The sequence below is a fragment of the Euphorbia lathyris genome, chromosome 4 (genome assembly GCF_963576675.1).
Source record: "Euphorbia lathyris chromosome 4, ddEupLath1.1, whole genome shotgun sequence".
In the NCBI taxonomy this organism is placed as follows: Eukaryota; Viridiplantae; Streptophyta; class Magnoliopsida; order Malpighiales; family Euphorbiaceae; genus Euphorbia; species Euphorbia lathyris.
The window spans coordinates 15,334,284-15,406,372 of record NC_088913.1 but is presented as its reverse complement, the minus strand read 5'-3'; the positions used below and the strand labels follow the sequence as shown (position 1 = coordinate 15,406,372).

The window sequence follows — 72,089 nt, the reverse complement described above, 5'->3', positions numbered from 1 at the left end:
GCCTGATCCTATCCAGATCTTCCAGGGATCCCGTTGTAGACACCGAGTCGGAGGACCTGTGAGGAAAACCTGAAACAAGACGGTCGAAGCGATTGATTCCGGAAGTTTTGAAAAATATATAAAGAATAATAAGCTGAGGAAAATTAACGGCACAGCGCGGGCACACAACGGCATCCCGCACGCGAACGACGATGGTCGAACGCCCGCTTGACGGCTCGAGACGTGCGCGCGGCGTCCGTCGGACGCACCGCGAGTGGCACGCTCTCGACGCCCGAGCAATGCCTGGGACCGCTGACGGTGCGCGCCCTCGTGCGCCATTGAGCACACGTGCCTGGCAGCGCGAGGCGCGCGTTCGGCGGCCGCGACGTGCGAGCGTCTAGCTGCGCGGAACGCGCACTCGGCGGTCACAGAGTGCACGCGTCCGACGGCGCGGGGCACGCCTCGAGGGTCGCTGGGCGGGCACCCAACTACGTCGGGCGAATGCCCAACGCATCGGGCGGACGCCCGACGAGGGTTGGGCACGGGCACCCAACCTCGCGTTGGGCGCTCGCCCAACGCCGTTGGGCGATCGCCCAACGAAAGTTGGGCGATCGCCCAACATTGTTGGGCGGCCGCCCAACAAGGTTGGGCGGTAGCCCAACACTACGTTGGGCGGCCGCCCAACCACAATGGGCGACGCCCAATTTTTTTTGGGCGTCGCCCATTGTTCCGGGATCCGTTTCCCTATATAAGGGCACGGATCCCAATGTGAAGGAGGAGGCTTTTTGAGGGATTTCTTGGAAAACTTTCTCACTCTAAACATTTTTAGAGAGAGAGAGAGAGTGGATTTTTTTGAGAAAAATATTTTTTTTCTCAAAAATTCCCAAATTTCCTAAGTTCAATTTTTACTAAATTTTTATTAAAATTGGGAGCTCGCGGTTCGTGGAATCAATCGGCTTCGACTGTCAGATACTGAATCAAAGGTATTATCCGAGGACTAGACTCTTTATTTTATTTAATTTATTTCTCTCCTTCTATTTATTTTTTATGCTATAGTTTTTATTCCTTTAATCATTTATTTATTTTGTCACGTTTTATTTAGTTAGCGTATTTATTTAATTTTCGTTTCGTGTTAAATAAAATTCGGTTTTGTTTTAAAATAAAAACCTCGTTTTGGATATCCCAATACGAACCGTGATCCGATAAAAAGGTAGTTCGGGTATCGAAAATGTTGTAATTATAAGTTTTTTTATTTGAAAGAGGTTTCCAAATAACGTTTTAAAACAAAAGCATCGTTTTAGGAACTTCCGTTTTCGACTATGATCCATCTTTGGTAGTTCGGAAGTCCAAAACGATTGAATTAGATTTAATTTAATGCTTTTGAACAAATCTGGAAAATGTTGGAGTGCTGCTGTAATTTGCCAATTCTGTCACTAAAGGCTGTTTACCGACAGACTTTCCGCCGGTAAATCTGCCAAAATGTAAAAAATGCCATTTCGGTCCCCTTTTCTTAACTTTTAGACTTTTAATCCTTAGTATATATATATATATATATATATATATATATATATATATATATAATTATGTAATATATGATTTTCAAATTGTTTTAGAATTTTAACATATATAATTATTTTAGAAGAGTGGTGTTCCATTTTATTTTTATATATGTATGTATTATTTTCTTTTTTTATTATTATTTGTTTAAGTCACATTAAAATCTATTTTAAACGTTATTTACTTGGGTATTTTGTGAGACAATTAGTAGATATTAGGGGATAAACACATAGTCTTTTTGACATTAAGATTATATTTGTTATGTATATATATATAGTTTCGGAGTATATTTGGGTTATGTTAATTATTGATAAATAGAGTTATTTTGAGTGATAAATGCTATTTTCTTATTTATGAATTTCATCTACTATTTTCATATATTTAAAGTATAAATATGTTATTTTCATTACTCTTTTTTATATATGTATTAGATAGTATACTTTCTTTTACTCTTATTTTATGTCTTTTGGGCTAAAATGTGTAAATATATATCTATATTATTTTCTTTATCTCTTTTGGCCATTTATGAGTCCATGTTTCTAATGGGCTTCACTTTGAAAAATTAATTTTGGGCTTAAATGTGGTTATTATTGTAATTACAATGGGTAAAGAGTACATTAAATAAAAAGGGGAAAATAAATCACAAAAAGAGAGTTTTCAATTGAACTATTTAAATTAATGAGTTTTTTAGATTTCTAATGTAAATAAATAGAGTCATTCTTGTTAACATTTCAAATCGTTTTTCAAAACACCACGTTTTAAAACCTTAGTCCGTTCCAACGACGGATTAAGCGAACATTGTAAATAAAATCGTTTTCTTCATGAATAATAGAATTTTTGAATCATTTTCTTAAAGAATTTGTACAAAATAAAATTGACTTGTATGTTTAACCATGTTTTCTCATTAAAAGGTTTTCATCTCAAACGTTTTCAAATACTCGAGTCGTTCCAACGGCGATTCAGGTAAACTTCATCAAACAGGGTTTTAAAACGCACCCTAATCGTTCCAACGGCGATTAAGGTGCGAACCATGTAAATAAATCCGCTTTGGGGAAAAAAGTTAGAGTAGAATAAACACACAACATAACGTTTAATACGGTTGTAAATAAATCACTTCTTTCTTCCCCCCTCTCTGTGTATGTATAAACATAAATGGGTGATTCTTTACTGATATGGCTTTTCAATATCATATGCTCAAAACGGTTTCTAAAAAGAGAAAGAAAAGGGTTTCAAATGAATTTTAAACTTAAAGAAGTATACGATTAGTCCGTTATCGCCTAACATGCTGAGTAGGAGGCCGGTGGTTCATAACCGGGCGATGTCGGGGTGCCTAGTAGCCTTTCTCCGGAAAGGAGCTAGCCTTCTCGGCTCGTACCTAAGTTTCCCGAACCCACACCGGTCTCCCGCAAGGGATCGGTGTTCATTTTTCCATTCGTGGGTGGCGACTCTTCCATATCTCCGAGCTCCGGTCCTGCCGAGCAGCTTGATTCCACGATTGGTTGCTTTCGACGCCAATCACCGCTTACGTCACCATGAGGTTGTCCACCCCCCGGTCCGCCCGGGAGATTAGGCCGCGGCACCTCGTCTAACAAGTGGCGACTCTGTTGGGGAAGCGAGAAATTTGATTCCGGAAGGCGTGTATTAAGCCCTTAACGGGGACGGATCGTTTTACTTCTTTTCGTATGCATTCATGTGCATTATTGCAAACCCTTTGGGTAATTTCCGCGAAACCTCTAGCGAGAGTCCATTCGTCGCTCGAAAGAGGCTAGCGTAAGTTCCCCCTTACAGTAAGGCGCCAGAGGGTCCCCATCCATTCGTTAGGGGCGAATCTGTGCGGTCCTGTGAGGTCCCGCGGTCAGCCGTGTCAGCATATAGTAGCCTTAGAAGTTTCCATAGGATTACCCGTTACTATTTTTGATGTGATAAATGAATCAGTTCGTGTTTTCAAACCGCCATGATACGTATCTAATCCTAAAGTATGTAAAGAAAATGGGACGATGTGTTAATATATACTTATGAATCGACATACTAATTACCCTAAAAAACATCGAAACGATTTGAACTAAAGACGACTTAGTCATCTCATATGAATGAACATGTGCGACCCGCCTTGTCCCTTTCGGTGTCCCGACGAAGGCACGTGTTCAGGAAATGCGTTATGACGTAAGCATGTATTAGTATGAATCGGTTCGGTGTTAAGGATAATTACATTTCGATACAAAAGACTATATTAACAATAGCCGTTATTCACATTCTTTAAATAAATTGGGATAAAACGAGATCAAGACGAAATGAAAACGAAAAACATTTCTGTCCTGAACGACCCTGTCATAACGCGAAAAGTTTTGCACAAGTAGCCCGTCCCTTCCGAATAAAAGACGAGCTTTTACGTTATGCCTCGTGTCGTTCTTAAGAGAAATGGATGTGTCCGTACAGATGACTAAGAAAATAAAGAAGAGAAAAATGAACTAAACGACCAAAATCATTCCGAATCTACGATATATATCAATACCGAGAGTAGTTAAAGAAAATAAACCAATGTCGTTGAATACGTGCCTCAGACGAGTGTATACCCCGTTTAAAATCTCGAATTAAGCCAAACCATATAATTGCGCCATATGGACGAGACTGCGGGTTTTGACTAACGACTCGATCATTTCGACCGTTACCAAAACTGCAAGAAATATGGCCCGATATACGTGTTTGCTTAAATTCGCACCTAAAGGAAGGAAAACGGTGATATCCTCGCTTCGAATAAACATGCGATTCAACGAAACGTTGATTTTTTATAACCACACTGAGATGATATATCCCGTGGATTGGGAGGAACAAAGAGTTGTAATTAGCCGAAAGATTATCGTGCGCTCAAATAAGACTCGTCGTCTTTTCATATAGCAAAATGAGCAAACGGAATCTCAACGCTAAAAACAAACACGTTACGCAATGAATCTGTTCCCTAAAATAAATCCAAAAGTGATTCCATCACTAAACAAACGCATGGTTATGTTCTCGATAAAATCCCCATTGTAACCCAAAAATCGAGACATGAACCCACGCGAATAAAAGGGAACGAGTCATTGACAATAACGAACGATTAGACTAGAAGAATAACTCGAACCATGTCTAAAAACCGAGATGCGCTCAAAGGGAGTCAAAACCCGAATTAACGCATCTCGCGAAAGGACAAAAGACGAGTTATTCCGAAAGGACAATCCAACTTGGTCGATTTCTTAGTCACTGAATATGGATACGTCAAAACGAACTGTATTGTCTGATGGTTGATTTAATTTCCCGCAATAATCGACGGCATCACGCGTCCCCTGGACCGCAATGTGAGCCAAAAAAAACCAAAATCCTAGGAAAGAGACCTGGACCAACGAGTGTGTGGAGGAATAAGGGTGGAAGAGAGATGTTGTGATACGTGTAATTAGAACTAACGTTTGTTCTTCTTATCTTATAATCGCAAATAAATAAACGCACACACCACGAATCATGCATATGAAATCATACATACATACTAATGGATACCGTTCGCGCAGACGTCATCATTCAGCGGTTGTGGTTTCGCGAGAGTAATCGGCTTGTCAGACAGTTTGATCAGTCGCGAGTAGACAGTCCCAAATCAGTAGTTGTGGCTTCTGAATCATCTTCATCCGAGTATACTCAGTCTTCCGTCAGTATGTCTGCAACCGACGAGAAGGTGGCTGAATTGGAGAATTCTGTGAACAATATCAACGACCAGCTGGCCGCAATCTTGGCCCAGCTAGCTGAGTTAGCACTGAAGGACAACAAGAGTGGTAGTAAGCGTGCTGAGAATGAGGTGAACGATGGCCCTCGCTTTGGGAATGAGGAGGATTATCAGGATTATGTCCGAAAACAGTTAGAGAAGGAGAAAGCTAAAGAAGAGGAGTGGAGGCAACACATCACATAGGAAGTGCAGGACTTGCGCGGAGGAAGCTCCGGAAGTCAGGATTTCTATAACTTGAAGAATTGCTTGACAGCAACAGCTTTGCCTCTGAAATTCCGGCTCCCTGACATGAAAAAGTTCGATGGAACTGGAGATCCCACCGCTCACATGAATCAGTACGTTGCGGTAATGAAGCACACGATCCTGACCGAGGATCAAGTCTTGGGGCTGTTTAACACTTACCTGGAGGGGGCTGCCCTCACATGGTTCCATGCGCTGCCAATGGTGACAAAGAAGGATTGGAAGGAGTTAGCGAAGTCATTCATCGCTCAGTATAGTTTTAACACCATGTTGGAAGTCACTTTGAAAGAGTTAGAGAGCACTAAGCAGCAGACTGGGAATCCCTTTCAGACTTCGTGAAGAGATGGAGGGCTAAGGCCGCGGTCATGAAACAGAAGCCGCTTGAGCAAGATCAGATCCGAATGGTGATTGGCAATACGTTGCCGTATATTAAGAATGAGTTGAGATATATGCTGTTCACAGATTTCAATCAGATGTATAGTTGTGCCTTGACTGTCGAAGGCGATGGGGAGCCGAAGAAAGCTTATACCAAGTGGACGAAGTCTGGATATAGTGCCGGAGGGCCTAGCGCGAGTACGGAATCTGCGACAGTGAAAGTGGTTGATATTAATGCTATCGAAAAGAGGCGGTTCGCCAAGTTCGATCAGGCCTATGCGAAAGTTTTTGAACGTCTGCAGAAGAAGGGGTTGTTGAAAGCCCTTACCCCGTATAACAAAGCTCAACCTACTCCGCAGATTCAGGCTAGAGGGTATTGTGAATTCCACAGCAGTTATGGACATACGATTGAGAATTGCGAGAGGATGAAACACGAAATCCAAGATTTGATTGAGGAGAAGAAGATAGCTGATCCTTCGTCAGGAAACCCTTCCGTTAGGCGCAATCCATTGCCTAATCATAGGGTGAGCGTGATCGGAGTTGGTTTGACAGAAACTGTAGTGATGGAATCTTTTGAGGAAGATGTAGAGGAGTTGTTGGACTCCGTCGAAAGAAGCAATGTGGGAAATGGTTTGTATGTGTCCTTCTTGGGTGAGGAACAAGAGGAAGAACCAATGGAGGAGGGATCAGATGGTGGAGCACCATATGACGAGGATAGTGCAGAAGAGACCGGTGAAGGGGCGTCTCGGACTATCGTGCCAAATTTGGGTTTGTTCAGTGGAGGAAGGGATCCCGAAGTGCACTTGCGTGAGTATATGCACGACATGTTTATTGAATCCTTCGGGGTAGATGAAATTGCTCAGTGGTTCCACCATTCGCTGGTAGGTGAGCCTTTGCAATGGTTCCATTCATTGCCCGACTCTTGCAAGCACGATTGGGATCGGTTGTCGGATTTGTTTCTTGAAAAGTATCAGAGAGCTGAGGATAGAACCGCGGAGCACTTTGCAATGCAGATTGGACCGATCAAGCGTCCATTTCCAAGGGTGAGCAAGTATAACGGCAATAAGGACCCTATGGAGCACCTTCACTTCTATTTGTCGGCTATGACAGCCTTGAGTTTCAAAGAGGAAGAGATCACTAGCTTATTTTGTAATTCATTGATGGGTGAACCGCTGATGTGGTACATATCGCTGCCGATGTATGTTAAGACCGATTGGGCAGCTATGACGAAGAGATTTATCAAGGAATATACGGTATGGATGTTAGCAGAGCAAACCCCTGATTCCCCGTCTTACCAAACACCTGATGCGGTGTTAGCGATGCCTAGGTATGGTGGATACTAGGATCCTGTGGAGCATGCAAGGATATTCCGCGATCATATGTATAACGCTGGATTTCCACAGTGTGAGTTGCATGAACATTTTCTGGAAACCTTGATGGGTGAAGCCTTATTGTAGCATCAGGGTCTGTCGGAGGAAGAGATGTGTCATTGGGTACCACTCAGAAATGCCTTTGTGGCGAGATACGAAATGTACATTCCGTGGACGGGATCCCTGGATGATTTGGACAGGATTAGGCAATTCCCCGAGGAACATTTTGTGGATTATGCTAGGAGGTGGAGGCACCGTTATGAGCGGTGTAATGAGACAATGAGCGATAAGGTGCAGCTTATGTGCATACAACGAGGCGCTATTCCGTTGGCCGCAAGAAGGATGAGTAGAGTGTCCCTCCGTGACTATGATGAGTTGATAGGTTGGGCCTTGTATGGATCGGCGGATCCCTTTTTCCTGAATCCGAGTGTTCCTCACGTCATGGATTTAATGGTCGTAGACATTTGGGCGAGTTCCTCGGACGAGGAGGATGCCAATCGAAGGGTTCCTATTAACATTTGGGACGAGTCGGAGGACGAGCCGGAAGTTGCGGTGATGACGAGATCAGGTCGTGTGGCCGAGGGAAAGGCATCAATGGTAGAGACTAAGATTGGAGAAGGTTCGGCTCCTAAGCCCGACAACCAAGTTCTTGAACAGTTGAAGAAGACGCAAGCTAAGTCTACGGTCTGGGAAGTTTTATGCCACTCTAAGTACCATCGTGAGAACCTGATGAAGGAGTTGCAGAATTTGGTGATCTCCACCGACACTGAGCCGGCAGCGCTAGTAGGGGCAATAATGGCCCGAAAGAAGACTGAGATCACGTTTACCGACGAGGATCTCCTAGAAGAGGGGAAGGCTCACAACAAGCCATTGTATATCCGAGCGGAAATTAACGGGAAGAAGACTAGCTGTGTGATGGTCGATGATGGATCGGCCATTAATGTTTGTCCGTTGAAACTCTTGTCGAAGTTGGGAGTGGAGAGAGGAGACTTGACAGCTTCTGAAACAGTGATCAGAGCATACGATGACAGCCGTAGGCATATTGAAGGAGTCTTCAAGGCCAAATTGAAAGTAGGGCCGCATGAGGAAGAGACTGAATTCACAGTGTTGGACATCCCGGTAACTTTTTCTGTGTTGTTGGGACGCCCTTGGTTCCACAAGCTGGGAGGTGTACCCTCCATGCTCCACCAAATGATCAAGTTCCCTTTCGGGGAGGAGATAGTAACAATTAGAGCTGAGAAACTGAGCTCGGTGGCAGCATTAGGAATTGAGCCTCAACTTTTCTCCGGATTCCAAGTCTCTGGGATTTACGAATCGAGCATGACCACCGATGTGGTGAAGATGATGAAAGGAGGTTTCATCCCGGGAATGGGATTAGGAGCACACCATCAAGGGTTGTCGGAGTTTCCGGATTTTAAAAGTCAGAAAACCCGGAGGGGTTTGGGATATGAGCAGGGGAGTCCATCCAACATGAGTGCAGAAGGAAAAATAGGCTTGAGGAAGCATTTTGTAAGCGAGGGGCATGGAAAGCCATATTCGGGAACCTCCGAGTCGTGGACTAGCACGTAAGGAAAGATTCTGCCAGGGTTTGAAATCTTCAATGATGTCGCCGACTGGGGAAAGGAAAGGCAAGCTGCTTTGTCGAGGAGATCATGATACTGGATTCAAATGCCGAGGAGCAGGTCATTACCATTGAAGCGGCTACAGGAGCTGAAATTGAGCCTAGTACCTCGAGAGTATATGAGAAGTCCGAAGATATTGAGGATGAAAATTGTATTACTGCTTTGTTTGAGTCCGATGATGTAATCACCCACGCTATCAATGAAATGAATTCTGATTTTGCTTACTTGCTTGATGTTGATCATGATCATTCCATGCATTCTCATTCATATAACATGCCTACATTTGAAATCAATACAATAGAAATGTCAACTTTCAATCTTGGTACGGATGAAAATCCTAAACTTATACAAATTGCTCAAGAATTAACTATTGAAGAGAGAAAAGAATTTGAGAGAATAATTAAAAAATACGAAATTGTATTCGCGTGGACATACGAAGACATGCCTGGAATCGATCAATCAATCGTAACTCACCGTATTCCAACATATCCCGAGGCGAGGCCCGTAAAGCAGAAGCTCCGACGTATGAGACCCGAATGGGCAGATAAGATCAGAGAGGAGGTGAAGAAGCAGTTAGAAGCAGGATTCATCGAAGTGATCGACTATCCCCCTTGGGTCGCAAATGTAGTGCCCATCGCGAAAAAGGATGGCAAAGTGAGGATGTGCATGGATTACAGAGATCTTAACAAGGCATGCCCCAAGGATGAGTTCGCCTTGCCTCATATCGATGTATTGATCGACAGTGCAGCATCAAGCGTCTTACACACGAATGTGGATGGTTTCATGGGCTACATGCAAGTTCAGATGGCCGAAAAGCACAAAGCGAAAACCTCGTTCACAACAGAGTGGGGAACATACTGTTACAGAGTGATGCCATTTGGTTTGAAAAATGCCGGGGCAACCTACCAACGAATGGCCACAGCCCTGTTCCATGACATGATACACAAGGAGGTAGAAGTCTACGTGGATGATATGATGGTCAAATCAGAGACAAGAGAAGGGCATTTTGCCGCACTCGAGAAGTTTTTGGCTCGAATTGCAGAATTCAAGCTAAGGTTAAACCCGAAGAAGTGCTTTTTCGGCGTTTCGTCGGGGAAAATCTTAGGCTATGTAATCGGAAATAAGGGAATTGAGGTGGATCCTGATAAAGTGAAGGCTATAAAGGAAATGCCGGCGCCGAGAAATGAGAAGGAAGTGAGAGGGTTTCTGGGGCAGGTTCAGTATATCAGTCGGTTCATAGCGAGACTCACCGCAATCTGCGAGCCAATCTTTAAGTTGCTAAGGAAAGACCAACCCGCTGTTTGGAATGATAAGTGTCAGCAAGCTTTGGAGAGCATCAGGAACTATTTGTCTAATCCGCCAGTGCTGAGACCGCCTAAACTAGGAAAGCCGCTTCTCCTCTATGTAGCGATTGAGGAGCGATCTATTGGGGCAATGTTGGCTCAAGAGGGAGACACCGGTGTGGAGCACGCGGTGTATTATTTGAGTAAGAAGTTCCTGGAGTACGAGCTCAAGTACAATATGATCGAAAAGACATGTGTGGCAGTGGTGTGGTTGACAAAGAAACTGCGGCACTATTTCCAATCGTATAAAGTGATCATTATTTCTCGGATGGACCCCGTGAAGTATCTATACCGAACTCCATCCTTGACGAGGAAGTTAGCCAGATGGTTGTTGCTTTTATCCGAGTTTGACATTGAATATGTGACGAAGAAGGTTATCAAAGGAAGGGCCGTGGCAGAGTTTCTGGCTAACCAACCCCTGAATACAGAAGAAGAAGAGATAAGCTATGATTTCCCCGATGAACATTTGAATGCAATCGAAGTTATACCGTGGAAAATGTTCTTCGACGGAGCAGTTAATTCGAATGGAGCCGGAGTAGGAGTACTACTTATCTCCCCGGAAGGAGAAAGAATCCCGATGGCGAAGAAGTTATCCTTCCCCCTTACCAACAATATGGCCGAATACGAAGCATGCATTTATGGTTTGGAGTCATTAGCAGCACTGGGAGCGTCATATGTCGAAATTTGGGGTGACTCCAAGTTGATCATCGAACAGGCACAAGGAAACTGGGAAGTGAGAGAAGAAAGGCTACGTCCGTATCTAGATCAGCTAGAAGGGTTGGCATTGAGATTCCAAGAATGTCGCTTCTATCACATTCCTCGAGCTCAGAATCAGGCCGCGGATGCCTTGGCCACTTTGGTGTCAGTTTGGGACAACCCCCGGAACCTTGCTTCGAAACCATTGGTATTAAGAAAATCTCACAAACCGTGCTACGAAGACGTAATGCTGTTAGGGGCAGATGAAAAACCGTGGTATTTCGATATCGTGAACTTCATGAAAGATGGAACATATCCGGCAGAGTCAGAACCTGGGGATCAAGCTGTGATTAGAAGGCTAGCTCGTCAGTTCGTCATCCATAACGACTTGCTTTACAAAAGGCACATTGACGGATTACAACTAAGATGCTTGGATGCGGGGGAAGCCCGCGAGGTGATGGAATCAGTACATTCGGGAATTTGTGGAGCCCATATGGGAGGAGCAGTACTAGCTAAGAAAATTATTAGGCAAGGCTTTTATTGGCTCACCATGGAAAGAGATTGTAACGAGTATGCGAAGAAATGTCACGATTGCCAAATCCACGGCGATTGCAGTCATCTTCCGACCATGGAACTACATGTGCTAGCACCTATTTGGCCATTCGCTACCTGGGGCATTGACATCGTCGGCGAAGTAAGGCCTAATGCTTCAAATGGACATAAGTTTATTGCAGTCGCCATCGATTATTTCACCAAATGGGTAGAAGCTGAGTCGTTTAGCAAACTGGGATCCAAGCAGATGAGAAAGTTCATTGAAAAACACTTGATCACCAGGTTCGGAGTGCCTCATCACATGATCATGGATAACGGGGTCCAGTTTCAGGGGGAAGTAAGGAATCTTTTCCGAGAATATGGCATTGAACATCACAGGTCTTCTCCGTACCGTCCACAGGCTAATGGGGCAGTAGAAGCAGCTAATAAGAACCTTAAAAGGATCCTCTTAAAGACGGTGGAATCACATCGGAACTGGCATGAGCACCTCCCACTCGCGTTGTGGGCTTATCGCACGACAGTCAGAACCTCGATTGGGGCAACGCCATTCTCCTTGGTATACGGAACAGAAGCGGTCCTGCCGATTGAGATTGAAAAGCGATCGTTGAGAATCGCAGTGGAAGCAGAAATCCCCGAGACGGAATGGGTGAAGAGGCGATGTGAGCAGTTAGCTTTAGTTGATGAGAAAAGGATGGAAGCCCTTTACCATGTACAGTTATATCAAAGAAGGATGGCTCGGGCTTTCAATAAAAAAGTCAAGACCAGCCCTATCAAAGAAGGAGATTTGGTGCTGAAACAGATCCGTGTGACGCACACCGACCCGAGGGGGAAGTTCAGGCCTAACTGGGAAGGACCATTCGTCGTAAAGAAGATACTAAGCAAAGGAGCGGTGAAGTTAACCATAATGGATGGCATGGAATTCTCCGAACCTACCAACCTGGATAGGCTTAAGAAATACTTTTCGTAAAAAAAAAAATAAATAAAGAAAAATAAAGAAAAATTCCCGATAGGTTGAAAACCCGCAAAGGGCAACCTATGCAACAATGAGGGAAATCCCAATGGGTGAAAACCCGAAAGGGCACTCATTTAAAAATTCCGGGATAGTAAAAGGAGAGGAGAAAAATCGCCGGGATCCGAAAACCGAAAGGCGGGTCCTGGTAACAATAGTTATGACTTGAGCAATTACAAAAACAATGTATAAGAGACTAAGTATTTCTGTTGTTTGTAAATAAATAAAGGCATGAATATATTTGACGAGAATGATTGGAATCATTATAATCTACCGAATGCATGGTAATATGAATCACGGGTTATACATTTCCTATCCTACTTTCCACAAAAAGCCTACCTACTATCCACCCCACTCCCTATACATCAGCTATACATCGGGGAAACTCTAATAAAAGCTACAAAGCAAAAATGAAAGCTACAAAGCAATACATAACGAGCCTAATACGGAGGGAAGTCCCAATAGTTCTCAAAATCTCTCAGGTGAGATGCCCACTCCGCAGATAGTGCCTCCTCGGCAGCACGCGCTCTCTCATCAGAAACTCGCGCTCTCTCATCAGAAACCCGTGCTTGCTCATCAGCAGCTTATGCTCTCTCCTCTGCAGCAAGGCGTCTGATCGACTCATCACGCGCCCTCTCCTCGACGGCAAGGCGACCCTCAGTCTCCCGTCGCATCATCCCCGACCAGTGGTCGTTCCTCTCTTGATACACATGACCAACTCGGGCATCAGCTTCCCGCACTAGCTCGCTCTGTCTCCGCTCGTGGGCATGCAGATCACTCTACAGAAAAAGAAAAAAAAACAGATAAAAGGCAGCATAAGGCAAAAGCATAAATCATACATACATGCATACATTCCACTACACTAAAGTACAGTAATGATACATACCAGGTGATCGGTGCAGCGCAAGCTGAGGCGGTCTCGGAGATAACTAGACAGCCCCACGTAATCCGTACAAGTCTCTCTCGTGGTCAGAGAAGCGTCCGAGGGATCAAACGGGACCCTCGAGGAGAAGATAAGAGGGGTCGCCTCAAATCCCGCGTAAGGTGCCCCGGACTCGTCATAGCAGATCGTAGCATAATCTCTCCCATAGTCTGGTATAGGCACGCCTATGGACGACCCCTCCGGTCGAGCTGCACTGGATGACTCGCCGACAAAATAGGGTTGCTCGCACACCGGTGTTTGAGCCCGAGTGCCATCGAAAAAATCTGATAGGTGGGCACTCCGCCAGGATCCCTCCTGCAAGAAAGGCAAAAAAAAAACACACAATAAAACCTCCGAGCATATCATGAATAAAATGAAAAGAGGGCGGAATCACTTACCGGAACCTCCGCCTGACCAAAGACGGCCTCGACCGCCTCTCTCGAAAACACGTCCGCCACCGGATCTACCTCCATCGTTGCCACCGGGGCATCCCTCGCGCTCAGTAAAGTGGACAAATAAGGCTCGCGGCCCCCGGCGTGAACCCAGACTACTCTACCGACAAAATGACGGGTCAGATCTCGACGAATGGTCGATAAAGGCAGAGTCCGCACAGCAAACATGGAAACGAGAATCTCCCCCGGCGTCCAGTGAACATCACTCACTCCGGTGATGCCTCGATCTCCTAAATACCACGCCCGCACACAAGGGCCGGTGAGCACGCACTGCTGCTCCTGGATCATCGATGTGTATGCATACTCGGGACTGAAGTCAAGGTCGTCCCACCTGAACTTAATCTAAAAAATATGCACAAAGAAAAGGGTCAGAAAGACTCAAGCCAAAGTCTAGCAAGACTAAGTGAAATCTACCTGTGTGAGGACCAATGAGTCAATCCGATCTAGGAGCCATGGCACTGTCCGCCTCCTCTCAGCGCTCAGATTAAAATCTCTCCATCGAACCATAAAAGGCAGCCTCTGTGCTCTCAATCGAGGTCGAGATCGACTGGGAAGGATGCGTCTCTCGTACGCCCACACCTGCGGTATAAACAAGGACTAGGAGTGTGAGAAAGAAAAAAGCAAAGACCGGCGAATCAAGAAGGCGTCACGTACCAGCAGAGCAAAGGTGTAACCACCGAAATCCTTGCGCTTCCGGCAAGTCAGGTCTAGAAACTTGTAGAGAAAAGCTAAGCCTGCCCCCGCCCAATCGTAGGAAGCTGCGGCATCTAAATCACTAAGGTCCTGGATGAGACCCGCATGTACCTTTCCGCCCTTCGTGCAGAAAATCATCTCGCTCAGAGCATATACAAGAAAGCTACGAACCGCCAGATCAGTAGCATCAGTCTCACAGAAGTCCCGTCTACTCAAGAGGCTAGCAGTCGAAATAAACTTCGCCGGGGTAGATTTGGCGCATAGGGGAACTCCTGGTCCTATCAAGGCGGCAAGCCTAGCAGGGTCGACCCGCGGTCGCATCATGCCATAATGGAAAGGGACGGGGGTGTTGCTCCCTCGTAATCCGGTCAATAATGAGAAATCTCGGGGCGAGATGGTTATCTCCCCGAAGGAAAGGTGGAAGGTGTGGGTCGAGTCAACCCACCGCTCACACAGGGCCCGTAGGCCAAAGGGATCGCACACCCCGTTGGTGCGGGGCAGCGCTGTAATGAAGGATCCGAAGCCCAACTCCTGCACGCGGGCTCTCGCCGCGGCGCTCAGCCTATCATACCATGAAAGAACCTCGGCAGTGGTCCCGAAAATCTCGATGAGCTAAAGAGGAACAAGATAAAAAAAAAAATTTAATACAACTCCAGGCAAGCAAGTGATAAGAACGCGTTAAGACTAGGTATTCTTTCATTTTCTAACCTAGAGACATCCGGTCAGTTAGGACCAATTTTCTGTAAAAATCTCTCATGTAGGGTCCTTCACGTAAGGTTGAGTCAATTCTTTGATCCACTCTCGTCTGCGGTGACGAGAAGCGTAGATTAGGTTTTACTATTCACGTACGTTAACGGGTATTAGGTAAGTTTTTACTATTCACGTCGTTTTCACTATCCACGTGCATTAGCTAAGTTTTTACTATTCACGTGCACTATTCACGTTCTACTATTCACGTGCATTAGCTAAGTTTTTACTATTCACGTTGTCACTATTCACGTGTACTATTCACGTGCATTAGCTAAGTTTTTACTATTCACGTTGTCACTATTCACGTGTACTATTCACGTGCACTATTCACGTTTTTACTATTCACATCGTTTTTACTGTTAACATGCATAAATTCGTAGTGTACTATTCACATGCATATATCGCGCATTCTTACAAAAACAAACAGGTGTTACGTGTAAATAAAGGAATTCACGTTTTCTAGCTAAAGTCCTCTAAGGCAGTCTAAGAGTTAGCATGCAAATCATGTTCGTATAGGAGTGCTAAAGCCTAGAGTTCAAATCAAATAAAAGTGAGAAACCACTTACCTCGTTGCAGCGTGTCCTGCTCAAGTGTGTCGTAGGGTCGTGGAAGGTATCCACTCTATCCAGGTTTACGTAAACCTCGTCCATGCCTCTGGTGCCATCCCATTCGTCTAAATCCATCCCGAGAATAATCCAAATTGAAGTCTAGTGAGAGAAAGAGGAGAGAGAAGCTGTGGGGTTGAAATGAAACCCCACCACCTTATATAGGAAAAGGGAATGGCATACCCGTAAATAGGAAAAAAGTACGATTTGACATAAAGGTAAAAAGTAAATAATTAATTACCAGGTGCACAGACCTCCGATTTGCAGTCCGTTTCAGCCTGCATTTCTCCCAGACAGTGACTAACATTGTCAAAACATCAATTCCAGACAATAGCTAATTTTTACAGAACAGTGACACCAGTCAAAATACAGACGACAGTCAACAGAAAAACAATCAGTAGTCTATTTCATTTCGGACTCAGACATGTGCCCATCGAATCGTCGAGATGATAGCTCCAATGAGAAAATACAGACAACAGTGTGGTAAGAAAATCCAGAAACAGAACCCGCTTTTTAGCCATTTGACTCACGGTCGCAGACTGGAGTTGCTTTTGAGCCATTTGACTCTCGGTCGCAGACCGAAGTTGCTTTTTAGCCATTTGACTCACGGTCGCAGACCGGAGTTGCTTTTGAGCCATTTGACTCTCGGTCGCAGACCGAAGTTGCTTTTTAGCCATTTGACTCTCGGTCGCAGACCGGAGTTGCTTTTTAGCCATTTGACTCTTGGTCGCAGACCGGAGTTGCTTTTTAGCCATCTGGCTCGTGGTCGCTGACCGGAGTTGCTTTTTAGCCATCTTCACCACAGTCGCAAATCAGGGTAGCTATTTAGCCATTATCCCCGTGATCTTGAAATAGGGTAGCTGTTTAGCCATTATCCCCGCGATCTTGAAATGGGGTAGCTGTTTAGCCATTATCCCCGCAATCTTGAAATAGGGTAGCTGTTTAGCCATTATCCCCGCAATCTTGAAATAGGGTAGCTATTTAGCCATTATCCCCGCGATCTTGAAATAGGGTAGCTGTTTAGCCATTATCCCCGCGATCTTGAAATAGGGTAGCTGTTTAGCCATTATCCCCGCAATCTTGAAATAGGGTAGCTGTTTAGCCATTATCCCCGCAATCTTGAAATGGGGTAGCTGTTTAGCCATTATCCCCGCAGTCGTAAACCAGGGTAGCTGTTTAGCCATTATCCCCGCAATCTTGAAATAGGGTAGCTGTTTAGCCATTATCCCCACGGTCATAAACTAGGGTAGCTATTTAGCCATTATCCCCGCGGTCGTGAACTAGGGTGCAGCCCGAAGCAGAGTCTGATGCAGTCAGAGAGCAACGCCGGAGCGCGCAGTGCAAAGGTCAGGTATGTTTCCTCCTACTCGTTACGTGTCTTTTACTTTTATATGTTTTACATTGCATGCGTTACGTTAGCAAAAACGTTTTCGAACCACACACATCACTGTCAAAATAGAAAAGTAGGGGCAACTATAGACACCTTGTCGGAGGACCTGTGACGAAAACCTGAAACAAGACGGTCGAAGCGATTGATTTCGGAAGTTTTGAAAAATATATAAAGAATAATAAGCTGAGGAAAATTAACGGCACGGCGCGGGCACACAACGGCATCCCGCACGCGGACGACGATGGTCGAACGCCCGCTTGACGGCTCGAGACGTGCGCGCGGCGTCCGTCGGACGCACCGCGAGTGGCACGCTCTCGGCGCCCGAGCAATGCCTGGGACCGCTGGCGGTGCGCGCCCTTATGGGCCGTTGAGCACACGTTCCTGGCAGCGCGAGGTGCGCGTTCGGCGGCCGCGACGTGCGAGCGTCTAGCTGCACGGAACGCGCGCTCGGCGGCCACGGAGTGCACGCGTCCGACGGCGTGGGCACGCCCCGAGGGTCGCCGGGCGGGCACCCAACTACGTCGGGCGAACGCCCAACGCGTCGGGCGGACGCCCGACGAGGGTTGGGCACGGGCGCCTAACCTCTCGTTGGGCGCTCGCCCAACAGTGTTGGGCGGCCGCCCAACTCATGTTGGGTGGCCACCCAACAAGGTTGGGCGGTAGCCCAACACTAGGTTGGGCAGCCGCCCAACCACAATGGGCGACGCCCAATTTTTTTTGGGCGTCGCCCATTGTTCCGGGATCCGTTTCCCTATATAAGGGCACGGATCCCAAGGTGAAGGAGGAGGCTTTTTGAGGGATTTCTTGGAAAACTTGCTCACTCTAAACATTTTTAGAGAGAGAGAGTGGATTTTTTTGAGAAAAATATTTTTTTTCTCAAAAATTTCCAAATTTCCTAAGTTCAATTTTTACTAAATTTTTATTAAAATCGGGAGCTCGCGGTTCGTGGAATCAATCGGCTTCGACTGTCAGATACCGAATCAAAGGTATTATCCGAGGACTAGACTCTTTATTTTATTTAATTTATTTCTCTCCTTCTATTTATTTTTTATGCTATAGTTTTTATTCCTTTAATCATTTATTTATTTTGTCACGTTTTATTTAGTTAGCGTATTTATTTAATTTTCGTTTCGTGTTAAATAAAATTCGGTTTTATTTTAAAATAAAAACCTCGTTTTGGATATCCCAATACGAACCGTGATCCGATAAAAAAGGTAGTTCGGGTATCGAAAATGTTGTAATTATAAGTTTTTTTTATTTGAAAGAGGTTTCCAAATAACGTTTTAAAACAAAAACATCGTTTTAGGAACTTCCGTTTTCGACTATGATCCATCTTTGGTAGTTCGGAAGTCCAAAACGATTGAATTAGATTTAATTTAATGCTTTTGAACAAATCTGGAAAATGTTGGAGTGCTGCTGTAATTTGCCAATTCTGTCACTAAAGGCTGTTTACCGACGGACTTTCCGTCGGTAAATCTGCCAAAATGTAAAAAATGCCATTTCGGTCCCATTTTCTTAACTTTTAGACTTTTAATCCTTAGTATATATATATATATAATTATGTAATATATGATTTTCAAATTGTTTTAGAATTTTAACATATATAATTATTTTAGAAGAGTGGTGTTCCATTTTATTTTTATATATGTATGTATTATTTTCTTTTTTTATTATTATTTGTTTAAGTCACATTAAAATCTATTTTAAACGTTATTTACTTGGGTATTTTGTGAGACAATTAGTAGATATTAGGGGATAAACATATAGTCTTTTTGACATTAAGATTATATTTGTTATGTATATATATATAGTTTCGGAGTATATTTGGGTTATGTTAATTATTGATAAATAGAGTTATTTTGAGTGATAAATGCTATTTTCTTATTTATGAATTTCATCTACTATTTTCATATATTTAAAGTATAAATATGTTATTTTCATTACTCTTTCTTATATATGTATTAGATAGTATACTTTCTTTTACTCTTATTTTATGTCTTTTGGACTAAAATGTGTAAATATATATCTATATTATTTTCTTTATCTCTTTTGGCCATTTATGAGTCCATGTTTCTAATGGGCGTCACTTTGAAAAATTAATTTTGGGCTTAAATGTGGTTATTATTGTAATTACAATGGGTAAAGAGTACATTAAATAAAAAGGGGAAAATAAATCACAAAAAGAGAGTTTTCAATTGAACTATTTAAATTAATGAGTTTTTTAGATTTCTAATGTAAATAAATAGAGTCATTCTTGTTAACATTTCAAATTGTTTCTCAAAACACCACGTTTTAAAACCTTAGTCCGTTCCAACGACGGATTAAGCGAACATTGTAAATAAAATCGTTTTCTTCATGAATAATAGAATTTTTGAATCATTTTCTTAAAGAATTTGTACAAAATAAAATTGACTTGTATGTTTAACCATGTTTTCTCATTAAAAGGTTTTCATCTCAAACGTTTTCAAATACTCGAGTCGTTCCAACGGCGATTCGGGTAAACTTCATCAAACGGGGTTTTAAAACGCACCCTAATCGTTCCAACGGCGATTAAGGTGCGAACCATGTAAATAAATCCGCTTTGGGAAAAAAAGTTAGAGTAGAATAAACACACAACATAACGTTTAATACGGTTGTAAATAAATCACTTCTTTCTTCCCCCCTCTCTGTGTATGTATAAACATAAATGGGTGATTCTTTACTGATGTGGCTTTTCAATATCATATGCTCAAAACGGTTTCTAAAAAGAGAAAGACGAGGTGCCGCGGCCTAATCTCCCGGGCGGACCGGGGGGTGGACAACCTCATGGCGACGTAAGCGGTGATTGGCGCCGAAAGCAACCAATCGTGGAATCAAGCTGCTCGGCAGGACCGGAGCTCAGAGATATGGAAGAGTCGCCACCCACGAATGGGAAAATGAACACCGATCCCTTGCGGGAGACCGGTGTGGGTTCGGGAAACTTAGGTACGAGCCGAGAAGGCTAGCTCCTTTCCGGAGAAAGGCTACTAGGCATCCCGACATCGCCCGGTTATGAACCACCGGCCTCCTACTCAGCATGTTAGGCGATAACGGACTAATCGTATACTTCTTTAAGTTTAAAATTCATTTGAAACCTTTTCTTTCTCTTTTTAGAAACCGTTTTGAGCATATATTATTGAAAAGCCACTTTAGTAAAGAATCACCCATTTACACCAGTTCAATATTCATACAAAGAGAGGGGGGAAGAAAGAAGTGATTTAGTTACAACGTGATTTACATGTCGTGTTGCGTGTTAATTCTATGCTAACTTATTTCCCCAAAACGAATTTATTGTCATGGTTCGTACCTTAATCGCCGTTGGAACGATTTAGGTGCGTTTTAAAAACCCCGTTTGATGAAGTTCACCCGAATTGCCGTTGGAACGACTCGAGTATTTGAAAGCGTTTGAGATAAAAACCTTTGATAAGAAAACGTGGTTAAACATACAAGTCAATTTTATTTTGTACAAATCATTTAAGAAAACGATTCAAAACTTCATTATTTACAATGAAAACGATTTTAATTACAAGGTTCGCTTAATCCGTCGTTAGAACGGACTAAGGTTTTAAAGCGTGATGTTTTGGGAAACGATTTGAAATGTCAAGAAAACACTATTTATTTACATTAGGAGCCTCTAAAAAACCATTAGTTTAAATGATTAAATTAAAAACTCTTTTTGTGATTTATTTTCCCCTTTTCCTTAATGGATTCTCTACTAGTCATAATTACAATAATAAACATATTTAAACCAAAATTCAATCCCAAATAAAGCCCATTTGAAACATGGACCCCTAAATGGCCCAAAAGAACAAAGGAAATAATATAAGCATATATATATATACATTTTAATCCAAAAAAAGATATGAAATAAAAGTTAATGAAAAGAGATTATATAATACATATATGAAAATACTAAATATAATACATTTATACTTTAAACATGTGAAAATAGTAAATAAAACTCCTAGATAAGAAAATAACATTTATTCCCAAAATAGTTTTATTTAATAATAACTAATATAACCCAAATATCCCAAAACTATATATATACATAACTAATGTAATTTTAAATGTCAAAATAATATCTATTCATCCAATAATTAATCACTCCCAAAACACCCAAGTAAATATTCTTTTAAAATGAAATTCATTACCATTTAAGTAAAGGAAAAAGAAAAGAAAAGATATATATACATATACTTATATTTAATAAAAAAATGATATATAAACATCCCAAATAATTATATATACCAAATGTCTAAAAATAGTTTGAAAATATATATTACATAAATATACATATATATACAAAGGACCAACAGCTTAAAAGTTAAGAAACAGGGACCAAAACAGCATTTTTTACATTCCAGCAGATTTACCGACGGAAAATCCGTCGGTAAACAGCAATTAGTGACAGTAATGGCAAATTACAGCAGCACTCCAATTGTTTCCAGATTTATTCAAAAACTTTAAATTAAATCCAATTCAATCGTTTTGGATTTCCGAACTACCCAAAATGGGTCATAGTCAATGACGGAAGTTCCTAAAACGACGTTTTTATTTTAAAACGTTATTTGGAGATTTCTTTAAATTAAAAACTTATAATTACAACGTTTTCAATACCCGAACTACCTTTTTTATCGGATCACGGTTCGTATTGGGATATCAAAACGAGATTTTTTTTTATTTTAAAACAAAACCAAATTTTATTCAACACGAGACAAAAATTAAATAAATACGCTAAATTAAATAAAACGTAATAAAATAAATAAATAACTAAATAAATAAAAACTATAACATAAAAATAAATAGAAGAAGGAAATAAATTAAATAAAATAAAAGAGTCTAGTCCTCGGATAATACCTTAAATTCGGTATTTGACAGTCGAAGCCGATTGATTCCACGAGTCGTGATTTTCCGGTTTTTTGTGTTTTTTAGTAAAAGTTTAACTTTGGGAAAATTTGGATTTTTTTAGGAAAAAAAATATTTTCTCCAAAAAATTGACTTTCTCTCTCTAAAAATGTTTAGAGTGAGAAAGCTCCAAAGAATCTCCCTCTCTAAAATGCATGGGGATCCGTGCCTTTTATAGGCAAACGGATCCCCGGCGGAATGGGCGACGCCCGAAAAGAATCGGGCGTCGCCCAAGGGGGTTGGGCTATCGCCCAACATTGTTGGGCGATCGCCCAACAATAGTTGGGCGGCCGCCCAACAGCGTTGGGCGAGCGCCCAACCGCCGTTGGGCGTTCGCCCGACGTCGGTGGGTGCTCGTCCAACGGCCGTCGGGGCGCGTCTCGCGTCGTCGGGCACGCACGCCCTGCGGTGATCGAGCGTGCGTTCCGTTCCGTCGGGCGCCCACGCGTCGCGGCCGTCGAACGCGCGTTCCGCGCTGCCAGGCGCACACGCCCCGTGGCCGACGAGAGCGCGCTCTGCGCCACCGGGCCCGTGCATCGCTCGGACGTCGAGCGCGCGCCACTTGTGGTTGGATGCGTGCATCCGACGGACGTCGACCGCGCGCCCCGCGCCGTCGAGCGGGCGTCCGACTGTCGTCGACCGCGTGTCGGATGCCGCTAAGCGCTCGCACCATACCGCTAAGCATTCGCGAGCCACCCCATTGGTAACAGCGACCCGCCATAACTCTTTCTTCCTTATTATGTACTTATCATTCTTTATATATTTTTTGTTTTTCAAAACTTCCGGAATCAATCGCTTCAACCGTCTTGTTTTCAGGTTTTCGTCACAGGTCCTCCGACTCGGTGTCTACAACGGGGCCCTAATATTATCAGCACACGGCTTCTATAATTGTATCACTTGCCAGAGACCCGATTCACGCCAGACATTCCGAGCCACTTCACATTCAATGAACAGGTGCCAGGCGTCCTCAATATCAAGACCGCAGATCACACACTGGTTGACGAGGGGAATGTCGCGACGGCTGAGATTCGTCTTAGTAGGCAAACACTCGCGAATCAGCCTCCAGCAGAAGTAGCGAGTTTTCATTAGGACATCCGCTTTCCACAGGCAATCCCAATTTCCAGCGATTTGAAGATGCTCATTCGACTCAATCACATCAGTAGCAATTCGATAAGCTGACTTGACAGTGTAGTGACCAGAAGGTGATCCATCCCAAATCAGCTGATCAACATTACTTCTTCCAAAAGCAGGGATCTTGAGCATTTCAGCAATGTCACGGGGAAGAAATAACTCAGAGAGTAGCTCGATATCCCAATTAGAGGAATTGGGGACAAATAAATCACAGACTTTCAGATTTTCAAGACCCTGTATTAAAGGTGTTTGCAGGTACCTGTTCAAAGGGTCTCTAAGCCAGGGGTCATTCCACACACTGATACTGTCACCGACACCCACCTTCCATCGGAATCCTTCCTTTATCAATAATTGGGAATACCAGACACTCTGCCATATGAAACTAGGAGAATGACCAAGTCGGGCATTCATAAAGTCCCCTTTGGGGTAATATTTAACTTTGAGGATCCTGCTAGCCAGAGAATCTGGACGGGTTAAGGGATTCCATCCCTGCTTTCCCAACATTGCTAAGTTAAAAGCTGTGAAGTTCCTAAAATTAAAACTATTGAAACACCTTTCCACAAGATTTTGATTTGACAAAATCATCCATGATTAAGAGGAAATTAAATTTCAATGCTTTGATTTAATAGTACTAATGTGTTTGTTCAATATTGAGTGCAAAAATATATATAAAGTTAAACAGGACAAAAGTCAACATAAGCCAAGCTGAGTGGAATGGAACTCAGCATGAAAGAATAGAAGCTGAGTGGAGTATAACTCAGTCTCAGAAGTCTTCTTCAAAGTTGCCAGAACGAAGCTGACTAAATTAGAAGACTCCTTCAGAATTGAATAAACAGAACGGAGCTGACTAAGAAGGAACTCAGCATGGAAGTTGAACATTCGAAGATAACGAATGAAGCTGAGTGACAGTCAGGACAGCATGAAGGATCCGTTCACTAAAGGACAAAGTCTGCCAATCTTCTGCACCAATAATTGAAGCCTCGAAAATGCACAGAAGACTAATTCTAAGAAACATGGGTCAATGGATTATTGGTAAAAGACAACTGGCACAAAAAGACAAGTCTGATGCAAGAAGACAAAACCTGACGCCTGAAGTAAACAGAGGAAGGGAATGACGGAACAGTCTGAAGCTGACCAGAAGATGTTCCTTAAAAGAGCCATTTTGGTGTTAACGGCTAAAACAATTCAAATGGTCCATCTGCAGATTTCCATCTATAAAAGGACAATAAAGAACCTTGGATCATTGCCGAAGTATCAAAAGAAAAATACAAGAGAGAAAATCTTCAAAGCACTCAAATACAAAAAAATCTTACACCGAATTTTCTATTCCTTGTGTAAATGCTGGATTTATTATTTTGTAATCATCTAAGGTGTTCTTTAGTTGAAAAAGAACAAGTTTGTGATCAATAGAAATATTGAGAGTGTTGAGCTGAGTGCTTGGTTGTAAGTATTCAGTGGTAGAAAAATCTAAGTGCTGGGTTGTAGTACTTAGTAGGAGCTGAGTAGACGAATAGAGGACGTACTCTTGCATACTCACTGCCTTGTAAAGGGTTTGTGCTCTACCTTAAAAGAGCTCAGTATTGGATTGAAAATGCCAGGAGGAACTGGGGACTGGACGTAGGCAGAGAGGCCGAACCAGGATAAGTCGTGCTGAGTAACTTCTAAACTCTTTCTCTCAATATATATATATATATGTGCATGTGTTGCTTGTGAAATTTACTCAGCTTATAAATTGTTAAAACTGAAACTGAGTAAATCTGAGTGCTGAGTTGGAAGCTGACCTTTCAAGTGTCAATTCCCAACTCTCAAGTCAAGCAGTCTTAGTCAGCATAGAACTAAAACTGTCTGACTAATCAATCGGCCGTGCTGACCAACACGCTGAGTTATCAAACTCTTAAAATAACATTAAGTCAGCATAATTAAAAGCGAAAAAGTTAAATTAGTTCCTATCCCCCCCCTTGGAACTAATTACTAGGGACCAACAAAAACCACCCGCGTTTTTAGGAACACATAACTTGTCCCAGGAGACCCAATTCAGTCCCCTCGAGCCATCCTTTTTATTACCCCACCAAAAGGAATTAAGCATGCGCTGCAATTCCTCAGCAGTAGACGAAGGGAGCATAAAAACACTCATAAAATAGACAGGAATTGCTTGGCCTGCTGATCTAAGTAAGGTTGCACGCCCCGCCTTTGATAGTGATTTGCCTCTCCATCTCTGAAGCTTCTGCCACAGTCTATCTTTAAAGTTTGCAAAGATAGCCTGTTTCTTCCGGCCGACAAGAGAAGGAAGACCAAGGTACCGGCCGGTATTCAGCGGATTAGTAACCTCAAGAACTGCAGAGATGCCGTGCATGAGATCCGGGGCCACGTTGTTGCTGCCCATAATGCCGGATTTCGCAAGGTTTATTTCCTGCCCTGAAGCCATACCATAGGTAGCTAGAATTCTCTTCAAATTGTGGCATTCAGTGATATCAGCTTGCAAGAACAGTAGAGCATCGTCGGCGAATAGAAGATGAGAAATGGCAGGTGCTCCTCGACAGATTCTGTAACCATGGATTTCAGCATTAATCTCAGCGTCCCTTAACAGTGCAGACACACCTTCGACACAGAGGAGAAACAGGTAAGGGGAGAGGGGGTCTCCTTATCTCAAACCTCTATATGGAGTGATGGGGCCGACAAGCTGATCATTAATTCTGATAGAGTACTGAACTGTATTAACACACAATTTGATTAGACGCACCCACCTTTCAGAGAAGCCCAGTTTAAGCATCACGGCTTCTAGGTAATTCCAATCAACACGATCATAAGCTTTACTTATGTCAATTTTGAGAGCCACATGACCCTGCTTGCTACGCGTATTCTTTTTCATACTATGTATCAATTCAAAAGCAACCAAGACGTTATCCACAATAGAACGCCCTTTAATAAAAGCAGATTGAGTAGAAGAGATGATATGAGGGAGAACCAGCTTTAATCTATTGGCTAGTACCTTAGCCACAATTTTATAGACGACATTGCAGAGTGCGATATCCTTCATTGACTGGGGGTCCTCACATTTGGGAATTAGAGTAATCACAGTGTCATTGAGATTGTCCGGGAAGCAACCCTCCTCAAGCCAGTGTCTGTCTGTCTGAAATAAGTCGTCGCCAAGGGTTTCCCAAAAGGCTTGATAGAAGCCCGGATTAAAACCGTCAGGTCCAGGTGCTTTATTGGGATTCATCTCAAACAAAGCATGGCGAAATTCATCCTTCGTAAAGGGGAGCAGCAGGTTTTCATTCATGTCAGTTGTAACCTTCGCGTGAAGCACTCGAATAACTGGTTCAAAAGAGCAGCGGCTAGGAGAAAAAAGGTGAGTGAAGTAATCAGCTACCACTTTGTAAATTTCACTGGTCTCTGAAACCCACAGCCCATTCAAATCCTGAAGTCTCTGTATTCTATTCCGCTGCCTTCTACCATTCGCAAAAGAGTGAAAGAATCTGGTGTTAGAGTCCCCGTCTTGAAGCCATATTGTCTTGGCTCGTTGGAACCAATGTTCCTCTTCCTAGACTAGCAGCTTTACTGGCTGGAGCCGTTCCTGTTCGAAGGCCGCAGACTCCTCCTCCGAAGAACCCAGCCGTAACATCTGAAGGCGCTGATTACACAGCTTAATGGCCGGCCGGAACTGGACATTTACCTCTCTAACCCACTTTGTCAGAAAGGAAGCCAGGCTTTGGAGCCGATCCGTAAGGGGCAGGCTGTTCGACGAGTGCCATTCAGAGTTTACAATACCAGGGAATGTAGGCTCCCGGAGCCACTTCTGCTCAAATTGAAAGTGTCATTGAGGCCGCATATCGACAGTAGTCTCAGTACAGAGCAATATGGGGGAATGATCTGACACGGGGGCGAACAAATTGGAGGCCTGGCCTTGATCGAACCGTGTAATCCAGTCCGGAGAGGCAAAAGCCCTGTCGAGTTTTTCACGAACTTCGTTCGGTTTACCTCTATGTCTGATCCAAGTGTAGGGGTAGCCATGAAAAGGAAGGTCCGTCAGGCCCCAGTCCAAAATACACTCCCGAAATCCCCGGAGACACCAAGCTGGGTGATCTAGAAGTCCCTATTTTTCGGAGGCCGAAATCAAATCATTGAAGTCCCCGACTATAGCCCATGGTAATGGAGATGCTACAGCCAAGCGACGAAGTAGCTGCCATGAATCCTTGCGTCTTGCCCGATCAGGAAAACCATAGAACCATGTTACCCTCCAAGTGCCCCTAACCATGTCATTAACTTACAGGTCAATATGATTATTAGAAAAGGAGAGTAGCGAACAATTAGGAGCCAATTTCCAAAGGACACAAATACCACCACTGTGACCAATACAATCCACCATATAGCAACCAGAAAAATCAATTTTATTCCGAATAAATTCAATGCGAGAACTACAAACGAATGTTTCAAATAAAAAAAAGTACATCAGGGCGGTGAACTCGAACGAGTTCACGAATAATAGGAACTGCCTTGGCGTTGCCTAGGCCGCGGCAGTTCCAGCTTAAAATTTTCATAGTTATGGGCAGACCCATGGCTCCGGGCCTGCCTGTTCTCCAGTTTGTAGAATGGTAACCTCCAATAAAGGCTGAGCTATCTCTGAAGATTTCTCAACTACTGAACCCGCAGCCGCAGGATCAACATCCATCTGTACCATATTGATTGCTAAAACACTACCATCAGCCACTTCTTGGCTCCCCTCACTTCGACATCGCTTCCGTTCGTCAGATAACAGCAGGCCTGTGTCACCCGCAGCTGGTGACATTTTTGTTGGTGTCGCAGTGGTGTCACTATTAGAGGCAGTAGAAGGCATGCCAATGTTTTGATTAAGTGCAGCTAGAGGAGTGCGCTTAGCCCCTAGTGTAGCTGGATGGATAATGCCAGTGGCATGGGGTGCCTTGCTATCAAAGTCATGGGAATTTTCACTGTTCTCCTCCCTCAGACATTTCTCACCGCCCATGATAGGCACTCGACGGACCGGGGCACGGAGAGAGGCATCCCACTCCTTAGCAGTATCCGTCAGTTCGCGTTCAAAATACTTGGTGCAATGACGATCAATATGTCCAATGCAGCCGCCTAAGAAACAAAAGCTGGGTAGCTTTTCATACTGAAACTTAACTGTAGTCCAAGTTCCCCCCGTCTTCCTGACCTGTTTGTCCTTCTTCAGAGGCTTCCTAGTGTCAATCTCAACCCGGAGCCGCATATACGGGTGTGTCGTTGTCCAGACGTTTTTAACGTCGTATGCGATGAACCTCCCAATATCATTGGCAATAGCTGTCCCTACAACCTTAGAGAATAATAATCGTGGTAGTCCATAGACTTGGATCCAGAAGTTAGCAGTGTGTAGCGGGACCTGTGAGGTATCATCTCCATCCCGGAGTTCACGAAGCAGTAACAGATGATTGTCGAAGGTCCAGGGTCCGCCATCGATCACCCATCTGAGATCGTGTGGATGGTAAAAGCGGAATAGGATCCGTTTTTCCCCATAGTCGGTGATCGTTAGACCTTTCCCCGGTTGCCATACGCTAGCCATACGGTGCTTGAATATGTTGAAATTGAACGTACGGTTGGTCAGGAGAGAGCCAACCACACAAAGAGAGAAATCAACAACTGAGGGATCGGAGCCCGTGATATCGAACTCCAGACCCGAATCCTCCAACGAGAGTGACTGCAATTGATCTTCCATGGGAGGAATCAGCAGGATGCAAAAACCAAGAACCCTAGCCGTCAAAGGAAAACTCTCATTCCGAGAGATACACTCTCATAAGGAGCAAAAAGTTATTTATTATCTTATGTATATATGAGTGTTATAATTTGAATTTTCAAGAACCACTTTTAAATATTAATGTACAATTTTTTAAAATTAAGCTAGATTTCGTTTATAGTCATAACATGTAAAAAAAAATTGGATTTAGGGAGAACTAAACATGTAAAAAAATTAAAAAAAATTGATTTCAGATGACCTACCAGACCAAAAAATAATAATAATTTGGATTTATAGAGGCCTAACAGACCAAAAAAATTAGAAATTTGGATTTAGAGATGCCTAAAAAACCTAAAAAAATTAGAAATCTGGATTTAGGGAGTACCTAATAGGTCCAAAATATTGAAATTTTAAAGTTTGGATAAGCTTAACACGTAATGAGATATATTTAATTTTCTTTATTAGTTCAATACTAGTTTCTAAAAAAAATTATAACATTTTTACATTTTTTTATGTTTAGTTTTAAAATTTTAAAATTTAATTTAGAAATTAAGTTGGTTGAGTCTCAAAAATAAGAAATTAATTTTTTTTAATGGAAAAGACATAATAAAAATGAGTTCAAAAGTGTTATGAAAATAAATAAAGTAATTAATAATGGTAACATAGTTTTATAATTGTTGGCCCAAAAATAAAATAATTATTTTTATGTATATAAAATGCTTGGGTTATGTTTTTAGGATATAGTTTATATCTTCTAGAAAATAATACACGTGTAAACTAACCTTCAACCCATGAGAGAGTCCGGCACCACGCGGGGTGTGTCCTCCATACGCAACGCGTAAACAAGGCGTCCGGAGAAATCAAACGTCAGAAACTCAAATACGCAGCGCGTCCTTCACTTTACGCGGGGCGTACTTTATTACGTAGGACGTACTTGCCAATACGTCATGCGTAAGACGCATCCGCAGAGTGTTCCAATATCAGAAGCTCCAATACGCAGGGCGTACTCCTTTACGCGGGACGTGACACCACAGACGCCACGCGTAACAATCATCAATGAAACGCACAAGGCCCATGAGCCACAACACGCAGGGCGTAGTAGGACATACGCGGGGCGTATCGTCTCTTCCGGAAACAGTCAACGGCAGTTGAGGAAGTTAAGTTAGTTGGAGTGTTAGTTGGAGTTAGTTGAGTTAGTTGATGATGAAAAGACCAAAATACCCTAATACCACTAAATAATTACCAAAACGCCACTCCAAAATACTATAAATAGACCCCCTCCCCTTCATAAAAAAACACACTCAACACACAACAAAACCCCTCTCTAAAGGTTACTCTCAATGCTCTCTTTTTAGTTCTTAGCTCTTAGCTCCTAGTTCTTCAAGTTCTTCTAAGTTCTTCTTTTCGTTCTTCGTTTTTCTTAGTTTTAATCCCTCCTTTAGCTTCCTTTAGCTTCAATTCAAGTTCCAAAAGCCTCTTTTCAAGTTTCTCAACTCAAATTAGTGTTTCTAGGTTGTTACTCTGCTTAATTTTTCAATTAGAATTTCATTTCTGAAGTAATTTTCCAGATTCGTCCATCCTTTTTCAAAGCCCAGTTCCATTCATTTAACGTCATTTTTTGCCTTTGATCCCTTCGATAAAGTTGTTCCTAACGTCCTGAATTTCGATCTAGCCTTTTGATTCACTTAATTCCGTGTCCGAAAACTCCGTTTACAAGCTGATCTTTGCACCTCAAATCATTTTAGACATTCTGTTTCCAGATTTTTCCAGATTCAACTAGTCATTTTCAATCCTCAATTTCGTCTGTTTACAATTCGTTTTAGCCTTCGATCCCTTATAGAAAGTTGTTCCTAACCTCCCGAAGTTCAATTTACACTATTTACTTGTCCAATTCCGTGTTCATAAGCACTCCAACCAAGCTCCCCAAAGTCAAAGTTTAAATCTACCCCATTTGCCTACCAACGTTTAGTCATTGCACAAAGCACATACCGTACGGGCCCGACCGGTTGCAGCTCTCCAAGAACTTCCAGCCGACACCAAAATTCAACATCAATCCGAGATAGCTATTGTGGCTCCGAGTTTGTTGTTGAATTCCAATTTATTTTAATTGCATTTCAATTCCTTATATTTGATTTGTTCTTCCATTTCAATTGAATTAGCTATATGTTTAGTATAGAAGTTCTTCAATTGTAATTCATTTTTAATTTTATGCTTACCTCAAACACATGTATTCAAACCTTGATTTACATCAATAAATACCGATTTTTCACCAAATTTCGTGTCAATTTCGTACTTTAAATTCCTTTATTTTCTCGTCTTCAATTTACCCGCATTAGCTTAAATAAAACAATTTATCTAGCAAAGTTTCTGTAACGGCGCTAGAGACCCAAGAGGGACTTTTTCAATCCTTGCGTCCCTCGCCAATCGTTTCATTTAGAATTCAAGTTTTGGCGTGCAAATTCCATAAACTTAACCATTTCAATTGAGAAGTAATCTTCTCTGGCACGCCCGCACCCTAACCACACGTGACAAGGTTGAAATTAGCATATTCGCAAAATAACGCTAACAATTTTTGGCACACCCAGTGGGACCTACAATTTTTATTTAGGCTTTGCCAAAAATTTAAAAACTTTTCTTTATAACCCGATTCACATTTTTTTTTTGCCCCACTTCCACTTTACCAAAATTTATTAGCTAACGCTAATAATTTTTGGTACGCCCAGTGGGACCGTTTGTTTTTTTTAGGCTACCAAAAATTGCATATAGAACCTAAAACTTTCTTTTTTACACAATTTATTATTTTTTGGACCTCGTATTGCACTTTTTTCGCCCCACTTTACCATACCAAAATTTATTAGCTAACGCTAACAATTTTTGGCACGCCCAGTGGGACCTACAATTTTTATTTAGGCTTTGCCAAAAATTTAAAACTCGTTTCTTTTTTCAGTCAGTTTTTAAACCACTTGTTTTTCATGCCTTGCTTGTATTCCATTAATAAGCATTTATTTATTTCCTTGTTCTTTCTTTTTCAGCACTAGATTACTAACATAATTTCATAATTTTCACCCATAAGTACTCACGGAGAATGCCTCCTAGGAAGAACACGGGGAAAGATCCCATCCCATCGGAGTCCGAAGAGAGTTAAAATCAGAACCGGGATCAAAGCAACGAACCCGCCATGCCTGAAGGTTGTGCGGCTGAGACTGTGAACAATAGCGGAGGTGCAAACCAACAACCTCAAGGCCCACCCATATTCGACATGGCACCATTTTTAGCAAAACTAGAGAAGCAGATCGACCAATTTCTACATGGATTTTCACAATCCATGAGAGAAAGTTATGAGGATGTGTGCAAAGCAATGCAAGCCAACAACGAGGCGATGAACAATTCCAACAAGGGACCGGCTCTCGAGGAAAGGATCGTTGATTTAACCGGAGAGATCAGCAAAATCCCGAAAAAGTGCGTCGAGCTGTTCACACAAAGGGCGACATCTCAAGGACCGGTAGACGGTGGGAAGAAAACACCGACATCAGGAGCTGGGGAAAGGTATACCCCGCCACCAGCTCGAGAAGAGAATCTCAGGTTCAATGAGCGCGGTGACAAGATCAGCCCAGAACCTATTCAAATCCTGCCACCTCAACAACAGTTTAGATCTCATACAGGACCTAGTAACCATGCCGAACATTACGAGGAAAGCTATGCTCGTAATGTGGGGGGCAATGTGAGACAAGCCAACTTTCACCCACAACGGACGACGCATACACGCATGGAGCCCACCAACAACGTGGGAGAGGCCCAACGCATAAGAAACATCGTCCAAGAGATCTATGGGCCAGCCGTGAGGGAAGTATACCGACCCGAGTTCCAGAAACCATATCCACGGCACTACGATCAGCTATACCCTTTACCCCACAATTTTAGAGTACCCGATTTCGCTTTATTTTCAGGAGAAGAGGGGCAATCCACTGTGGAGCACGTGGCACGCTTCACCTTTCAGTGCAGCGGTTTGAGCATGGACACAAACTTCGACATGTTACGCTTGCAGCTATTCCTAGGTTCACTAACGGGACCAGCTTTCTCTTGGTACACCACCTTACCATCCGGATCCATTCATGGATGGGAACAAATGGAAAGACTGTTCCACAACCAGTTCTATCGAACGGAGCCCGAGATCTGTGTTGCGGAGCTGTCCCGAATGACGCAACGACATGGAGAACCGGTTGAAAATTTTATCAACCGATTCAAAAAGATGCGACATCGTTGTCGAATCAACATCCCCGAGGTCGAGTTCGTGAAGATTGCCCAACGTGGGTTGGAATTCGAAAACCGGAAGAAATTTCAGGGGATAGATTTTTACGACTACTACGAGTTGGTGGCCAAGGTTTCGGAGTACGAGGAGTTGATGAGGGAAGATCATCGACGTAAGAAGATCTCTATGGGAAGCTACCAAGGGGAGGTACAAACGCATGAGGTAGCCATTGCCGGGATCTCGAACATGTCCCATGTTGGTAAAAAATCCCAAAGCACCAGAGGTAGTTAAAAGGATCCCAACCACCCAATATACGTTTGACGTCTCGAAGACGGAAGAGATCTTCGACTACCTGCTAAAGGAGCAGTTCATCATATTGCCTCCTAGACATGTGATCCCATCCAAAGAAGAAATACACGGACGAAACTACTGTAAGTATCACGACAACTGGAGCCACAACACTCAAGCATGTTTTGGTTTTAGAAACGCCGTGCAGGATAGGATTAACCGCGGGATACTCCAATTCCCGGAAAAGAAGGAAAGCATGCTGATCGACGAGGACCCATTCCTGGTAGCCAATATGATCAATGCCACTTCATTAGTGTGGGGGGGGCAAAGGAAAGCAACAGGGCGACGTGAGAACCCGACAGATATGGGTACCAAAAGCGACGCCATCTAAATTGGAGGACAGCTCAAAGCAGTCGCAAAACGCAAAGAAAAGAGACGTGCAACAACAACGGCCGCGTTTCGTGACACCTTCGAGTACGCCCCCCGTCGATCAATGGAAATTGAATAGCCACAAGAAATTCCCAAGGCCTCTCTCTAGGAATGCAAAGAGAAGATTAAGGAAAAGAGAGGCAGAAAAGAGAAATAGTCAAAAGGAGTCATCCAGCGTCAACTCCAACGATGCGAAAAGAGGAGGAAAAAGACAAGAGAAGAACCTCCAGATCCGGGTTGGAGATTTCATCATACGGGTAGATTGTGCAGCTACCTCTTTAATCTTACCTTCGGATTTTAGAAGCGAAGACATCAAGAAAGAATTCCCCAAGCCTGAGTACAAGGAGCAAGAAGACGCAGCACCGAAGGCACCGGGTGAAGAGGGCATGAAGAGGGTTTACTTTGACAAGCCCACTCCAAGGATGACTCGCCATATCAAACCTCTATACGTCAAGGCTCATGTAGATGGAAAACCAATCTCTAGAGTGCTCATCGACAATGGATCAGCCGTTAACATCATGCCTATGAAGATGGTCCTAGCCTTAGGGAAATCATAGGAAGATATAATCTCATCAGAGGTGTCAGTTTCAGCCTTCACGGGAGAAATTGCAAAGACATACGTCGTCCTACCATTAGAACTCACTGTTGGCTCTCACACCACCATGGCCGCTTTCTTCGTGGTAAATTCAACCGCGAGCTATCAGGCACTGTTAGGGAGAGATTGGATTCACTCCAACTCATGCATCCCTTCGTCTTTGCACCAACTTCTTCTGTTTTGGAAGGGAGACGAGGTGGAAGTCATTCGGGCAAACGAGAAACCATTCGAAACCTACTCAGATATGGTCGAGGCTAGACTCTACGAGGAATCTATAGGCCCAATCCGAGTGGGATCCAATTACAAAGAGCAATCATGTGGCGAAGAGATTAAGAATATCCTAAGGCCAACGGCAATCGTGCCCCGTCGAAGGCCATTCCGTGATGAACTGATAATTGAAGAGATTCCATGATTAAGACAACATCCGGAAAAGAAGCGGTGGCTTCAACCGCTATATCAAAACTGAATGCACAACAACTAGCGGAGAAACTATACCAGGAGGACGACATGAGGGTCTCAGAAATCGAAGCACCCAAAGGAATAGCAGAACTAGATCCTCAAGGAGAAGAAATCCAATTACAAGATCTGAAAAGGGCGAACCCGAAGTTAGAAGATGAAGGTTCCATGGCAGTCGACCCTCTAGACGAAGTGAACCTAGGGACAGAAGAGGAACCTCGGGTTACGTTCGTCAGTAGCTTACTACGCCCAACGTTAAAGGATGCCATCATCGTTTTGCTTCGGGAGTTCAAAAACTATTTCGCTTGGAATTACGACGAAATGCCCGGGTTGAGCAAAGACGTAGTGGAACATAGATTGCCAATCAAACCGGAGTTCAAACCCTTCAAACAACCAACAAGAAGGATGAGCAAAGAGGTTGAAGGCAAGGTGAAGGAAGAAATAGAAAAGCTGTTCAAGGCTAAATTCATCAGACCAGCAAAGTACGGTATGGCTATCTAACGTCGTGCCTGTAGTAAAAAAGAACGGTAAATTACGCGTATGCGTAGATTTCCACGATCTAAATCTAGCTACGCCAAAAGACATCTATGCGATGCCTATTGCCGATATGCTAGTAGATGCCGTGTCTAAAAATGAATTAATATCTCTTTGCGATTGCTATGCGGGATATAACCAAATCCCCATTGCCGAAGAAGACATTGCAAAAACGGCATTTCGATGCCCGGGGTCAATTGGTACGTTCGAATGGGTCGTCATGCCATTCGGTTTGAAAAATGCTGGCGCCACATACCAAAGAGCAATGAATGCCATTTTTCACGATTTACTCGGCATCTCCATGGAAGTATACGTAGACGACATCGTTGTCAAATCCAAGCGAGAGGCAGAACACGTCGGCCATTTGAGGAAGAGCTTCGAGCGGATGCGTAAGTACAATTTGAAACTCAATCCTCTAAAGTGCGCCTTCGGGGTCAAAGGAGGAAACTTCCTCGGATTTTTAGTCCATCAAAGAGGGATCGAGATTGACGAAAATAAGGCAAAAGCAATCAAAGAAGCACAACCTCCGAAGAACAAGAAGGAGTTGCAGCGGTTCTTGGGCCAAGTAAACTACCTGAGACGATTCATATCAAACTTGGCTGAAAAATCCAGAGCATTCTCAGATCTGTTAAGACTCAAAGACGAAGAAAGCTTCAAGTGGAACGACAAGCATCAAGCGGCGTTCGAAGAGATCAAAACTTACTTGAGCAACCCACCTGTGTTGATGCCACCAAGGGAGGATACTCCACTCAAGCTCTATATATCAGCAACCGATGAGTCAATTGGGTGCTTGCTTGCCCAAGACAATGCAAACCGTCATGAACAAGCCATCTACTATCTAAGTCGAACATTGCTATCGACAGAAACGAGGTACAGCCCAGTTGAGAAGACGTGCTTAGCCCTCTATTTGGCTTGCACGAAGTTGAGGCATTACTTGCTCAAAGCGAGAGTTTATGTGATTGCTAGCACCGACTTGATCAAATACATGCTAAACCAGCCTATCCTCTCGGGAAGAATAGGAAAATGGTCACTAGCATTGGCCGAGTTCACTTTGGTGTATCTCCCGCAATCCTCGATAAAAGGGAAAGCAATTGCAGATTTTGTGGCCGACCACCCAACCAACTTTCAATATCCCGAAGAAGCAGAACTGCCAATTTATCTGACGCACAAAGAACCGTGGCAGTTAAAGTTCGATGGTTTAAGCACAGACAGTTCCAACGGAGCAGGAGTGATCATCACAGCCCCATCCGGGACTAAAACAATATTAGCGGTAAACTTGGATTTTGAATGCACGAACAACCAGGCTGAGTATGAAGCTCTAATCATCGGCTTAGAAATCTTGATAGACCTAGGAGCGAAAGAGGTCAAGATTTTCGATGATTCACAATTGGTTATCCATCACCTAACAGGAGAATATAAATGCTCAAGTTTATCTTTGCTACCTTATTTCGCGTTTGCAATTCAACTTCTGGAAATGTTTGATGAGGTCAGTTTGGAGCATATTCCAAGAAATGACAACTGGGAAGCTGACGAGTTAGCCCAAATCGCTTCTAGAATGAAGATCTCCAAAGAAACAGCATACAAAGTCGTCATCATCAGAAGACAAGGTCATCCATCCGTGGCAGACAGAGGTGTCCAGTTTGAATCATTCGACACCGACATTAACTTAGCTCAGGATTGGAGGAAACCATTTACCGACTACCTTAATGACCCATCCAAAAAGGTAAAATATTCATTGAGCATTCAATCTCGAAATTACATGTTGATGGCAGGTGATTTGTACCGTAAGAGCTACGACGGAATGCTACTCAAATGTCTCGGCTTCCCAAAAGCAATGGAAGTCATGAAGCAAGTCCATGAAGGCATATACGGAGCTCACCAGTCCGGAAGGAGAATGCGATGGCTTATCAATCGCCATGGATACTTCTGGCCAACGATCCTACGCGATTGCATCACATATGCGAAGGGTTGCAAGAAGTGTCAACTGTATGGCCAAATCCAACGAGTCCCTTCAGAAGAATTACACTCAGTGGTGAAGCCGTGGCCTTTTAGAGGATGGACTATTGATCTAATAGGGAAAATATTCCCAGCTTCATCAAAAGGTCATTGTTTCATCATAGTTGCCACAGATTACTTTTCCAAGTGGGTAGAAGCAGCACCAATGAAGCAAGTCGGCCAAACGCAAGTGATCCAATTCATCAAAGAGAACTTGATTCATAGATTCGGAATCCCAGAATCCATCACCACGGATCAAGGGACCATGTTCACAGGCGAAGATATGAACGAGTTCGTAGAAGAGTACGGAATTAAATTGATACATTCCACTCCGTTTTACGCACAAGCAAATGGTCAAGCCGAAGCATCCAACATAATTCTAATTCAAATCTTGGAAAAGATTCTAGAAGACAATCCTAGAGAATGGCACAAAGTTCTCTTAGAAACACTGTGGGCTATGCGAACATCTAAGACACGGGCGACCGGAGTAAGTCCATTTTTCCTAACCTTTGGCCATGATGCGGTAATACCATTGGAAGTCATCGTTCCTTCACTCCGAGTGATGCGTCAACATGATTTAGAGCCGGATAATTATGTGCAAGCCATGACTACTCGAAGACTTGGATTATGAAAGACAAAAGGCGCTCGATTGCATGATGATCCAGAAAAAGAAAGTCGAAGACGTGTACAACAAGAAAGTAAAAAAGAAAAACTTTAAAGAAGGCGAGCTAGTATGGAAGCTGATTCTACCAATCGGGACAAAAGATCGTGAGCTTGGGAAATGGTCGCCCAACTGGGAAGGTGTTAGAGATTAATGCCAGTTAATCAACTGTAGCGCAGTGGAATTGCGGTTTAAAATTTATTTCTAATCCCTTTAGTTTGATCTTTGTCCGTTAACCATTGATTGAATAAAACCTTTGGATCCATTTAAGGATAAAAACTTACCCGGACTGTCTCTTCTAGAGACGGCTGAAGAATCCACAAAGTAGTAAGATCTCCGTAGTCAGGTGCACGAACATCTATTGAGCTAGAACCAGTGCTAGCCGAAGAACGAAGAAGAACTGGAGAGATTTTGATATTTGCCAACAAAAAACCCACTATCTCATTCCATGAATGACTGGTGGCTGCGGATTTATTATTGCTTTGATAAGCAAATAGGTTGGCCGAATTTGATGTATATGTTAATTAGGGTTTTAGTGTTTTAATTTATATATATAGTGTATTCCTAAACCTAATTGGTTTAGGGTTAATTGGTTAATTATAAAACTAATCCAATCCTAATCTAATTACATAAATAAATACCAATAATATTTATTCTATGCAATTAATTATGATTAGATTAAATTTAATTACCCCAATTAAACAAACAACACTAATTAATAAATTAACGTATTAGTTTAATTAATTATTCACCGAATGCAATTTCATTAATTTACAAATTAATTAATTACATCCCGTAAACTAATTAATCAATTAAATACTCAACACTTAAGACCATTAATCAATTACCTTGATACAAAGTATCAATTAATCAATTAATTAACCACCAATTAATTACCTTGATATTTTACTATCAATCAATTAATTAATATCATCTCTCCAATGTACCATTCTATAAGTTCTAACTCAGATGTTCGATGTGCACGATCCTATGGGACTGTCCTTAGCTAGCAGTGGGCTCACGGCCTACAGACAGTAAGTGGGTTCTAGCAAACCATTACTGCCCCTAACTAAGACAGAGTTTCAGCAGTCTAAAGATGCAGAGACCCTGTAGTTATCTCTTAACGTCTTTCACCATTTGATATCGATATTATAAACTAGAGGCATGGCGGCTATCATCCTCTCTGATGTTTATGGTATTTCTTGATCTTAAGTAGATTAATGAATCAGATAAGTAAACTACTTATCAGGGTGTGGGCACACACTTATCAATCTCACTTATCAAGTGGCCTGTGATATCATCTCACTGTTATGTGAGTGGTAATTCCATCACTTCACTATCAATACTAATGTGTTCACCTGTTCACCCAATCATACCCGTATTTGGCATCCTGTTACAGACCTGTTAGGCGTATGTCAAAGTGAACCGGATCCAACATTGATATTATAATGAAATCTGGTCTGAAGACAGTTAGAGATCTACTTAAGAAAACTAATGACACAACCACCATGTAGTTTTCTCGGGCGGATCGATCCAGTCACATGTATACAACATGTACCCATATTCACAACTGACTTATCAAATGCTATGGCTAGTATCAATTACTACCATACAGTCGTCGAATATACAAGTCTGTGGTCCTAATCATTCCCATGATAGAATAGACTTGGGATATGGTTTTACGATTATCAATCAATGGATTCTCTATTCATATTACAGCACAAGATATAAATGAACTAGATTAATGCCTTTATTAATGTAACACAAATAGTGTATCTATGCAAGAATAATCAAAAAGCATAATACAATATACATGAACCAATGCCTAAGAACTAGGGCACACCAACAGAAGGACCATTTCAAGTCCACAAAGAGCTTCCCAGAAACGCGTATTGGTTGAAGAGCTTAGACGGAGAACCACATAGGAGATACATTAACGGTAAATATTTGAAGAAATATTTTCAAAGTATGTGGGACGTAATTAACACAGGAACCGATGGGAGCGTCACGCATAACACATGATGTGTAACGTGCGAAGTAGCCAGCCAACAAGGCGTAGAGGAAGCACATCCCGAAGGACAGCTCAAAAAGCCAAGTACGCGGGGCGTCTTTTTTTTTACGCAGGGCATGACTCAAGCACGCACGAAAGTCACACCCCAGAGGCTCATTTACGCTCGGCGTAATGCCAAAGACGCCACGCGTAAATCTCTTCTTTAGATGCTCCAAAGTCAAAAGCTCAAATACGCAGGGCGTGTTTGACAATACACGGGGCGTAAACCAGACGTGTGTAAAAGACAGCTCTAGGAGCACGAACACGCGGGGCGTGCCCCAAAGACGCAGGACGTGTACTAGACGTGCATAGAAGATGTACTCCAGGAGCGAGAATACGCGGGGCGTAAAATCAAAGACGCCACGCATATTCATCATCGAGAAAGCGCTTCAAGATCAGGAGCACAAATACGCGGGGCGTAACCAGATGACTTAGCAAATGTTCAAACGGCAATCAACTCACAAAACAATGTCCATTTGTACTACACAAATAAATAAATGAAAGAATGAGCGTACAAACTCAAAACAAAGAGGAAAAGCAGGGGCGACCCATGAACGTACCTCACGGAAACAAACAAAAGTCAGGCTTTGGGTATTTCGCCCAAGATTCACAAAGTTTGGAGGCAGCCTCTTTGTGTTGCTCGCTCTGTCGGTGCCATGCCAACATCTCATCATAATGATTGGCCAATCGATCTTTCTCACGGCCCAACTCTTCCTCCATCCGCGGGAAACAAGCCCTAAACCCGGAGCTAGCTCTAACCATATCTTCCTTAAACGCTCGAGCTTCAGCCACCTCCTTCTCCAATGCTGCAAGCCGCTCCTCTACAGCTGTAATTTTGGCTAATCGTTGCCTATCCGCTTCTTCAGCATCAACCAGAGCATTAAACTTCTTGCTGTAGGCCTCTAACTCTGCCATATTTGATCTAACTCGAGCTGCGAGACCTGCTGCCACGTTTTTCTCAGTAACATAGGATTGATAGCAAAATAATACGTGGTTCTTGGCAGATTTCAACGGCTCAGTCTTGAAAGGATGAACACACACACCCATCATAAGGTCAAAATCAATCATAGCTCTTTCAACACGGGTCGGAGTCCAAGAGTCAAGAGGAGAGGCGACAAGCTTACTGAGATTGGCACGATCATCACTCAAAGAATCATCACTAGGCAAGGATGAGTCAGCTACGGCGTTAGGCGGTCCTTTCAAAAACGAAAAATCCAAACCAGCAAAAGGATTATCAGCCTTAAGACCGACAGGAACTAATGGAGGACGCACTAGAGCTGATTCCTGCCATATTCAAAAATGACAATTCAATCAAACAATATGACTCAAGCATCCCAAACATAGTTCATAAAATAACGGAGTCGCAAAATCATACAAACCTGAGACAATGGTGCGGCAATTAATCGGTTTAAAGAAGATGCAGAAGGAAGATGTGTTCGTGCTGGAAGTTGCAATGGAGTCATATCCACCTCGGTCGAGCCATCATCAAGAGACAGGGTTCTAATCGAAGAAGTCACGTTCCAACATGCCCCTAGCTGATCCAGCGCTCCATCCTCAAAACCAAAGTATAGGTCTTCGTCAGAATCAATTCTCTCTCCTGGTCTCACAGAAGGGCCTGCCATAGTAGGTACCTGCCCTCCCCCATCCACCTGCCCTCCCCCATCCAACATGATTGCTTTACCTTTGCCTTTGCCCATTTCGTTTGTCTCAAGAGTGTTCGGGACCAGAAGAGTCAGATTGTTATCCTTTCCCGAGCTACCGCTCGAATCTAAAAAAAAATGAAAAGAATGTATATATATATATAAAATGTACATACAAAACAAAATAAAAAGAGCTTACCAACGGGTGGAATACACTGCTGAAAAACGGTATCCCACCAAGCATCAAACGAAGGTCGATCCGATCCAAGCAGAAGTGGTCCCTGATCATATCCCGCGTCCAGAACCGCAGCGGCTATATCTTCGTCACTAGCTCCATACCGCTGAGAAGAGGTAGGAAATGGGAGTGGCCCTGGAATAGCTTGGAAAAATCCTAATTGACGTGCCCAAAGACAAGGCGCATATAAAGTCAGACCAGGATTTGATGATCTCGAGGTTCTAGTTCGGTTCACCCCGTGGTGTAACCGACGTGTTGCACACACCGTCATCCACCATTCAGTACCTTCATGGGGGACAGTAGATAAGTAAGAAAGCGCCCAGGATGGTAGACATGAATTACTCTTATTCCAAAAGAGAAACAGCTCATTGTGAATGGATGGCACTAAAGTACGAAGAAATCTCACAACCACACCAACGGCCAAACTCGAAGAGCTATAGCAAAGGTCTACACCAAGATGATCTGAAACCCCCACTGATGAAACAGTAGCCAAATAAGGGAAGTAGATAAAAACCCACAGTTGTAACAACCACAAGCCACCCCGAGGTTTTACAAATGGTCTGCCCTCAACCGTAAGAGCTAGGCGGTGGAAGGTTGAAGCTAACAACATGGTGCCAAGAGCTAAACGACGGCCTGAAGCCAAAGCCTTAGCAATAATCAATATTTCAGCGGTAGGCCTAAGACCCAACGGTTCAAAAATGTAATTGCTAAGCATCATCCACAGGAAATGCACATGATCCTCATCATCCAACTCCGCCTTATCCAATTTCTTCTTAATTATTTGGACATACGTCCCAGCCTCTTTAGATAAGATGGCTTGCACTCCAGGGAATGCGTGTGTATCGACACAACTTGGGACTTCCTCTCCAATAATAGGCAATCCCGTCAAAGCAACCACATCACGTAAAGTGATAGACATAGGACCCAGCGGGAGAATCAATGAGTTGCATGTCGGTGACCAATAATTCAAAACTCCTTCAAGCACATTCACACAAGGAGTAATTTCATGACGAGTCAAACGAACAAAATCCCTGATGCCAACCTGGTCCCAGACACTTGCATACCTCAATTCTAAACGATCTACAAGGTCATTCCACCCAGTGTAACAACGAAGGAATACCAGACCTTTCTTATTCGCAGGGAATTGATAAGTTTCCCTATGAAGGGCTAATTCGGTAGCGGTACTCACGGGATAAGGGGGCAAAGGCGAGTTATTCATAGCAACAGGGCTAATAGTAAAGACACTGTCCTGAAATTGGAAGTACAGACACAATCAATCAAAGCCTATGGATGCTACCTTCAAATACATGATCATGAAATTACAAAATTACCTCCTGCAAGCCAAGGGTTATGCCTAGGCGAGAATTAGCGCGAATGGTGTCAGAATATGAGTTCGCAGCTGTGACAGACAGATGCAAAATTTCAGCAATACAATTCCATCCCCACGTAATAGCTCTAAAATTCTTATGTTTTATTCCAATTCAATTTATTTTCTCATAAAATGTGATTCTACACACACAAAAGCAAAAGAAAAATCAAAAAGAAAGAAAATAAAGAAGAGAAATAGTTTGCATACCCATGCTTGAGAGACTGAGAACTTGATTCTGAGTGTTCTTGAGCTTGGGGAAAAGAAAATGGCAGAAACAAAAGTATCGAAAAGAAAGAAGAGTTGTAGATTGATTAGGATAGAGAGTTCCAAAGAATTCAAATTCTAAAAATCCTGCAGGATTCTTTTCTCTATTATCTTAAAAAAGAAAAAAGTATTTAATAAAACTTCTTTTGTACATAAATTTTATTGTTACTAATTCATTTATGCACAAAAGAAGGGGGCAATTGTTGGCCCAAAAATAAAATAATTATTTTTATGTATATAAAATGCTTGGGTTATGTTTTTAGGATATAGTTTATATCTTCTAGAAAATAATACACGTGTAAACTAACCCATGAGAGTGTCCGGCACCACGCGGGGCGTGTCCTCCATACGCAGCGCGTAAACAAGGCGTCCGGAGAAATCAAATGTCAGAAACTCAAATACGCAGCGCGTCCTTCACTTTACGCGGGGCGTACTTTATTACGCAGGACGTACTTGCCAATATGTCATGCGTAAGATGCATCCGCAGAGTGTTCCAAGATCAGAAGCTCCAATACGCAGGGCGTATCCGCCAATACGCAGGGCGTACTCCTTTACGCGAAACGTGACACCAGAGACGCCACGCGTAACAATCATCAATGAAACGCACAAGGCCCATGAGCCACAACACGCAGGGCGTAGTAGGACATACGCGGGGCGTATCGTCTCTTCCGGAAACAGTCAACGGCAGTTGAGGAAGTTAAGTTAGTTGGAGTGTTAGTTGGAGTTAGTTGAGTTAGTTGATGATGAAAAGACCAAAATACCCTAATACCACTAAATAATTACCAAAATGCCACTCCAAAATACTATAAATAGATCCCCTCCCCTTCATAAAAAAACACACTCAACACACAACAAAACCCCTCTCTAAAGGTTACTCTCAATGCTCTCTTTTTAGTTCTTAGCTCTTAGCTCCTAGTTCTTTAAGTTCTTCTAAGTTCTTCTTTTCGTTCTTCGTTTTTCTTAGTTTTAATCCCTCCTTTAGCTTCCTTTAGCTTCAATTCAAGTTCCAAAAGCCTCTTTTCAAGTTTCTCAACTCAAATTAGTATTTTTAGGTTGTTACTCTGCTTAATTTTTCAATTAGAATTTCATTTCTGAAGTAATTTTCCAGATTCGTCCATCCTTTTTCAAAGCTCAATTCCGTTCATTTAACGTCATTTTTTGCCTTCGATCCCTTCGATAAAGTTGTTCCTAACGTCCTGAATTTCGATCTAGCCTTTTGATTCACTTAATTCCATGTCCGGAAACTCCGTTTACAAGCTGATCTTTGCACCTCAAATCATTTTAGACATTCTGTTTCCAGATTTTTCCAGATTCAACTAGTCATTTTCAATCCTCAATTTCGTCTGTTTACAATTCGTTTTAGCCTTCGATCCCTTATAGAAAGTTGTTCCTAACCTCCCGAAGTTCAATTTTACACTATTTACTTGTCCAATTCCGTGTTCATAAGCACTCCAACCAAACTCCCCAAAGTCAAAGTTTAAATCTACCCCATTTGCCTACCAACGTTTAGTCATTGCACAAAGCACATACCGTACAGGCCCGACCGGTTGCAGCTCTCCAAGAACTTCCAGCCAACACCAAAATTTAACATCAATCCGAGATAGCTATTGTGGCTCCGAGTTTGTTGTTGAATTCCAATTTATTTTAATTGCATTTCAATTCCTTGTATTTGATTTGTTCTTCCATTTCAATTGAATTAGCTATATGTTTAGTATAGAAGTTCTTCAATTGTAATTCATTTTTAATTTTATGCTTACCTCAAACACATGTATTCAAACCTTGATTTACATCAATAAATACCGATTTTTCACCAAATTTCGTGTCAATTTCGTACTTTAAATTCCTTTATTTTCTCGTCTTCAATTTACCCGCATTAGCTTAAATAAAACAATTTATCTAGCAAAGTTTCTGTAACAGCGCTAGAGACCCAAGAGGGACTTTTTCAATCCTTGCGTCCCTCGCCAATCGTTTCGTTTAGAATTCAAGTTTTGGCGCGCAAATTCCATAAACTTAACCATTTCAATTGAAAAGTAATCTTCTCTGGCATGCCCGCACCCTAACCACACGTGACAAGGTTGAAATTAGCATATTCGCAAAATAACGCTAACAATAATTATTGAAAAATAAAATTTAAATAAATTAAGGTTGGGGGGAATTGAACCTAGGTTCTTTTAAAAGGAAGCAAACGTTATAACCATCTCATCTACCTTTAAATAATAAAATATTACTACATAGTTTCTACATAGACTAATATTAGGGGGGAGCGAAACTACTCGTGACTATGATAATTCCGGTGGCCGGAGGGGCCCGGGCCCCCTGTATACGCCCCTGAGTATAACAACACCCTATTTATTAATATATAAAAAAGTTATGACAGGTACCGGGTACCCTGGAGGGTATTTCTATACATGTCCCATTACCCTAACGGGTAATGGTTTTGATCTCATACCCGTTCCATACCCTTTTATACATGGTACGAATAGTCCCATTAGGATCGATAGTATCATGTACCTGTAAGTACAGTACCCGTTGTCATCCCTATTAACAGATACTTGGTGATTGTGACAGGCAGGTTAGCCAAGTCTTTTTGGGTTTCCATCTAAGTATCTTACAAATATCAAGCGTATGGTTAATGGTAATTTCTCATTTAAAGAATTAAGATGTTAACCAGTTGTGATAATTAATGAAAGTTTCTATTTAAAGAAAACACATTTATCAATACTTTACCTTACGAAAAAGAAAAACACCTTGCCTGGTAAATAGTTTTTTTTTTTTTTTAAATACAATTAGAGTTTTAGGTGATTTTTAAGGTTTTGACTAGTCGAAACTCGTATTTGGTAAAAAGAGATTTGAAAAAGCTTATTGAGTCCAAAAAGCTAATTTTGAAAAAAAAAAACTGGTTTTATGAGATTTTTCAATTAGCTTATTGCTTATCTCTTTTTAAATACATTTTTACTCCTAATTATTAGGCTTTAACCCCAAATAAAGGTTTTACCGTTTTTTTATTTGTCATTTACACAAACATTTATTATCAATCAGCTAGGTTTTACCAAATAAATTTACACAATCAGCTAATCAAATCAACTAGTCAAACCAGCTAACAAAAAAAATCAACTGACAGCTATTTACCAAACATGACAGAAAAAGATGTCGTCATAAATTAATAGGTAACTTACCCATTAAAATTAACTCATAAAATAAATAAATTGCAAAATTAACAAAACACAACTTTATTAATAAATATTCTAATTATTCAAATTATGAAAAAATTAAAACACATTAAAATTAAATAGTTATTTTTTAGATGTGATCATATCAACACTAATGCACTGGATCCAATCAGAATTCCAAAGTTAAACGTGCTTTGACGAGAGTACTACTAAGATGAGTGACTTTTGTAAAAGTTCAGTACTAAAATGGGCGACCTCTTAGGAAGTCCTCATAATGTACTGCCAAATGTTGGATGTGATCATACCAGCAGTAATGCACCGGATTCCATCAAAACTCCAATGTTAAACGTGCTTGAGCGAGAATATTATTAAGATGTGTGACCTCTTTGAAAGTTCTGGTGTTGCACTCCCAAAATTTACGACCAGCTCGCCCATCTCGTAGCCTCAGGGGTTCCTCGAAGTTGCGTGCGGGGTACCCAGACATGTATTCTTATATGTGTTGGATACCCGTCACAGATAAATTTTTTAATCTCATACCAGTTTTAAATTCTTATACCCAAGATTAAGATAATCCCGATGAGATAATCTCATTAGAATCGGTAGTACTAGATTGCACGGATACTCTTACCCATCACCATCCCACCTACAAATTGAGGAAACTAGATTTTATTTTTGGAACTATCCATTTTCCTTAACAATCCCTATTTTGGTTACAAAGCTATCTTTGAGCAATAATTGAACTTTAGATAGCCGTTGAGATGGTGACCACATATTTGGATATTAATTGCAGCATATATATCCACAGCTTCATCAATTTACTTCACTACTCATTTCTCTCAGATCAATTCAATGAGCTGGTGGTGGTCAGGCGCCATTGGAGCAGCAAAGGCAAGTTAACTTCACCACCTCAATTTTCATTCAATTTGATTACAAAAGATTCTAACTTTAATTTGTTTTGCTTTCATCCCATTTGATAAAATGCCTAACAGAAAAAATTCGAAGAACAATATGATAATAATGCACCAAGACAGTACCAAAGTGTAGCTCTTGTGATCGGAATCACAGGCATCGTCGGCAATAGTTTAGCTGAGATTTTACCTCTTTCAGATACCCCCGGTGGCCCCTGGAAAGTCTACGGTGTTGCCCGTCGCCCACGACCAATCTGGCAGGCAGATCATCTGATTGAATACATTCAATGTGATGTCTCAATTGAAGAAGAAACCCTAAAAAAGCTTTCACCTTTAACAACATCACCCACATTTTCTTCGTAGCTTGGGCAAGCAAAAGTACAGAAGCTGAGAATTGTGAAATCAATGGCTCAATGCTGAGGAATGTGCTGAAATCAGTGATCCCAAATGCAGAAAATTTGCAGCACATCTGTCTACAGACTGGATCAAAGCATTACACGGGTCCTTTCGAGTTATTTGGGAAATTTCAACCTCATGAAGCTCCGTGGCATGAGGATCTTCCTCGCCTGGATACAATAAACTTTTATTATACACTTGAAGATATACTGTTTGATGAAGTGGCCAAAAAACAAGGATTGACATGGTCAATTCATCGGCCTACTGCGATTTTCGGGTTTTCACCTTGTTCATTGATAAATTCAGTGGGTACTTTATGTGTTTATGCAGCAATTTGTAAGCATCAGGGACTTCCATTGATCTTTCCAGGAAATCGTGCTTCCTGGGAAGGGTACTGGTTTGCGTCCGATGCGGATTTGATTGCGGAACAGCAGATATGGGCAGCAGTAGATCCTAATGCGAAGAATGAAGCATTCAATTGCAGTAATGGGGATGTTTTCAAGTGGAAACATTTGTGGAAAGTGTTAGCAGATGAGTTTAAAATTGAGAATTATGGGTTTGGAGAGGATGATAAGAGGTTAAGGTTACATGAAATGATGAAGAATATGGGGGGATTGTGGGATGAGATTGTTAAAGAAAAAGAGTTAGTTGATACTGAGGTTGAGAAAGTAGCAGTATGGTGGCTTCTTGATCTGGCTTTCAATGGGGATGGTGGATTCATGGACACTATGAACAAGAGCAAAGAACATGGTTTTTTTGGTTTTAGAAACACACACAAGTCTTTCAAATATTGGATTGATAAACTGAAATCTCATAGAATTGTTCCTTCATTTGATGATTGATCAACTTTGATATAATGACTAAAATGGATATTAACCAGCTAGCTAAGTTCTTTATGCCTTTTAGTGGTCTTCCGTTGTATTGTTTTCATGTGTGTTAGTTTGTTATGCGTTATTATATTTTTGTTTTTGCTATTTTGGTTGTATTCATAAAAGTTGGGCAAGCTGTCATATACACCAGCTATATTGTAACCGTTTTATGACCTCAACAATGTATTACGATGTTGTATATAGTTCATGCCTTTGGAGAGGTTATCTAGCGAGGAAGAATATTATTCCTATTTCCTTCTATTTTCTCTCTTGCTAAATTTTAAACTGCTTTTTGTCCCAGCATTGGTATCAGAGATACTCATTTCTCTAGCCAACTTGTATGGTAAACCAATCCTACACTAAAGCTAGAGCAGCAACACGAGCTCAAGCAACCATGGAAGCTTTAAAACCTCAGTTGAAGGAGCTCACTACCCAGTTTTATAACTGATCGAAAGCACATCAGGCTCATTTCCAAGCCATCCAAACAGCTCAACAGAAGAGGATTGAATATATTCTTTTAGAGCAAAACCAATTAAGAAAAGATGAGATTGCTTCTCAATAATCTCTTGAAAATTTAGTTCACAAATCCATCACCACCCTTGGCAAACTCATCCATTCACAAAGTGAATTCAATTTGTTACCTCTTAAAACACTCAACCTAAACATGGACCCAAATAAGGGAATCCTGGACAGTTTCCATGCTTCCTATTCAAGAGAATCTAATATTACCAAACCTCAAACTCCAATTCCTACCTTTAACAAAATACTACCTAAATGTGAGTTATTTGATGGCACAGAAGTGGAAAACTGGGTGAGCAAGTGCTGCAAATATTTTCAACTTGTTGAAGTTGATAATTCAAATAAGGTAGCCCTTACCTGGCTGTATCTTCAGGGAATGGCTGAGAAGTGTTATAACAGCTGAATTCCCAGTCATCCACATTCTACTTAAGAAGAATTCTTTTAGGAGATTGAAAAGCGATTCCAGGAAACAAAAATGGAGGATATAGTAGAATCGCTTTACTAGCTTAAGCTGACTTCAACTGTGGTGGAGTATCAAGATACTATAACAGAATCCTTCTTTGTTCCTTCATTTGATGATGAACTTTAATATCATGATTTTATTAACAATCTTCTTCTTGTTGTTGTTTTTAGGGTTAAATACATATAGACGTCGTGTGATTTCGCTTATTTACAGATGCATACTTGTGGCATTTTATTTTATTTTTTGCAAACACAACCATGTGGTTTGTAAAATTTTGCATTTGGGCTTACTTTGTTAGAATTTGGCCCATAACGACCTCAAAATGAAAATTTTCAAGAATTAAATGATAATTTAAATAACTTTAATTCTTCAACCTTTTAGATTTGAGGTCATTTAGGTGTTATTTTTTATGAAAGAGAAAGTTAATGTTTAGAGAGAGAAAACTCCAAAAATGATGATTTTGAAAAATTAAAATTATGGTTCCATATTAAATATGATACTAAACAACTTTAACTCTTGAAAATTTTCATTTTGAGGTCGTTATCGGCCAAATTCTAACAAAGTGAGCCCAAATGCAAAATTTTACAAACCACAAGGTTGCGTTTGCAAAAAAAAAAAAAAAACACAAGTATGCATCTGCAAATAAGCGAAACCACACAATATCTATATGTATTTAACCCTAAAAACAACAACAAGAAGAAGATTGTTAATAAAATCATGATATTAAAGTTCATCATCAAATGAAGGAACAAAGAAGGATTCTATTGTAGTGGGGTGGGCCTTCTCTATTCTTAGTTTGAGGGATTCAAACTGATCTTGATATTCCACCACAGTTGAAGAAGTCAGCTTAAGCTAGTAAAGTGATTCTACTATATCCTCCAGTTTTGTTTCCTGGAATCGCTTTTCAATCTCCTAAAAGAATTCTTCCTAAGTAGCATGTGGATGACTGGGAATTCAGCTGTTATAACACTTCTCAGCCTTTCCCTGAAGATACAGCCCGATAAGGGCTACCTTATTTGAATTATCAACTTCAACAAGTTGAAAATATTTGGAGCACTTGCTCACCCAGCTTTCCACTCCTGTGCCATCAAATAACTCACGTTTAGGTAGTATTTTGTTAAAGGTAGGAATTGGAGTTTGAGGTTTGGTAATATTAGATTCTCTTGAATAGGAAGCATGGAGACTGTCCAGGGTTCCGTTATTTGGGTCCATGTTTAGGTTGAGTATTTTAAGAGGTAACAAATTAAATTCAGTTTGTGAATGAATGAGTTTGCCAAGGGTGGTGATGGATTTGTAAACTAAATCTTCAAGAGATTGTTGAGAAGCAATCTGATTTTTTCTTAGTTGGTTTTGCTCTAAAAGAATAGATTCAATCCTCTTCTGTTGAGCTGTTTAGATAGCATGGAAATAAGCCTGATATGCTTCCGATCAGTTATAAAACTGGATAGTGAGCTCCTTCAACTGGGATTCTAAAGCTTTCATGGCTGCTTGGGCTCGTGTTGCTGCTCTAGTTTTAGTGTATGATTGGTTTACCATACAAGTTGGCCGGAGAAATGAGTACCTCTGATACCAATGTCAGGACTAAGGGCTCTAACATACAGAATCAGTTTAAAATTCAGCAAGAGAGAAAATAGAAGGAAATAGGAATACTATTCATTCATCGCTAGATAACCTCTCCAAAGGCACGAACAATATACAACATTGTAATATATTATTGAGGTCATAAAACGGTTACAATATAGCTCAGCTTGTCCAACTTTTATGAATACAACTAAAATAGCAAAAGCCAAAATACAATAACCCATAACAAACTAACACATATAACAAAGACTACTAAAAGACATAAACAACCTGGCTAGCAGGTTAATAACCATTTCAGTCCTCCTTCTTCATTGTATGTGACAATCACTATATCAAAGTTGATCATCAAATGAAGGAACAATTCTATGAGATTTCAGTTTATCAATCCAATATATGAAAGACTTGTGTGTGTTTCTAAAACCAAAAAAGCCAAGTTCTTTGCTCTTATTCATAGTGTCCATGAATCCACCATCCCCATTGAAAACCAGATCAAGAAGCCCCCAAATTGCTACTTTCTCAACCTCACTATCAACTAACTCTTTTTCTTTAACAATCTCATCCCACAATCCCCCCATATTTTTCATCATTTCATCTAACCTTAACCTCTTATCATCCTCTCCAAACCCATAATTCTCAATTTTAAACTCATCTGCTAACACTTTCCACAAATGTTTCCACTTGAAAACATCCCCATTACTGCAATTGAATGCTTCATTCTTCGCATTAGGATCTACTGCTGCCCATATCTGCTGTTCCGCAATCAAATCCGCATCGGACGCAAACCAGTACCCTTCCCAGGAAGCACGATTGCCTGGGAAGATCAATGGAAGCCCTTGATGCTTACAAATTGCTGCATAAACACATAAAGTACCCACTGAATTTATCAATGAACAAGGCGAGAACCCGAAAATCGCAGTAGGCCTATGAATTGACCATGTCAATCCTTCCTTTTTGGCCACTTCATCAAACAGTATATCTTCAAGTGTATAATAAAAGTTTATTGTATCCAGCCGGGGAAGATCCTCATGCCACGGAGCTTCATGAGGTTGAAATTTCCCAAATGACTCGAAAGGACCCGTGTAATGCTTTGATCCAGTCTGTAGACAGATGTGCTGCAAATTTTCTGCATTTGGGATCACTGATTTCAGCACATTTCTCAGCATTGAGCCATTGATTTCACAATTCTCAGCTTCTGTAGTTTTGCTTGCCCAAGCTACGAAGAAAATGTGTGTAATATCTGTTAAAGGTGAAAGCTTTTTTAGGGTTTCTTCTTCAATTGAGACATCACATTGAATGTATTCAATCAGATGATCTGCCTGCCAGACTGGTCGTTGGCGACGGGCAACACCGTAGACTTTCCAGGGGCCACCGGGGGTATCTGAAAGAGGTAAGATCTCAGCTAAACTATTGCCGACGATGCCTGTGATTCCGATCACAAGAGCTACACTTTGGTACTCTCTTGGTGCATTGTTATCATCTTGTTCTTCGAATTTTTTCTGTTAGGCATAAACAAATTGAATGAAAGCAAAACAAATTAAAAAGTTAGAATCTCTTGTAATCAAATTGAATGAAAATTAAGGTGTTGAAGTTAACTTGCCTTAGCTGCTCCAATGGCGCCTGACCACCACCAGCTCATTGAATTGATCTGAGAGAAATGAGTACTGAAGTAAATTGATGAAGCTGTGGATTTATATGCTGCAATTAATATCCAGATATGTGGTCACCATCTCAACGGCTATCTATAATTCAATTATTGCTCAAACATAGCTTTGTAACAAAAAAAAATGGATAATTCCAAAAATAACATGTAGTTTCCTCAAGTTTGTAGGTGAGTGCTTTTTGTTTTCTTTTGTTTCGTTTTTTTTTTTCTAAAAGGACACAAGTTATCATAGAGAATGATAATTTTATCTTTTTTTTTTTTTGTTGAAGAAAAGTTTCAAAAAGGAGCTCCAATAAGCTGCAACTTCTAGAGAAAATACTAAACGCTATGGTTATATAAACCTAATCAAACGCTATATTTTCTACGGTTTGGAGTGAAATGTTAAACGCTATTCCGAAAAACTGAAACAAACACCCTCTAAATTTAATTCTAACGTTTCCAAACAAGTTCAAGTTTAGTCATGAGTTATCGAAATTCTGAAAAAACTGGGTTGACTGTTATTTAACTGTCACATCAGACTTTCCAAAAAAAATTGTCGATAAATTGAAGCAGTTTCCTATATTTTTTTTTGTACTACTATTAATAACACAATAAATATTTCAAACAGTTTGACAACAAAAATTGTGATTAACTTATATATAGCAGATTTATTTTTTAGTATTTGTTAGTCTTTTAGACATAATTAATGTTTGGAAAGTCTGAAGTGATAGTTAAATACCAGTAAAACACATTTTTCTAATTTTTTTTATAACGTATGGCTTGATTAGAAACGTTAAAGTTAAATTTGTAGCATTTCATATGTTAAGGTTAAATTGTACACTTCCTTTGAAACGTGAGTGATAAATTTGGTTTTTATCCCTATATTTTAAGTAACTTTAATTTTATGACTTTTCAAGATCATTATCATTTACTTTATTAGTCAAGAAAGAGAAAGTTAAATTCTAAAAAAAACACCGAACATGTTGATTTTGAAAAGTCGGAAATTTAATCCATAATAAATATGACATTAAACAAATTTAATACGTGAAATTAGTTTTCTACTTTTAACCTAGTTTTAACATTGCTTTTCTTAATCATGTGTATGTTTTACATTCTCTTAAAAGATAAGGCCGCATGTATCACATAGTCCCCGGTTAGACGCTCAAAATCGAAAATCCGCATCGATTTTCTCCGATTAATCTATTTGGACGATTTGTTTACTCCTAAGTGATTTTTAGTCGTCTGGCTCTGTCTAAATTGCCTACACTACTTAGATGCGTGTCTAAGCGGCGATTAGTAAAAAAGTTTTTTATTATGATTTTTTTTGCTTTATTATAATTCAATTTTGAATTGTTTCAATAAAATTTATAGCTCATGTTATAGTATTAAATCATTTGGGCTTATGTCAAGTGGACCCACTATGATTTAAGGAGTTCAGATGGACCCTAATCAACACAAAGAGAAATGGAGAGTTATATGATGGCTGAAGCATAGACCGAAGGCAATGATTCGGTCGTCTTAATGTTGCTTTATAACTTGTAGTAGGGACCATAATGGGTAGGAGTATTCATGAAACCCGGTACTATCCGATTATAAAGGATTACCTGAAACATGTGTAAAATGGTTAGGATGGATATGAGATTCAAAAAATTATGTGTGACATATATAAGAATCCATGTCCGGCTATTGCTACTAGGGATGGTAATGGGTAGGGTACCTAGGTAGTGCCAATAGTAAACCCTTACCTTTGAATTACTCGTACTTGTCTCATTATCCTAACAGATATACCTTTTGCATCACATACCGATCTCATTTAATTCACAGGTACACGCATTAAGAATCAATAAATAATGTGAATTTCAAAACTAAAATACAAGAGTGGTCTTTTCTCTGTGAGAGTTGTCGTTGAGGTTTTGCCTCTTCTTTGTGAGAGTTTGGTCTTCTTTTGCTAATCTGGTTTTTGCTGATCCCTGGTAAGATTCATCTCTCTAATTTTCCCTTATTTCTTACTGCTCTGTATTTTTTATCAATCAAGGAGATCGCATTTCTTGTTTTGACTTTTTGTATTTGTTGGTTGTGTTGTTTGTCGCTTTTCCCAATTTTTCCAATTTCTTTTCGTAAAAGCCGTCTTTTCCTGGTTCTTTGCTTTTCCCAATCTTTCCTTTTCTTGATCGCAAAACCTTTTTTCTTCGTCATCTACAAATCAATTTATCCATTACCTTGTCTCTCCCTGGTTGTTTGTTTGGCCATGGAGGAAAACATGGCAAATATGCAGATTCAGGATGATGAATTTGCTGGTATCGATCTTGGCTTCAACATTGCTGAGGAATCGATTGATACGGCTTGCTTGAGATTGATTGGACGTTTTATTACGGATAAGACGGTGAATTTCACTGCCATGAAGAATAAACTAGCGGATCTATGGCAGCCTGGGCGGGGTATTGCTATTCAGGAAATCACAAACACAATTTTCTCTTTTGAATTTTTTCATGAAGTGGATAAAAACAGGGTTTTGGCTGGAGGGCCTTGGTCCTTCGATAACCAAATGCTTATTCTTAGGGAATGGAAGATAGGTACGGATCCTGAAGCTATTAATCTGAACATGTTGGACATCTGGGTCCAAGTATATGAACTTCCTGTTGGAACAATGTTTGAACATGTAGGACGTCAACTTGTCAATTTCCTGGGGACATTCCTGGAATATTACATTAACAACAGTAATGGCATCCGCAGACAGTATATGCGAATCAGGGTAAGCATGGATGTTCGTAAACCTTTAAAGAGAGTGAAGAAAATTCGGAAAGCTAATGATAGCTGGTGTTTTGTGTCTTTTAAATATGAACGGCTCGGTCTGTTCTGTTACTTGTGCGGGATGATCGGTCATTCTGATCGTTTTTGTGAAAAGCTGTTTGTTCCTCGTGTGATTGAACTGAAGAGGGATTGGGGGGACTGGTTGAAAGCGCCATTAAGAAGAGGGGCTAATCAGAATAACTCGAGATGGCTTAGAGAAGCCAGTGGCAGCACCTTGAACATGGTTGATGGAGGGTTTGGCTCAGGCAGTAAAGATGAGGGAATTGAGAAACCAAATTTTGTTCTTATACAAAATAACACTCTGTCAAATAGTAGTAAAGCAGGGGGGTTTCATCAGGGTTTCAATAACAGTCCAAACAACTTCAGTAACACACAACTCGAACACAACAAGGAACAGGAGGGGGATGAAGAGATGTCAATGGATGAAGAAGAGGGGTTAGAAATAGCAGAGGTGCGAAAGAGACGTCGAGGCGGCCCAACATCCATTAATGATAAGACAACAACTTTTAATTCAAGAAAGGATTGCAGTATTGTTGAGATTGTGCAAGAGGAACCACAACAGGGAGATTCCATTTCTAATTCTGATAAGGATTCTCCCATCACAAATGACACGACGAGGTCTGGCATTCAGGCCCGCCGAGAAGAATGAGTTGCCTTAGCTGGAATTGTCGGGGATTGGGGAATTCCCGGGCAATTCGAAGTCTCTTGGAGCTTGTTAAAGCTCATTCCCCAACTCTGATTTTCCTTATTGAAACTTTGTGTGAGAAAAAGAGAATTGAACTTGTGAAGAATAAATTGAAATTTGATTCATGTTTCTCGGTGGATAGTAGAGGTCATAGCGGAGGGCTGGCTGTGATGTGGAAAAATAAAGATGATTTCTCAATCAACGGGTACTCTGATCACCATATCGAAATCAACGTCCACATTAATTCTGAGGATGATTGGAGAATTGTGGGTTTTTATGGTTTTTCCAACCGTTCTGATCAGCATCTATCATGGAATTTATTGCAACGCATTGCTTCTCAATCGGTTCTTCTTACGGTTTTCATTGGGGATTTCAACTGTCTTCTTGATTCTTCTGAAAAAAGTGGGGGTCAGCTTTATCCTCCTTATCTTATGAATAATTTTGTTGAAGCTTTATCAGGTTGTAATTTACTCGAAATCAATCTTATTGGTGATAGATACACTTGGGAACGTGGTCGTGGAACTACCAATTGGATTAAGGAAAAACTTGATAGAGCTTTCGGTACTGATTCTTGGTTTTCTCGTTTTGGTAATCACAAACTATGCAACTTAATCTCTGCCTATTCTGATCACTCGCCCATCTTGTTAAATTTCAAGAGTGAACAGCCTAGAAGGAAAAACAGATCGTTTAAATTTGATATGGCGTGGCTCTGTGAAGGTGACTTTTCGGAGTTTGTCCAAAAATGTTGGGTTGCGGATAAGGGAGCATCTCTCATGGCTCGTATTGTGTCGTGTTCGAAGGCCATAGATATTTGGGGCAGAAGATATAGAAGACGGTTTTCTGCGAGAATTGAAGGCTGCAAAAAAACACTTGAAAGGCTGTGTTAAGCCCAAAATATACCTAATATATCATCAATAATTACATCGATATTGCTACGAATTTATGCTATTTATACCTATTTAGAATACTTTTACTTTCGAATATGTTTCTTTCATGCAAGGTACATAAATATTTGGTAAAATCCAAATAGGAGTAAAAAGAGCTCAAAAATAGAAGAAAAGCCCTACAAAAGGAGTCGAAGATGACGAAAATTAATAACGCCAAGTCGAGGACACAAACGAGAGCAGAAATCCAGAAAAAGCTCCGTGTCGCGACCGCGGCCCCCCTCTTTCACGGTCGCGACATGCGTCCTTCAGCCTTCTTCCCTTCGTCCGAAGCTCAACTTGATGCTCCCCCATTCACGGTAGTGAATTTGGATTCTCGGTAAGATTAGGAACCTTTGCAGCACAATAAACACATGTTCGTTTTCGACGAAACACGACCGTTCGGGTGGATAAAGACGTCCTTTCACAGCAGACACGACTCTCCACAACGGACACGACTCTCCACAGCGGACACGACACTTCAATCACGACTCTTCAACATCTATAAATAAATAGTTGATTTGAGAGTTTAGTACAATGTTGAGAGAGTTAGATTTTGAGATTAGTGCAAGAGTTATGCAGAAACTCTGTCTCAGAAATGAGTCAGAGATTAGAAGTTCATTTCTGTTCAAAACAATATGATGTACACACATTGTTTACAAATTAATAACAAAGTTCAGTAGCGTTTAGACATTGTTCCAGTTTAGTTTTCATTTTGGTAGAGGCCGACCGTATCCCTATTACGAAGTTACAGCGAGAAGATTGAGTAGAGGATTCGCCCCTGAGCCTGACAAACTCTAACGAAACCCAAGGAAAGGATTGATCAACCCGTTCACTTGCACGCCGTCGAAGAATTCAATGCTCCATGTTCTCTATAAACTTGTATCAATTTATATTGCATCTAATAAAGTCCGTTCTATTCGATAGATCGTTATGCAGCACTTATGGTAACCAATCCACTAAAGTGACTGATGGTGTTTTCATTAAAACGTATTTAATTCAAATCTTTACAAGGAAACTTTGTTGAACACTTAAGCAAATTACTATCTCGGTAGAGTTTTAATTTGGTTAAGGGCAATTTATCCCGGTTAAGGGTTTTGTCTCGTTCAAAGCCAATTAATTAGAGGTTCCGTCATTTATTTCATTTTTATAATTCATACAAAGTTTAAAGTTGTTTCTTTGCTTAGTGCAAACGAATACATTAGTTTACTTTTTAAAAAAGTACTAAACGTTCCTGTTTTGCAAATTCATTCTTAAATCAGAATATTTTCTAACATTTTCATATTCTAATCTAATTCTCATTCTAGCAATTTCATAACCAAAATCCAATTCAACGATTTCCATATTATAAACCTTTAAAAGTAAAATTCAACCGATTATAAATAAGTTTTGTTAAAAAACGTTCCCTATGGGATCGATATCTTTTATTACTACAAGCGTATACCGTACACTTGCGGAAATGGCTCAACAGGCTGCATTCGAGTTCTGATTAGGGAGAGGTTAAACGGTTTTTGGAAGCAAAATGTCAACTTGAAAGTTTGCTTGAACAGGAAGAGCTTTCATTGAAACAAAGAGCTAAAGCTTTCTGGTTAAAAGGTGGTGATAACAATTCCAAATATTTTCACGCCTGTATAAAGGCTAGAAGAAATCAGAACACTATTCATCGTATTAGGGGCGAAAATGGGGAGTGGGTTGAAGGACAATCTCCCTTGTGCAACTTAATCCAACAATATTTCATCCAGGTTTTTTCTTCTAATTCCCCTAGCGAATACTCTGATGTTAATATTCTTGAGCAGGTTGTTTCAACTGATATGAATGATAGCTTGATTGCTCCTTTTGATATTTCTGAATTCAAGTTTGCTATCTCACAAATGCATGCTGATAAGGCCCCAGGGCCGGATGGTCTCAATCCCGGTTTTTATCAACATTTTTGGAGTTCTATTGATCGGGATATTTTTTCGGCTTGCTCTAGTTGGCTTGAGAGAGGTGAATTCCCTGCCAACCTAAATGACTCTGTTTTGGTTCTAATTCCTAAATGTGAGCAGCCCGAATGGATGAAAGATCTCAGACCCATTGCACTCTGCAATGTTCTGTACAAATTGGTTGCCAAAGTATTAGCCAACAGACTTAAGCTAATCCTTCCGGACATAATTTCTGAGAGTCAATCCGCTTTTGTTCCGGGTCGATCCATTATTGACAATGTGCTTGTTGCCTTCGAATCCATTCATTATATGAAGCGTCGTAATAGAGGTTCAGCGGGGAATGCTGCCCTCAAAATCGACATTGGTAAGGCTTACGACAGAGTTGACTGGGGTTTCCTCAAGACTGTACTTATTAGACTGGGTTTTCACGAGAAGTGGGTTTCCTGGATGATGTTATGTGTAACTACGGTCTCTTATTCTGTGGCGGTTAATGGGGAGCTGGCTGGTCCTTTTAATCCTAATCGTGGGCTGCGACAAGGGGATCCTTTGTCCCCTTATCTCTTCATCATGTGTACTGAGGTTTTCTCAAAGCTTATGTATCATGCGGAAAGGGTTGGCCTCATTAGCGGTTGCAGAATTCATCCTAGAGCTCCTGCTGTATCACATCTTTTATTCGCGGATGACTCTTTCCTGTTTTTTAGTGCCACCATTGAGGAAACTTCCACAATTTTGGATATCCTACATAGATATGAACTCGCCTCGGGTCTTGCTATTAATCTTCAAAAATCAGGTATCTTTTTCAGTCCAAATGTTCAACAGGAACTTAGAGCGTCTATCCAGAACCTGTTGGAGGTAAATGAACCTTTGGATACGGGTCGGTATCTTGGCCTTCCTTCGCTTGTCGGAAAATCAAAGAAAGCTATTTTCAGCTTCTTAAAAGATAGATTAAGGAAGCGATTTATCTCATGGGGAACCAAATTTCTATCTAATGCTGGTAAAGACGTTCTTTTGAAGTCTGTGGCTCAAGCTTTACCCACATATTGTATGAGTGCTTTCTTTCTGCCTAGGACTCTTTGTGACGAGCTTCAAAGGATGATGAACTCCTTCTGGTGGGGTATGAAAACTGATGGTAGGAGAGGGATAAATTGGTTCTCGTGGAATCGACTCTGTGATTCTAGAAATTGTGGAGGACTGGGTTTTAGACAGCTTCACTCTTTCAATTTATCTTTACTGGGTAAACAAGGATGGAACTTCATCAATAAACCAAATGCTCTAGTTAGCCGGTTGTTCAAAGCAAAATATTTTCCGCATGATTGCTTTCTTTCCTCCAAACTGGGTAATAATCCTAGTTTAGTTTGGAGGAGTATTTGGAGTTCTAGAGAGGCTCTAATGTTGGGTCTTAGATGGCGCATCGGAGACGGCAACAACATCCTAATTTGGAAGGATCCCTGGCTTGACAGAGATAAAGATCCCATTCCTATTTCAAACAATGTGGTTGTTAACTCTTGTTCAAAAGTTTCTGATCTTTTTGTTGCAGGAGAAAAAAGATGGAATGTGGATGTTGTGGAAGAGTTGTTCAAAATTGAGGATGTTAGGGCGATTATGAATATGTTAATTCCCCAAAGAAGCTTGAATGATCGGCTGATATGGCATTTCACAAAAGACGGAGTGTATACCTCAAAATCTGGTTATAAAGCGTTTGAAGAGCGAAATCTTGCTGTTACTGAGATGGAGGGGTGGAAACGTCTGTGGCAGCTGCATATCCCGCCAAAAATAAAATTCTTTCTGTGGAGGGCTGCTTCCAATTGTTTACCGACCAGACTCAATCTTCACTCCAAGGGCATGGACGTTCCATTAACGTGTACTATATGTGGGAAGGAGATTGAGCATACCTGGCATTTGTTTATGCAATGTCAGTACGCTATGGAATGTTGGAGTGAAGCTGGAATTAATCTCCCTTGGGATGCCGATGCTGAATTTGGAGAGTATCTTCTTCTGCTCTGCAAGCAAAGAGTTGGAATTTGGATTGACAAAGTGGCGTGTATTTTGTGGAGCATTTGGGGGCAGCGAAACAAAAAATTGTGGAATGACAGGTTGTTGCTCCTAAGATTAGCGGTGTCACAAGGTTTGAACTTCCTTATGAATTGGAAAAATTGTCGGGCGAAATTATCTTCCGTTTCTCTTACGAAGGAGTCCGAATCTTTGCATCAGAACCCGGTGGATGTTCCTGTTTTAGGATCTGTAACAATATTGGGTTCTGTCAATACAAATCATGCATCGGTTTTGTGTTCTAATAGTGAAATAACCAACCGGATCGTCTCGTTGGCTGAGAACTTCCCAACAAATTCACATTCTGTTCGTCGGATGTCAAGTGAGTTTGTCGAGGGTGAGGTATCAGATCAGAAATCGGGTTGTTTTTGGGAGAAACCGGTGGCGGGCCGTCTGGTCTACAATGTCGATGCTGCCATTTTTGGGATTCCGGTTGCTTTGGTTGGGGTGGGATCCTCTGAAATGATTTGGGGGAATTTGTGGCTTGTAAATCGGGATTCAGTAGGGGAGTTCAGCCGGCCAAGGTTGCGGAAGCTCTTGCGCTTAGAGAAGGAATTATGTGGGTTTTGGACCTAGAGCAGGATCGGGTCTGTTTTAGAACAGATTCTAAGGTGGTTGCGGATGGGGTCAACGGATTAGGAACTGATCTTACTTCATTTGGGGTTTTGATTGATGATTGCAAGGAGATTTTGAGATCGAGACCTGATTTTCGGGTTTCTTTTTGTCCTAGATTAGCGAATATTGCAGCTCATACGATAGCTAGAGCGGCTTATTCCAATGCTAATCCTTTTGTATCTTTTACAATCCCGTCTTTCTTAAATTCTGTAATTCTTCAAGAACTGGTTTCTGATTAACTGAAATTGTTCTTATCTTCAAAAAAAAAAAAAAAGAATCAATAAATAAAACAAAAAATATTACACATTTAATAAAGTATAAATTTAATAAATTATCTATCTAAAAATTGAACAAATTTAACTTTAATTAATAAGACTAAAGTAACTTATTGAAATCACATAATGGTTGAAGAACAAAAGGTTAAGATTCAAATCTTTTATCTTACATCTAAAAAAGAATAATATTTTTTAATATATAAAATAGTTATGACGGGTAACGGGTACGAGATGCCCTTGGGATATTCCCATTATCCTAACGGCTAATGGTTTTGATCCAATATCCGTTACATACCCTTTTATACAGGATACAGATAGTCCCATTAGCTAGGATCGGGTAGTTCTGGGTACCCACCCGTTACTCGCCGTATATCAATTAAAGATTGTCATTTTATGAAATTAACTATTTAGTAATGTGTTTTAATTTCTGGACAATTTAAATACGGCATAATATTTATTTGGATTCCCAAACTAAAACATAAAAATCAATTAGGACCTTAAACTATCAAAATCATCAATCGGGTCCCTAAACTAAGTAAAAATCATTTGAGTCCCCATTCTAAGTAAAAATCATCAATTGAGTCCTCATAAAAAATTATTCGGTTGAACAGTTTCAGACTCTCTTCCTTAAATCCATTTTGAGCCAATACAGAGACATTACAGTCTATGTCAAATAGTCACAATTTCTGAATTTAGGATAGGATAAGGACTCAATTGATGATTTTTGCTTAGTTAGGAGACTTAATTGGTGATTTTGATAGTTTAAGGTTCTAATTGACTTTAAAGTTTTAGTTTAGGGATTAAAATGAATGTTATGCCTTTAAATAATTTAGAATGTTTATTAAATTTTTGGATGGTTTATTAAAGATAAGGGTAGCTGCGAATTAAATGAAACCACTGTGAAATTCAAAAAGTATACATGTTGTTGGAGTAATAAGACGGAACATATCATTTAAAAAATAAACTGATAAAAATACGAGATTGGCTCTACATAGGTGTTGATTTTGATTTGGTTGCAGAAAAAAAAAGTACCCCAAGTTATTGTACTTTACAAAATCAAAAACTTTTAAACAAATTAGCGATCTTGTGAAAGATTAGAAAATGATTACAAGTTGTTTGCACATAAATAATTTTTTGGCTTTATATGACTTTTAAATGTATTAATTGGCTTAAATTATGTTTAAGTCGATTTTTCAATAGTGAATACCGGGGGAAAACAATTTCTAAAGTGAACCTCAAGGGAAACACCTAAGGTAAATTAAGGGAAAAATCAGAAAGTCAATTAAGATTTTTAACGTGTGTTCTGTGAGCCAATTAAAAAGCAGAAAATCAGAAAGCGTACGTATCAATTCATCGTGAAAGTTAAAGTAGAGCAGTTTCTCAATATGGAGAACGTGTGTAACGATCCGGTCCGGAGTGGGTGGCGTCGGGGTAAGAAGGCCTGAGCAAGGAGCGACCGTAAGGGATGGCGATGGGGGCAGGAATGAACTGAATCCCACGTCGGAAATGGAGAAAGAGTGATTGAGGCTTATTAGTAAGATGTGAATTCAATACATGAAGACGCGTTTTAAAGCCGTGAGGCCCAAGGTGTTGGATTTGGGACAGAGCGGACAATATCTACATGGTATTGGAACAGGGTGTTACAACATGACTTGTAGAATGAAGCAAGAAGACCTCCCAACATCTATAAAAGGCAGAAATCATGATGAAGCGAAAACAACTCAACACACCCAAGCAAAATTCTAGCAAATTATCCTTAGACTTCGGCATTTTTATATTTCTCAGTTATTCCCTTAGTTTCAATTTTCAGATCCAAAATTCATTCATTTTCCCAATATAATTTTATTTTATTTGTTCTTTAATTATTTTCTGTAAAGTCGGTATCGTTTTGATAATTGAATCCTTTAGAAATTTTCGGTTTCTTTATTTCTTATAATTGCTTGTTACGTAGAAGTTAGAAAGCGCACTTAGTTCAATTTCATAGTTCGAGAATACTATAATTCTCTAGCACGCCCATAATTTCTCACAAAAGAGCTAAAAAAAATTGACACGCCTAATGAAACCCAATCACAACACTACCGAAGAAAAGCGATAAGAAATTTTAAAAAAGTAATGTTGATGTATCGCCATTTGAATGATTTAGCTTATTGAAATCTTAATTAATTTTCTTTTAAAAAAAATGAAAAAGTAAGATGAAGTGATTGAGACAACATATTAGTTGTACTTATTTGATGAATGCGTTTTTTTCCTTGAGACACTTTAATTTATGGTAAGATCTCCATCATTCTTAGTGAAGGTTATCAATAATTATGATGATGACATTAATGATGATGTTATTGTCTTCTATGGTTACTTTGTTTTTGATAAAGTACTATTGCTTGGTGTGTTTTCACCATTGGATGAATGAGCATAAAATTAATCCAATAGTGAAAACACATAAAATAAGGCTTACTTTGTAAAAAACAAAGTAAGCATAGTCTTTACCTGTTATTGATGGTGACATCACTAACATTTCACCACTGGTTTTGTTGGTAAAGTTTGTTGACTCCCTCAACTTACTTAATGTATTATTAAGGTCTAATACATTTTGAACTTATCTAAAATAGTAGATTGATATCTTGAATTTTGTAAGTGTCTCACCAGCTTTCTAAACTTGCTTATTTTATATCGTCAGTTCCCTAAACTTGTCCATAAAAATATATTTGCTCTCTGAACTTTGCAAGTGTCTCACCAACTCCTTAAACTTCCTTATTATGTAACAACTAAATACAAAAGCTTATTAAATCTAAATTCTAAAAATACGTCTTTATCTATTCGAGAGGTAATTTTTTCGTTTCTCCTACCTTTCAACCTATTATAAGAATTAGTGTTGTAGGTTTGAGAGATTGAATGGATGAGGATTGAGAGTTAGTATTATGGTTTTTATATTCAGTTGTTACAAAATAAGCAAGTTTGGGGACTTGGTGAGACACTTGCAAAATTCAGAAAGCTAATATACTTTTATGGACAAATTTAGGGAGTTGGTGATATGAAATAAGCAAGTTTAGGGACCTGGTGAGACATTGCAAAATTCAAGGAGTCAATCTACTATTTTAGACAAGTTCAGGGAGTTGGTGATGTATTAGGCCTATTATTAATCCTTTAAACTTATTAAAATATTATAATTAAATTATTAAATTTACAAAAAAAACATTATAAAAATATATAAAATAGAAAATTAATTTGTTTTAAAGATTTAAAAATCATGAATTACATCTTTATTTTTGGAGTTTTGAATTTTTTTTATAAATTTACATAAATTGAAATGTATATCACTTGAAACAAGTTCAGGAAATAAACGGACCACTGTAAATAAATTTAGGAGGCCAATATGCCATCTTAAACAAATCCATGTGGTCAATATATTATTTCAATTCAAGCAAGTTTAGAAGGCTAAAAACACCATGTAAGTTTAGGGAGCCAATCAAACTTTTTGGATAAGTTCAGGGGGCAAATGATGTATTAAGTCTAACACTAAAAAAAATTGAACTGTTTAAAAAAATTGATAGGCCTCTGAATTTTTAAAGTGTTTCAATATCCATGACCGATTCCGAGATTCTAGAGGTCTATAGACGAAATACAAAACGAGGGGCCAATAAATAAATACAAGTAAAAAAAATCAATTATATAAAAGAAATATTATTTTATAAATGACATTTTTTATTAGACCTAACAAGATATCTAATAAAAACATCAAATTCTTAAAAAAAAATAACATCAAATAAAAATACATTTTATTTCGCATTAAAACCCGCTCATATAACATATTATTTACGAGTGTTACCGTATTAAGTTATTTGGGCTGACCTCAAGAATGTCCAACATAACTTAAAGAGTTCAGATGGGCCCTGAATTGTGCGAAGAAAAGAAGGATGACGATATCGGCCGAAGCATTGACCTTCGGTCATCTTCATATTGTCGAAAACAACCTAGGGAGTACATTTGTGAGAGACACATGAACCAATCAAAGCACTGGATTCCAAATGTACGCTCATCATTCTCATAATCATGTTGGCACGTAAAGATAGGGTACATTGACCTATCATAAGTAGCCACGTGTCCAAATGTACAACTATGATTATCTATAAATAGTAAAGTCTTCAGACTTCAGGTATCTAATTCTTAATCACTTTAATACATTTCACTCATTTAGTCCTTGTTATTCTCTCGATTATCAATAGACTTTAGCATCAGAGAGGGTTCGCCGGTCTTTGACCCCTTTTCTAACCGTTATTGTGTTTTCAGGTGATCTAGGTTCTGATCAGAGATCCAACACGTAAAAGTACAATAACAACGAGCATTTATAAATGTAGAATCACTAAACATAGTGTCTATATCAATATTCTCTAATATATTTCTTTCAATATATAAAATTGCTAAGCCATTTAATTTTTCTTCAGACGTTGATGATCTCAAATAGTTTTTCAATAATTTTAACTCCGAAAAATTCTTTTAGCAAGTACAACGGTCAATGGCATATTTAAGAGAATTCAAAATATAATTAAAATTTTTGGATAATAATATGCTCATTTGATAAACTCAAGAATTTCAAATGCTATCATTTTAGCCAAATCATTTGCAACACTTTCATTTCTGAAATAAAAGATCATCGTTATCAACATGCGAAAAATTATTATAAGAAAATGTAGTCATAAATTTGTGTGATGTGACTATTTAGGTCTATAAATTATATTTATTATCATTCCATCTTTTAGATTTTAATTTCTCTATTTTTTTATAAATTTTTTTTAATTTTGAACCCCTCCCTCCATTGTACCTAGACCTAATAGTATTTTTTTTTTTTTGAAAAATGTTAATTTTGGGCCTGGGCAGCGCCCCTCCTGCCCATACCCAGGAACGACCCTACAATTGCCCCTTGAACTTACTTAAAATGCTCTGATATCCCCTTCTAATTGCTTAAAATGTAGTCAAGTAATAATTCGATTGCAAAAACGTAAGTTGCGTGCAGAATGTATGTTACATACGTCTTTGAAAAAGCCAAATAACCAAGGTCAATGTATGAGGTTCTAATATTAGAGAGAACATGTTTTATAGTTGAGGAAGTAAGAACTTTTGTTTTGATATGTTTTAATGTGAATTATGTAATAACATTTCAAGGTGCATGCAACACACCTTTTGCATGCAACTTACTTTTTTTGCAACTAATTGATTAATTGACTACATTTTAGCTCTTGTTTGGGAGGGGGTTAATGAAAGTAAATGTGAGTAATGGAAGGTTAAATATTGAGTTAACCTTGTTTGAGAGTTATTTTTTTAGAGTAAATGAAGGTTAATGGAGTTAAATGTTTACTTCCTCTAACCTCCAAATTGGGGGTTAATGGGACTAACGTAAAGTTTTTTAAAATTGTTTGTCTCAGTAGAGTAAATTTAACTTTACTTCCCCTCCATATTTAAACTCCCAAACGAAGTTAAACATTTAACCTTATTTACATTCTATAAACTCTCAAACAATGTTAATTTTTAACTTTCCTTTCAATCACTTTCCTTCTCTTTTCATTACCTCCTTTAACTCTCATCTCCATTAACCTCCAAACTCCCAAACAAAAGTTTAAGTAAGTTAAGAGGGCTATCAAAACATTTTAAATAAGTTGAATGGCTATCGAAACATTTTAAATTTCAATCAAGTTTTTTAGACAAGTTCAGGGGCGAATGATATATTGGCCATGTTTGGGTAGTATTTTGTTAAGGGTAGGAATGGGAGTTTGAGGTTTGGTAATATTAGATTCTCTTGAATAGGAAACATGGAAACTGCCCAGAGTTCCCTTATTTGAGTCAATGTTTAGGTTGGATATTTTGAGAGGTGACAAATTGAATTCAGTTTGTGAATTGTGAACTAAATCTTCAAGAGATTTTGAGAAGCCATATGATATTTTCTTAATTGGTTTTGCTCTAAAAGAATAGATTCAATCCTCTTTTGTTGAGTTGTTTGGATGGCTTGAAATGAGCCTGATATGCTTCCGATCGGTTATAAAACTAGATAGTGAACTCCCTCAACTAGGGTTCTAAAGCTTCCATGGCTACTTGAGCTCGTGTTGCTGCTCTAGTTTTACTGTATGATTGGTTGACCATACAAGTTGGCTGGAGAAATGAGTATCTCTGATACCAATGTCAGGAATAAGGTCTCTAACATAGAGAATCAGGTTGAACTTTAGCAAGAAAGAAAATAGAAGGAAATAGGAATAATATTTTTCATCGCTAGATAACCTCTCCAAAAGCATGAACTATATACAAACATTGTAATACATTATTGAGGTCATAAAACGGTTACAATATAGCTCAGCTTGCCCAATATTTATGAATACAACTAAAATAGCAAAAGCAAAAATACAATAACCCATAACAAACTAACACATATAACAAAGACTACTACAAGACATAAACAACCTGGCTAGCTGGTTAATAACCATTTCAGTCCTCCTTCTTTATTGCATGTGACAATCACTATATCAAAGTTGATCACAATTCTATGAGATTTCAGTTTATCAATCCAATATTTGAAAGACTTGTGTGTGTTTCTAAAACCAAAAAACCCATGTTCTTTGCTCTTATTCATAGTGTCCATGAATCCACCATCCCCATTGAAAACCAGATCAAGAAGCCCCCAAATTGCTACTTTCTCAACCTCACTATCAACCAACTCTTTTTCTTTAACAATCTCATCCCACAATCCCCCCATATTCTTCATCATTTCATCTAACCTTAACCTCTTATCATCTTCCCCAAACCCATAATTCTCAATTTTAAACTCATCTGCTAACACTTTCCACAAACGTTTCCACTTGAAAACATCTCCATTACTGCAATTGAATGCTTCATTCTTCGCATTAGGATCTACTGCTGCCCATATCTGTTGTTCAGCTATCAAATCTGCATCGGACACGAACCAGTACCCTTCCCAGGAAGCACGATTCCCTGGAAAGATCAATGGAAGCCCTTGATGCTTACAAATTGCTGCATAAACACATAAAGTACCCACTAAATTCATCAATGAACAAGGCGAAAACCCGAAAATCGCAGTAGGCCTATGAATTGACCATGTCAATCCTTCTTTTTTGGCAACTTCATGAAACAATATGTCTTCAAGTGTATAATAAAAGTTCATTGTATCCAGCCGGGGAAGATCCTCATGCCACGGAGTTTCATGAGGTTGAAATTTCCCAAATAACTCGAAAGGACCCGTGTAATGCTTTGATCCAGTCTGTAGACAAATGTGCTGCAAATTTTCTGCATTTGGGATCACTGATTTCAGCACATTTTTCAGCATTGAGCCATTGATTTCACAATTCTCAGCTTCTGTACTTTTGCTTGCCCAAGCTACGAAGAAAATGTGGGTGATGTCCGTTAGTGAAAGCTTTTTTAGGGTTTCTTCTTCAATCGAGACATCACATTGAATGTATTCAATCAGATGATCTGCCTGCCAGATTGGTCGTTGGCGACGGGCAACGCCGTAGACTTTCCAGGGGCCACCGGGGGTATCTGAAAGAGGTAAAATCTCAGCTAAACTGTTCCCGACGATTCCTGTGATTCCGATCACAAGAGCTACACTTTGGTACTCTCTTGGTGCATTGTTATCATCTTGTTCATCGAATTTTTTCTGTTAGGCATTTTATCAAATTGGATGAAAGCAAAACAAATTAAAGTTAGAATCCTTTGTAATCAAATTGAAAGAAAGATTAGAAAAGTGAAAATTGAGGTGGTGAAGTTAACTTGCCTTTGCTGCTCCAATGGCGCCTGACCACCACCAGTTCATTGAATTGATCTGAGAGAAATCGGTACTGAAGTCATTGATGAAGCTGTGGATTTATATGCTGCAATTAATATCCAAATATGTGGTCAGCATTTCAACGGCTATCTATAATTCAATTATTGCTCAAACATAGCTTTATAACCAAATTAGGGATTGTTGAAAAAATTGGATAATTCCGAAAATGACATCTAGTTTGCTCAAATTTGCAGTATGGATGGTAATGGTTAAGAGTACTGTCCGATTATTATGAGATTACTTGAACCATGTATAAAAAGGTTAAGATGTGTATGAGATTCAAAAAAATTACGTGAGACGGGTATGAAAATACCCGTTCGGCTACCTGCTATCTGTTACCCGCTATATATTAAATAAAGCTTGTCATTTCATGAAATTAACTATTTAGTTTTTAGTGTGTTTTAGGAGGTGTTTGTTTCAGCTTTTCGGATGAGCGTTTAGTGTTTCACTCCAAACCGCGGTAAATATAGCGTTTGGTTAGATTTATATAATTGTAGCGTTTATCATTTTCTCTAGAAACTGCAGTGTTTTAGGAGTTTTTCTAAAAGCTTCTGTTAGCTTTTTATAAACACCTATTTAATAATTATTTGTTATTGACAAAATTATCTTTCTTATTTTCACAAAAATATGTTTCTTTTTTAACATTATTTATATTTCTACAACATAATTTTTGAATAAAGGCTATGTGATATCCTATTTCTACAACATAATTACCGGAAGAACAAAGTTTTGATGCGTTCAATAAATTTTTATTTTATTTTATATTTTATTTTTTATCTAGATTATTTTTAATTTGCATGTAACACATTAGGTGCAAAAATACCTCTAAGGAGCAATTTTACCTTTAAAGTCTAAAATGATGTAATTATATCCCTAACGTTGGCATGCAAGAGCAATTTTACTCCTAACATTGACAAGTTGAGTCAATTTAAGAAATAATTAATCAAATTGTCTTATTAGTTATGAATATTGTTATCTACACTTCACATGTTCATCATTTTATCATAATTTGTAACAGATCACAAACATATGATTGGAGGTGAAATTTAAAAAAAAATGAACACAATAGATTGTCTTCTGTACGAGTTGGACAAAAAATTCAAATTTTTCACCGAATTTATAAATATTAACTTTGAAATTTATTATTAAATCATAAAAAAAATATGAATTTTTTTAGAAGTAAATGATATGTGCAATTGGTGTAGAATAAAAATAAAATATATGTGTTTTATAACATATGTGTAAATGAGAGAGCATTTTCCCTAATAATTAGTTAAAGGCTTGTAAATATCATTTACTTATAAACTAGTTAAGTTTCTCCTTTCTTTTCTATGTGGGATGTGAATGCTTAATTTCCTTTTAACTTCTTCCAAATCATTTTAAGTTGTTCACTTTAAGAATCAACTTCTCATTCATTTCTTGTCCGTTTTGAGTTTATAATATATTTTTAAAAAGATCTCATGACATAGAATACGTTGATATATTTGAATTTATTCTGAACTTAATTTATTTGTCATATATTTAAGACTCAAATTAACAAAAAAATAACAAACCAAATGTTGTTTATAATTTATTTTGGATATATATAATGT

The 72,089-nt window shown here is 40.0% G+C and overlaps 2 protein-coding genes and 2 pseudogenes across 3 annotated transcripts in view; 2 read left to right on the top strand and 2 right to left on the bottom strand.

Annotated features, from left to right (window-relative positions):
• The first annotated feature begins 47,311 nt into the window (after nucleotides 1-47,311).
• LOC136228388 (5S ribosomal RNA) lies at nucleotides 47,312-47,430 on the top strand (annotated as a pseudogene).
• A 285-nt stretch (nucleotides 47,431-47,715) lies between these two features.
• Nucleotides 47,716-49,422, top strand: LOC136227779 ((S)-8-oxocitronellyl enol synthase CYC2-like; annotated as a pseudogene).
• A 2,447-nt stretch (nucleotides 49,423-51,869) lies between these two features.
• Nucleotides 51,870-53,523, bottom strand: LOC136226108 (3-oxo-Delta(4,5)-steroid 5-beta-reductase-like). Its single transcript, XM_066014439.1, has 2 exons — nucleotides 53,354-53,523; nucleotides 51,870-53,252 (listed from the first exon to the last, which is right to left on the bottom strand). Exons 1-2 carry the CDS (start codon nucleotides 53,390-53,392, stop codon nucleotides 52,089-52,091), a joined length of 1,203 nt encoding a protein of 400 aa, XP_065870511.1. The 5' UTR covers nucleotides 53,393-53,523; the 3' UTR covers nucleotides 51,870-52,088.
• A 15,419-nt stretch (nucleotides 53,524-68,942) lies between these two features.
• LOC136226107 (3-oxo-Delta(4,5)-steroid 5-beta-reductase-like) overlaps nucleotides 68,943-72,089 on the bottom strand; it is a 4,480-nt gene continuing 1,333 nt past the window's right edge. Inside the window, exons 2-3 of one of the 2 annotated variants that reach the window (XM_066014438.1) lie at nucleotides 70,447-70,543; nucleotides 68,943-70,329 (exon numbers count right to left, since the gene is read on the bottom strand). In XM_066014438.1, coding sequence (XP_065870510.1) covers nucleotides 69,124-70,329; nucleotides 70,447-70,485 — 1,245 coding nt within the window. In that variant the 5' untranslated portion in view covers nucleotides 70,486-70,543 and the 3' untranslated portion in view covers nucleotides 68,943-69,123. Of the gene's footprint in view, nucleotides 70,330-70,446; nucleotides 70,781-72,089 lie in introns of those variants that run through there. The other variant, XM_066014437.1, reaches the window with a different exon arrangement.

Coding starts and splice junctions, on each gene's coding strand:
- LOC136226108 (XM_066014439.1), bottom strand. CDS start 53,392: ATGAGCTGGTGGTGGTCAGGCGCCATTGGAGCAGCTAAG. Junction 53,253..53,353: donor GCGCCATTGGAGCAGCTAAG/GCAAGTTAACTT, acceptor TATGCCTAACAG/AAAAAATTCGAAGAACAAGA.